Below are 70532 nucleotides of genomic sequence, written 5' to 3' on the forward strand. Positions count from 1 at the left end.
TCATCTCCCCGAAAGGTAGGTGGAAGCTATGAGTCTCCGACCACCACCTATATTTAAGACAAAGCAAGATTACTTGTCAAAAAGTCAATCACATGAACAAATGCCCATGAATGGAGCCAATGATTCACTTTAATACATGTCTACCAACGCAGTTATCGCCGCTAAGTTGAACTTGGGCAACCCACGACGAACCTGAAAAGAGATGACATCCAGGCCAGCTCTTTGTAGGAAAGGAGTGTACCTGTCATCGTACCAAATGTGCAAGAACCCACTGTGGGTCCTAGGATGAAGGTGCGTGTGGGGGTATTAACCCCTATACCCTTACGGCTAGGCTTGGGCCGGCCCAGTCCAAGGGGTCCGGTCCACTGGAAGACGATGCGCGGTTCGACTGGTCTATTCAGAGTCCCACGCAAGGAGTCAAGACAAACTTGGAGATCAAGCAAGATCCTAGTCGGTTAGAATAGGAATCCTTATCTGGCCACCTATGGCAATTATAACCAATTAGGATTAGTTTCTAGATCTGTAACCCTGCTCCCCAGACTATATAAGGCGGGCAGGGGACCCCTCTAAAAAACATCTCTCATTAACATACAGCAATACAATCAGACGCAGGACGTAGGTATTACACCTTTACGGTGGTCAAACCTGGATAAAATCTCATGTCTATCTTGCGTCACCATCTTGTTTGTAGCTTGCGCATCTGTCTGCCGATAATCTACTACCTTGGGCATACCCCAAGGTAGACTGCCGACCATATTTCATTGACAGTGGCATGCCAGGTAGGGGGTATGCGTACTGCTCTCTAGGCGAACAAGATGGTCATCATCCCTGGTTCCCTGGCTACGCCGAATGGCCTCACGTTCACCATCGGCCAGATCACCTAGACCACTGGCTCCAACGACTTCATCGCCATGACCCTCGGAGGAGGTGCGGGTTCAATCTGTGCTGGCCACTGCTTCACCTGCATCGGCTACGGCTCTGACCACGGTGGATCTGGCTCTAACCACGGTGGATCTGGCTTCGACCACGCCAGCATCGTCTTCAGCCATGCCGACAACCCGTTGTCCACTTCCTCGCTACAAAAGGAGGCAGATCGACAACACCGACTTGCTCGACTCCATCGATTGGGTCGGCACCAAACTTGCCGAAACCCTGGCTCCGGTAAGTTCAATTCAAAGTCAACCTAATGAGCAGGTAACTATGACCCACAACAGATCAACCCGACCAGCTCGGGCCAGTCATCTTGCACGACTTGATATGGATCTCGTGGTCACATCTACTCCTGAAGGGCACTCTGTTCGTTGTCGGCCAGCCCCTACGATGGGTCTCTGGCTCTCCGAGTATGAAGCCTCAATGGAGAACCACAAGGCCTAGCCCTACGGCCTGCGCAACTTCATCAACATGGTCCGGATTGAGGATTATCAAGAAGGATCGGTCCACACAGTTCAAGAGGGTGGCTCAAGCTCCTCGTCCGGCATCACATCTAATGCCTCCGTTCACACCGAGCTCCAGCGTCATGATGATGAAGGCATTGAATACGATCTAGATATCCCAGACCACGCCCTAGGATTCCCTCGATTCCCATCCTTCACACCAAGTCAAGGAGACTTGATCAATGTTGTCAGTAATGATAAACCACCGGTAGTTGGCAAAATAGAACAAGAAAGGCTAGCACGCGAAGCACGCAATATTGACCGGTTTAATCGCCGACAAATCGAAGCCAAGGTAGAAGAGGAGGCCCGACACATAAGGGTCTAGCCACGTGACCTTAACAATGCCTTTGATAGGGTGGGGGACAAGCAGGTCTTCAGGACTCCAAGCACCAACGTAGCTATTGCTACGGCGATAATACAACAACTACCCAATACCCTGGAAACACAGGCAGTTCGTGATGATATACACGCTTACCTGATGGCTGCTATGGCCCAGACCACAGAGATTGTAAATCAAGCCTAGGCTCCATCCATGTCAGTTGAATCAAGCCACAGACGCTAGTACTCAAGTCGCTCACAGCCACCCAACCAACGTGGCCCGCGCAACAACGACCCATCAAACAACCGTCAAGGCGGAATCGATGGCCATGATGGTGGTCAGGACGACAACCGATGTCGGGATGACAACCGCCACGACTTCTGGGATGACAACCGCTGAGACAACCGCGATAATTGCCGCAATAACCACAGTCGTAGGGTTAATCAGGGTGGCAACCAAGATCGCCGTGATGGCAATAACGATCTCCGCCATTACCTCGGAGAACACGATCTATGCGATCGCATCAACCAAAGAGCCAATGATCGTGCATCCCACGAAAGCTATCGCTGTATGAAATATGATACTACCCACGGCCCTCCGGGTTTGAAGTAGTTTACTCTGCACCTTCGCCAAGTCATATGGTCCAAGAACTTCAAGCTCAAAAAACTTCAGAAGTACGACGGCAAGGAGAACCCTGAATTATGGGTCATGCTCTATGAAACTGCGTGCAGATCAGCCATGGCTGACGAGCACATCATGTCCAACTACTTCCCAGTCACTGTCGGCCATGCAGGTCACCAATGCTGGCCAGCTTGCCGATGAACTACTTTGATTCTTGGCAAGAGCTCAAGCAAGCTTTCATCGACAACTTCATTGCTACTTGCGAGCAACCCGGCAACAAATATGATCTGCAGCGGATTCGAGACCGAAAAGATGAGCTACTACACGAGTACGTCCGGCGTTTCTCGGAGATGTGCATCAAGGTCCCATCAATCTCTGACAACGAGGCAATCAAGGCTTTCATCACTGGTCTCCGCTTCCACGATGCCCTACGGGACAAGCTCCTCCGCAAGAGACCTGAATCAGTCACAGCACTCCTGGCCACTGCTAAGAAATATGCGGATGCCGACGATGCTAAAAAGATAATCATCGAAGAAGCAGCAAGGGTTCCACGCTCCGACCACCCCCACATCGCGACGACTACCGTGGCAACCATGGTCAGAACGACAATTTTGATCGCCGCAACCAGCGCAACGACCCCTGCGACCACCACGACCAGCGTAATCAGCGGCGTAATCGCCGTGACAATTACAGGGGCAAGCGTGCTCGGGAAGACGACTGCGAGGTCAACACCGTTAAGAAAAGTGGCAGACGTCGCAACTACGAAGAAGACTACGCCAAAGCATTGAAAGGACCCTTCCAGCTCCACCCCAAGTCAAACCATACCATGGAGAATTGTCGCGTTCTCAAGTCTATCTACACGCGTCAACAGGCTCTGGATACGTCCGATAAGCCTAACGACGCAGGGGAACAGCGCAACGAGGACAACGATGATGAAGACATAGATCCCCATCACAAGTACGTCAAGCCAACCAATCACATCCACACCATCATTGGAGGCAAAGTGTCCATTGAGACCAAACGAGAATGCAAGCTGCTCGCCCGCGCCTACTTGAACATGGCCAACACCGATGAACTCATCGCTAATCTACGGCTCCCTCCTTGGTCTCACTGTGAGATTTCCTTTAGCAGAAAGGACTAATGGGCCGCAATACCTGAGCCAGGATGTTTTCCCCTGGTCCTCGATCCTTGTATCAAGAAGGTTCAGTTCGATAGAGTGCTGATTGACGGCGGCAGTTTCATCGATATACTGTTCAAGAATAGTCTGCCAGCCCTGAAGATAACCCAGGCAGATCTCAAACCATATGAGGCACAGTTCTGGGGTGTCCTCCCCGAATAGAGCTCTACACCTCTCGGGCAGATCACGCTACCTGTGCAGTTTGGTACCCCGGACCACTTCCGCACTGACTACGTCAACTTTGTGGTCACTAACTTCGACGGCACCTACCATGCTATCCTTGGTCGACCATCGCTCACCAAATTCATGGCCATACCTCACTATAGGTATTTGGTGCTCAAGATGCGTACAGAAAAAGGGGTTCTGACTCTCAGGGGCAATGTATACGTAGCTTATACCTGCGAGGGCGATAGCTTCAAAATAGTAGAGGCTCATGACCTCTCTATTCGCATGGCTGAGACCATGCTTGACGCCAAGAAGACCTCAGCCGACCACCTGGAGATCCCAGAGCTCGAGGCTCCATGCAAGAACATCAAGTCTAAAGAGCACAAGGCGATCCAGCTGGTCGACGGTGATCCTAGCAAAACGGCCCTTATCGGGGCCAACCTAGATCCAAAATAGGAAGGCGCGCTCGTCAGGTTCTTGAGGAGCAATGTGAGTGTGTTCGCATGGAAACATGCTGACATGCCTGGTGTACCTCGGAACTTGATCGAGCACTCCTTAAATGTCGACGACAAGGCCAAACCTATCAAGCAGAAGCTACGACGGTTCGCTTGCGACAAAAAGGAGGCGATTAGGGTAGAAGTTACATGGCTTTTGGCAGCAGGATTTATCAAAGAAGTGTATCATCCGGAGTGGTTAGCCAACCTAGTTCTTGTACGCAAAAAGAATAATGAATAGAGAATGTGCGTTGATTACACTGATCTCAACAAACACTGCCCTAAAGACCCCTTTGGCTTACCTCGCATAGATGAGGTCGTAGATTCATCTATCGGTTGCGAGCTACTTTCCTTTCTCGATTGCTACTCTGGTTATCACCAGATCGCTCTCAAAAAAGACGACCAGATCAAGACATCCTTCATCACGCCTTTTGGCACCTACTGCTACACAACCATGTCGTTCGGGCTCAAGAATGTTGGGGCTACCTACCAACGCGCCATACAGGTCTGCCTCAAAGACGAGATAAAAGACGACCTTGTCGAGGCTTACGTTGATGATGTAGTTGTCAAAACCAAGCAAGCGTATACCCTTGTTGACAACCTAGAACGTACCTTTGCAGCCCTTAATACATTCTAATGGAAATTAAACCCAAAGAAGTGCATCTTTGGTGTTCCTTCTAGTATACTACTTGGCAACATCGTCAGTCACGATGGCATACGCCCTAACCCAGAGAAAGTCAAAGCTGTCTTGGACATGAAGCCGCCCAAAAAGGTGAAGGATGTTCAGAAGCTTACCGGATGCATGGCTGCCCTCAGTCGTTTCATATCAAGATTAGGTGAAAAAGGACTACCATTTTTTAAGATGCTCAAAGCATCCGAGAAGTTTGAGTGGTCGGAGGAAGCAAATGCTGCCTTCACATAGCTGAAACAATACCTTACATCACCTCCAGTCCTCACTGCTCCCAGAGAAGATGAAACTCTCTTACTTTACATTGCAGCAACTAATCGAGTGGTCTCCACTGCCATGGTGGTCGAGCGCGACGAGCCCAGCCACATCTATAAGGTACAGTGACCAATCTATTTCATCAGTGAGGTACTCAATGAATCCAAGACCAGGTACCCACAGATCTAGAAACTGATCTACGCCATATTGATAACATCCCAAAAGTTGAAACATTACTTCGACGGATATCATGTGGTGGTCATGACCGAGTACCCTCTGGGAGACATCATTCGCAACAAGGATGCGAACGGGCGCATCGTCAAATGGGCAATGGAGCTATGCCCTTTCTCCTTGGAATTTGCAAGTCGTACTACAATCAAGTCTTAGGCACTTGTCGATTTCATCGTCGAGTGGATAGACTTAAGCACACCTGCCTCTTAGGGGCCCGATGAGTATTGGAAGATGTACTTTGATGGCTCTCTCAACATTGACGGCGCAGGAGCAGGAGTCCTTTTCATGTCGCCATCCAAGGAGCAGCTCCGATACATCCTCAGGATTTATTTCCTGACATCTAATAACGTCGCCGAGTACGAAGCATGCCTGCATGGTCTACGCATTGTGGTCGAGCTTGGTGTCAAACATCTCTATGTCTATGGAGACTCGGCTCTGGTCATCAACCAACTCAACAAGGATTGGGATACGACTAGCGAAAAGATGGATGCATACTGCAAATCGATCAGAAAGCTAGAAGGCAAGTTCTATGGCATTGAGTACACACATGTGGTCTAGGACAAAAATCAAGCAGCAGATGCACTGTCAAAGTTAGGATCATCCTGAGCTAAAGTCCCACATGGCGTATTTGTTCAAGACCTACTCATGTCTTCCATCGAAGAGGAAGATCCCATGGTTGACAAGCCTCCAGACCAGCTTTTGGTGGCTATGGTTTCGGCGTCAAACACCATCGAACCACCTCCGACCACTAAGGAGCCTAACTGGAGAGTACCTTTCATCAAGTACCTGATAGATGGTAGCGGTTACACTGATCGGATAGAAAATGAACGCATGATGCGTCGTAGTAAGCAGTATCTACTCGTTAATGGCAAATTGTGGCATAAGAACGCAAAGGAGGAAATCTTGATGAAGTGTATAACCTAGGAGCATGGCGAACATCTTCTGGACCAAATCCACTCTGGCTCCTACGGCAACCACGCGGCCTCGAGAACGCTAGTTGGCAAGGCTTTCCGAGCAGGGTTCTATTGGCCGTCTGCCGTAGTCGATGTAGAGAAGCTAGTCCACCATTGTGAGGGTTGTTAGTTCTTCGCCAAGAGAATCCACATACCAGCACATGATATTCAGACAATACCAGCCTCTTGGCCCTTCACATGCTAGGGACTAGATATGATCGGCCCTTCAAGCCGGCTCCTAGGAAATTTACATGTGTCTTTGTGCTGATCGACAAATTTTCTAAGTGGATAGAGTACATGCCTCTAGTACAGGCATCTTCAGAAAAGGCTGTGACGTTCATCAACCAGGTCATCCACCGCTTCGGCATACCCAACAGCATCATCACTGATCTGGGTACTCAGTTCACCGAGAACGCTTTTTGGGACTTCTACGATGAAAGGAGCATAGTAGTAAAATACGTCTCGGTGGCGCACCCTAGAACTAATGGACAGGTCGAGCGGGCAAATGGTATGATCTTGGACGCACTTAAGAAGAGGATGTACAGAGAAAACGACAAAGCTCTCGGAAGATGGCTCAAAGAGTTACCAGCCGTGGTCTGGGGCCTCAGAACCCAGCCCAGTCGCAATACCGGCGTATCACCATACTTTATGGTTTATGGTGCTGAGGCAGTGCTCCTAGCATATATAGCCTTCAAATCAGCGTGGGTAGAGAACTTCAACGAAGACAAGTCTAATGAAGTGCGGGAGCTAGAAGTGAATAGTGCAAAAGAGAAACGGCTCGATTCTTGCATATGTACAACCAAATACCTTGCTATTTTGCGCAGGTACTACAACAAGAATGTTAAGGAGCGGTTCTTCATGGTTGGGGACCTGGTCCTGAAGTGGAAGATGAATCAGGCTGGTGTCCACAAACTCGCAACTCCATGGGAAGGGCCCTTCATGATCAAGGAGGTTACACAACCAATGTCTTACAGGTTAGCTCACCTGGACGGTATAGACGTACCCAATTCATGGCACATCGACAAGCTTAGGCATTTCTATGCTTAACTACTAAGATATGTACTCCTCTTGTACTTTCGATTTAATTCAATAAAGCCATTATGATTTCTCCGACCACTCTAATGTGTCACTTCGAAGTCTATTGTTATTCTAACTCAACCAATCAAAACCGACCACCATTCCTTCCCAGGTTTTCAGAGCAGGCCCTGTCTCTAGTTCCTCCTAATGCGTGCATGGGATCTACTCTCTATGCTACAGGTGATCGGTAGGTCCCCTCTGGTTTGACTTGTGTGCGTCTACGTGTGCACAGGCTATGCACCTCACACTCCGACCACAGGGCAAACCAGGGCCATACAAACCTTTCAGGATGACGTGTCGACTAAACTAGTACAACTAAACAGAATGCTAACATGTTCTCACTTAGTTACACCAACATGAGATCCAAGCTTAAATACGTTTTCTACAAAACAAACAAGCTTATGCAGATATACAGTTACATTATTACAAGCTTGCCTAAAAAGGTCCAAGTTTACAATAACACAACTACATCTTCTCCTACAGCTATAGCCTATACTATTGGCCATGCTCGAGTCTTAGGGACTCTTGTACTGGTCGAGCTGAAGAAGATGGCCCCTCCGATGCCTGGCTGGTCGAGACTGCAGGCTTCGACGGTTGGCTTAAAAATGACGGCGCTTCTAGCTGACTTGTTGCTGCCGTACCCTATACAGGCACTGTCCCACCTCCACATAGGTTAATGTCGCTAATTATTTTTGCCGACAAGTCCAGCTAGGTCATCCGAAGCTCCTCGGCCTTGTCTGGATCTACCTCCTTCGGGTATCTAGCTTCTAGGCGCTTGAGATCGATCAAGGGGTAGTGAGCACGTACCATGCTTAGCACATGTGCACCTGTGTACTCACCTACCTCCTTCACAAACTCTTGGAACCATCCCCATGTCTTTCGGCATCTATCGACCAGTCCAAGCTGTGGCGTCCTTGGCACGTCCTCTGTAAGCACTGGATCGATGAGGTTGAGGACCGGCAAAATGCCCATTGCCACCTCCTGGCACTGGTTTTTCCATGTGTCCCGATCCTTGGTGATCTCTTGGCACTGCGTCTTCCAGCCGTCATGATCTTTTATCACGGCCTCTAGATGCTTCTTGGCGTTGACTTTTAAAACTGAAACCGCACAAGCTATTAAAACGTCATACCACGACAAGATAAGGCGGGCAACAAAAGTGAGCAAAGGGGTTCAGAAAACTTACTTTTCAGTTCCTCCTTCATCTTGGTCATGTGGTCCTAGAGCTGCGACTGGTCGTGCGCTAGTTTTCTGTTGTCCTCCTTCAGGCGATCACACTCCACGACTGCACGACTATTCTCCTCTCGGAGATGGACCACTTCGGCTTCTAAGCCTGCACTACAGATGTTACTACCAACAACGCAACAACACTTATCATGCACTCATTGTGATAAAGTGACTACTTACTTATTCTTTCCTGCTCTTTATTACTGAGCTGGATGACCAGGTTCTGGTTCTGAGACTCTCGCTCTGTCCTCTCATGATTGGCGGCTTCAAGTTGGTGGCAAAAGCGTTCCACTTCTACCGTCAGCTCTTTATTGCTTGCAGTGATCCCCTCGATCTGGTCAAAGCATTTCTTATGGTACCTTGCGGTCTTCATTAAGTCCTGTGTGCAAAAAGATAAGAAAGTTTGACTAGACAGCAAAATTAGGTGGTGAAGCAAGGCATACCTGGACCTCCGTCACCAGTCATTTCGCCGCTTGTTCAACTTTCTTGGTCTCTTCGACCTCTGGGATTTCCTCATGAACAACCCATTGATCGTTCTGCCAACGCGACACATACACATGTTGTCGCTTGTCCTGTGGATGGCCCAGGACCTCCTCTACTTCGTCCTCTTCGGGCTCTTCTTCGGGTATCGGTGCTGGTCTGGAGTTAGCAGCTTCTGCAATCACTATGGCCTTCCCACGGGCTGCAGCATCGACAAATGTGTTCTATACTCTCACCTCCGGCCGCTGCTCCTCAGTCTGTTCCGTTATCCTTGGTGCTGAGGTGTTGCCCTCAGTAGGGTTAGTGCTTGGAGCATTTGTGCTTGGCTCGGCTCTTCCCTCGACCCCCTGCTCAGGGACTGTTGTCTGACCGCTTGTTTGCTGGGGCCCCGACGGACCTTCTGCTATGGGTTCCTCGATGGCCGGCTGCTGGGCAGTCTTCTCTGAAATTGATGGCGGAGACACGCCGCTCTCGGCTAGTTGGTCCGGATTTTCGGTGGATGCCGAACTAGTACATCCGAGATAAGTTTAGAAGGCAACCATATTCAATACAAATTGCTAGCTTACATTAAGGTCACAAATACTTACATGTTGGAAGCACGGAATGATGTGGCGAAGGCGCATCTTTTCAACCGTGCTTGCTCCACGTGCTGTGCGGGTGACACCTGATCTCCCTCTACATCCAGCACTGCCGCTGGGCCTTGGTGCTCGACCCCTCCGCCGCTTGTCCTTCGCGCTGCAGTGGTCGGCGATGTAGGTCCCACCGGCACGGAGGAGCCACCCTGCTCCAACAACTCCAGTTGCCTCCTCTTTCAAGGGATGAGTCGAAAGATGTATGCATCCTCTCCCTCCTCTATGTCATCGTCCGACAAAGTAAAGATCGCCTGACGATGCTTGCTGGCCACCGGCCGCTTACCAGCAGCTTTGGCTGCTGCCTCCTCTCCAACTCCGAGCATGGCCCAGTCGACATCCTCGACCCCAATGCTGGTCTAGGTGGTTGGGTCAGCAACTTGTAGCCAATCTACACTAGGGGGTGGCGACACAAACACTGTCGCTCTATCTCGACCATTAATCTGGGAAACAAATAGGAGATAACACAGTAAGTTTCTACTACAATATGAGACTACGAGTACAAGGCAAGATGAGTTACCTTTGGGGAAGGTTGGGCGAGCTTGAAAGCGTGCTCGATGTCGCTCAATCTAACATAATTTGGATCAGCTAAGTTAAATAGCTCTCCAATTCTGGCTCTGACTTCGATCTTGTCAAGCACCTCCTACCTCGTCCTCATTGGGTCTGCGCTACCTTGGTACTCGTAGCCGAGATGTACCCTCCTCTGGCAGGGCTAGATCCGTCGGCTGATGAAGCTCCCGACCACGCTTGGACCGTCTAGTTTCTTCCACGGGATCATCCCAAATATTTCTGGAATCTATTCTAGGTGCTCAGGCTTCTCCGACCAGCTTGTCCTCTTCTCCAGAATGAACCCCGCGTCGTACAGTGTGATCATGTTTGGCTCTTCGAGGATGTAGAACCACTTCTTGAACCAGTCATCAAGCGACGTGTTCCATGGGTAGTGCAGGTACTGGGGCTTCATTCCGTCACGGAGGTTGAGGTACACACCTCCAGCTATCTTCGAGCCGTCGCTTCCTTTCTTCCGCAGACAGAAGAGATGGCGAAAAAACTCGAAATGGGGCTAGAAGCCGCCATATGCTTCGCAAAGATGAATGAAGGTGGCAACAAGGAGGATCGAGTTGGGATGCAGATTGCAAATCCCAATCTCGTAGTACAAATAGAGGCCCTGAAGGAAAGGATGTACCGGAACCCCAAATCCCCGCTTAAAGAAGTCTTTGAACACCACGATCTCACCTGGTTGTGGATTGGGGTACCCTTCTCCCTCTAGTGCACGCCATCCTGCAAGCTCCTTGTTGTGGAGTACTCCCATGGCGACGAGGTCTTCAATGGTCTGCTCGTTGCTTCTCGATTTCCACCACTCCTTCGCCATGACTCCTGCTTTCTTCTGTGTGTCACTTTTCGCCATGAATCTGGCCTTGCTGATGAACGAGGAAACTATGGAGGATTGATTGGTGGTGATTTCGGAGGTATTAGGGTTGTCAAGAGGAAGAAGAAGGCTGCGGGTGCGAATGGTAATGGGGTTCAGTAAAAAGTAACTTCCAATTCTATACTGTATTTAACCAAGAGTTCTGCCGTTTCGTCTGCCCGAGATTCTTGGGAGACGTGCGCACGTGCTGCAGACGGTTATTTTCATAGCCTTGAGATCTATGCCAATATATGCACCTCTTCGTTATCAGTGTATGCGCCTCTTCGTTACCAGTGTGAGAGGGCCCACGCTGACGCACCTACTTACAGGTGCCACGTAACAGTTTGCTTGAAAAGACAAGAAGGCACTATGACGTGCTATACCCGTCTACTTTTTTGACCAGACGTGTCAGATTGGATTTGACAGAGCGAGTAAATAAAAAATACACAAAATAATAGTACAAGTGACATATGGTTTTTCGCCGCACTTCTCGTGCTCAGGGGCTGTTCAGACTACCGTTGTGCTCGGGGACTATCCAGACCACCATTGTGCTCGAGGACTGTCCAGACCACTGTTGTGCTCGGGGACTGTCTAGACCACCATTGTGCTCGGGGACTATCCAGACACTGTAGTGCTCAGGGCCTGTCTAGACCACCATCGTGCACGGGGATTGTCCCGACCACTATCGTGCTCGGTCACTGTACCGACCACTCTCTGAACATTGCTCAGAGACAGCTCTCCTCTGCTACATGTGATTTGTACTCATATATAGTCGAGAGGCATTTATTTGGACCTTGCTACAAGGCTGATACCTCACCTTTCAGCAAGCTCGGGGACTACATCGGTACGATGCACCTGCTGGTACATCTCATATCGCTTGTATTATGATTGGATTTTCAACTTAATTGGGAATTCTTTTTAGACCCTGGCACCACGTGCTTGCATCACCTACTACCAGGCTCGGGGACTAAGTGGGCACACTTCACCTTGCGGTGAATGTGTTTATTTTATCGACCCCTACGCTTTGACTGTTGGCCATAACAACTACTGTACAAGGGTCACTTACATTTCTTTTTAGAAATACAAGTGGGCACACTTGATCAGGAAAGAAATCATTTTCTTTTTTCTTTAGAGCGCCATGCATTCTTCGGACAACCAGAATTTTTGGCTATAATCATGGTTTACCGCTCTCTGTACGGACCAGAATATTAGCGTATTTGCTTGGTCGATGTTTCAGCCAGTTGGAGATGACATGAAGACAGACTACATTAGCCGAAGAAGATCAAACAGCGTGTTGCAACATAATACATGGTGCTCGGGGACTAGCTATGGGGGTATTAACCCCAATACCCTTACGGCTAGGCTTGGGCTGGCCCAGTCTAGGGGGACCAGTCCACTGGAAGACGACGCGTGGTTCGGCCGATCTATTTGGAGTCCCGCGCAAGGAGTCAAGACAGACTTGGAGATCAAACAAGATCCTGGTCGGTTAGAATAGGAATCCTTATCTAGCCACCTATGGCAATTGTAACTGATTAGGATTAGTTTCCAGATCTGTAACCCTGCTCCCTAGACTATATAAGGCGGGCAGGGGACCCCTCTAAAAACATCTCTCATTGACATATAGCAATACAATCAGACGCAGGATATAGGTATTATGCCTTTACGACGGCCGAACCTGGCTAAAATCTCATGTCTATCTTGCGTCACCATCTTGTTTGTAGCTTGCGCATCTGTCTGCCGATATCTACTACCTTGGGCATACCCCTAGGTAGACTACCAACCATATTTCGTCGACAGTGCGGAAGGTCCTGCATTGAATAAAACATAGTCTCCTATTACTTCATGAACACATGTACGAATAAAACTTATAGATTATTACCTGCCCCAGCGCAACGAGATGTCCTCGGTGGGTCGCCTCGTATGTCGGGTCGAGCAGGTGAAATTGCTCCATCCTACAAAAAAGTGAATGAATTAGAATTCCAATATACAATAAAACATGAACTTAGAAATGTATAAGTAATTGACACAAATACAAGCATAAATTGAGACATGCATAATTAAATATATGAATACGACAAATATAAAATAATAATATAAACCAATAGTCCTACCTCACTAATCTGCCAATGGCAACTTCGTGAGTTGTGGCCAAGTCTACCATACTTACCGCACTCGTACTGGTCGGGATCAGTAACACATGGAGTTCCTCTCCCATGCCTAGTTCTTCTAGGTATCTGATCCATAACCATCATGTGCCTCGTCCTCTGCCTTGATCCACGTTTATTCCAACGGTAAGCTGGATCCGCAATGTACTTTGTCCCATCATATGGAGGCCACTCTCTGGGGTCCTGGAAAGGCATAAAGCAGGGGCTCCATGTGTTCACAAGCGTGTCGACACTGAACTCATGAGGTATCCTCCTCTCGATATTATAGTTGTGATGCCTAGCTGCTGCCACCAAATGAGAACATACAAAGTGGTATTGCCTTGGTTTACCACAAGTGCATTTGAAATCTTAGAGGACAATCACATGTATCATCAACTCTCGGACCTCACCGTTGGATGTTGTACCGCCCCTATGCTCTACCTGATAAGTCCCTATGGCGTGGTCAAAGCATGCAGCCTCATGTGTGTCATCCCTTTCTCTTGCCTTCTCTATGTGTGCCTTTGGTTTCGGAGCCCATATCTCTCCATCACTCCGCAACTGCAATGCATGGGCGTGTCTATCGTTCAACCAGGCAACAAGCTTATAGAAGGTGAATTGAATGATTGCATTCATGGGCATACCACGTATCCCCAGTAGCAACTTATTGAATGACTCTGCCATGTTGCTACACTGAAACTTGCACCTCCAGCCACCGGCGTTGTGAGCTCTCTTCCATTTCTCTAAATCCCTCATCAAACCTGTGAGCCATTGTCTACCTTTTGCATTTGATGCGGTTCTGACCTGCTCCAACTTTTCCTTAAAGTACTTGTCCTCAAGCTGTCGAGCAGCCTCCTGGAACAGATCAAAGTTACCCTTGACACCATCCTTCTGGAGTAGATTCTTGGCAAGGTGCCGAGTACACCAATGATGGTGCAACGGTGCATACCCCTCTATCTGCTCTTGCACAGCATTAAGTATGCCCTGATGCCTATTAGATATGATGCCAACCTCCCTGCTAGAGCCAACCACGTGTATCCAGACTAGCCTCAAGAACCATCCCCAACTGTCATTGTTCTCCTTCTTAACCAAGGCAAATGCCAAAGGAACCAACTTGTTGTTAGGATATGGCTATAAGAAGTGTGCCCTAGTATTTGCCAATCAAGAATGTACCATCAATGGAGAAGACGGGATGACAGTGCCTAAAGGCCTCGACACACTGAGGGGGCACCAGAAGGCACGGAAGAATATCTGCCTCCCATCCTTCCATGCATTAGGTTTTGGGATGTACTCATAATGCATGCCTGGATTCACCGCTTTGATTGCATTGAAAAGAACTGGCAGCTGCTCATACCCATCCTTCCAGTCCCCATATATCATCTTCCACGCTCGCTGCTTAGCCCTCCATGCTTTACCATAAGTTATCACATATCCTCCATACAACGCTTCAACGGTCCTAATAATTGCCCTCACCTTTATGTTGGGTTCTCCCTGCAAAATTCCCATCAACTGCTTGGGCAATGAGGGTAGACGTCAACTGTCGATGCCTTAGTGTCAGCTCATGGTCAGCACAATTGTGTGGCCCGACAACTTTTGTGATCTTCCATTTTCCGGTTACTTGTTGCTTCCTTGCATAAACCCTCCATGGGCAGTGTTCCTTATCACACACAACTGTGTAACGGCGCTCCACATATGAATGCAATACCCTGCAAGGCCTCTTTCGTATCACTGCAAAAGCCTACAACCACCTCTTCAAAGCAGGAAGGTCATTGAACACCCTCTCATTCTCAATTACCATGTTAGGACCGGTCTCAGGAGCTTCTAGGAGCTCATCATCATGTCCTTCTATAAACGCCTGATCGGAATGAGCAAGATCGCTGAACTCGTGAACTCTAGGATCACGATGACCGGGAAAGATATACCTCATCATCTCAACATCACTCTCCGTCAACTCTCCAACAGGGTGGTCATCATCAGAATCAAGAGCCCTAGCCATCTCATATGGCTCCAAATCATGCATAATTTCAACACTATTTGACCCACGGAATCCATCTCCAAAGTGCACTTGCACAGCAATAGGGGGCACATCCACATTCTCAGGAATGTCTCCTGCAACATCATTACAGAAATGAGAAAAGAATAAAATAAATAGATGCAAGGAACGGGGTAAGCTCCTAAAAACTATGCGGTTAAGACACTTACTCGGATGATTCTGTGTCAAAGGGATCTCATAAGGAGGATCTACCATGAAAAAATGAGTCTGTCAACCATCTCTAAATACCGCATTGGGGGTAAATTGAGCATCGGGAACCGTAGGTGCAATCTGCATAGGCAGGTAAGGTTCCGGAACGGGAGGGTCGATGTATGCCTGATGATCCATTGCTGGGGTAAACCCATGAGGGATGGGATCAATTAACACCCGACGCACAACCACGTCCAAACATTGCAGCTGGCTCTTCATAGCCGATCTTACATAGTTCTCCCACTGATCCGCACAACCAATTGAGATCATTCGCCTGAAGATGTTCGGAGGACAACCTAGGTGCAGTACACCATCAACTGCAATGCCATCATCTCCAAGGCAATGCAGCTCCTCCTGAGCCCTTGCAACCATGTCACTAAATGAAGACCTATCATTGAATAGCATAGGCACGCTTTGCATGTCAAGAAACTCAATATATCCATAGCGATCGCTTTCAACGGTACCTCCATGATATATGGTCACTAGGTTGTCTATCTAATTCAAACAAGTAATGAAACACATGTCCTTTAGTCCAAATTAGACGATAGATAGTACGTAATAAGTACTTTCTAACTACAAACTAATCAATATAATAACTACGTATATATTTACAGTGTACTCACTAAATAGCTAGATCATATGTAGATAACTAAAAATGTAATTACATATCTAAGTAGCTATCTAACTATATCTATGTGCCTATGTGTCTATGTTTCTATCTATCTACATATATATCTCACTAGATCACTTACTAAATCAACTACCTGAGATATCACATTAACTAATAAATAACAAATACCAACTAAGTAGGTACATTGTATATTCATAATTTTTACCTTTCCAGGTCGGCGGACGATGGGCGTGGGTTAGGCCGAAGATCCGGGCCAGCGATGGCGCGGCAGATGACAGCGGTGGCGCGAGGCGAGCGCGGGATGCCCGAGGCTACGCGCGGCGAGTCCGGCTCGACGGACGCGGCCTTGGGCCGACGGTGGAGGGCAAGGCGCGGACGGCGGTGGAGGGCGGCGGAGGCATCGCGGTGCGGCGCGGCGGCCAATCACGGGCGACAGCGCGGCGCGGGGGGCGGTGCTGTGCTACAGCACGCCAAGGCGCGGCGCGGCGAGGGGCGCGGCGCGGGCTCGGCACGGGGCGGTGGCGCGGCGCGGGAGCGGGTGCGGGCGCGGGCGCGGCCGTGGCGAGGGCAAGGGCGGCGGCATCGGCGGGGCTAGGGCGCGAGAGGAAGAAGAGAGGAAAGGCGCGAGCCCGGTAGATATTTCCGAGTTCGGCACCAGAGTGACTGACGCCGAGCCCCTGGCAGGTCATGGACCGTGCCCAGGAGCTCGGCGCCAGCATCAATGGCGCCGAGCTAAGGGTCAATTTCCTAAATTCTTTCCGCCAGGGGTCTATTTGTGAGAATTTTTTTTAAAAAGATCCAAATTATAAAAAATTCGGACGTCCGGACCTGGGTGCCCGTCCGAGCACTGGCACTTCCCTAACTAATAGTAACAGTGACAAACATTTATCACAAACAAAACAGTGACAAACATATTCGGTGGGTGGCAGGATAAAACGTCACGTGCTCATACTTGTTTGACCTCTGATAACTAATAGTAATAGAGCGAATCCAGGTGCAACATTAAACCAAAGCGGATTCAGCAAAGCTGCAGACCTGCAGTCCATGGAGATCCCGAAGATCGACCTCCGCGGGCTGGAGCCCGGCAGGCCGGGGTGGGAGGAAGCCCGGGCCGCGGTGACCGCGTCCATGGTAGCGCACGGCTGCGTCATCGTCGCGCACGACGCGCTCGGCCCGGAGCTCCGGCGGGCGCTGTTCTGCCGCGCTATGCCGGAGGTCTTCGCGCTCCCGCTGGAGGCCAAGCAGCGGAGCGACTCCCGCTGGGGGCCGTTCAACGGCTACATCAGTGGGGTCCCCGGCATGGCCATGGAGAGCATCCGCGTCGCCGAGGCCGCCGACGCCGGCAGCGTCCGCGACTTCGCCCGCCTTCTCTGGCCGCAGCAGGGCAACCAGGAATTCCGGTAAAACCACCCACGATTCCTGCCCATTTCCATGCCATCCATCATCTTTCAGCATTTTCAAACGCATCTCGTTGTTTCTGTCACGGCAATTTCACACGGTATCGATCGATCCGCCCGCCGTCCAGTGACACGATCGTCTCATTTGCCAAGAACATGCTGAAGCTGGAGCGGATGGTGGAGAAGATGACGCTGGAGGGCCTCGGCGTCCGGGACGAGAAGAGCGTCGGCGACCACCTCGAGTCGCTCACCCACGGCGTGCGGCTGTCGCGCTACGGCGCGCCCCTGGACAAGGAGACCGGCGTGTCCATGAAAGAGCACCGCGACGACACCATGGTCACGGGGATCGTGCAGCATGAGGTGGAAGGCCTCGAGCTGCAGGCCAAGGACGGGGGCTGGACCGCCGTCCCTCCCGAGCCGGACACGGTCACGTTCGTTGCCGGCGAGCAGTTCAGGGTATGTACGGATCAATCCACACTTTATCTTCTCCGATCAGTCAGGATCTCCCGATTGATATGTCGCGTACGTCGCGCAGGTCGTCACGAACGGGCGGGTGCCGGCGTGCCTCCACCGCGTCAGGACGCCGACCTGCCGCGAGCGCTTCTCGATTCTGTTCGGTTGCCGGTCCAGGGACAACGCCACGGTGCGCGCGATGGACGAGCTCGTCGTCGACGGTGACCAGCCTCTGCGGTACGAGCCCGTGAGGTACGAGGAGTACTCCAGCGCGCTAATGGGGCGAACTGCTGATGGATTGGAGAAAGATGAACCCATCATGGCGTGATATGTGGCCACAAAGAAGGGTTCCATACTGTAGGTCTGCAGCTACGGAAGAATCCAACTTTCATCCCTTTTCAATAGCCATCGCAATTGTCTTGTTAAAATATATAATAATGTAAAAAATCCTTGCAATATGCGCATAAAATGGAATAAACTTCCATCACTCCGAGCATGCAGATAGGAAAGCAGCAACACAAACATGCCACCACAACGCTTACATTGCTGCAACAATGTTTGATTACAATCATGGGACTCATGTACAGGTATTACAATCATGAGACTCCCAGCAATGTTTGATTACAGGAATTAATCAACTAGCTATGGCCTACACTTGAGTAAGATCCTAAAGAGCGACGAAAATGTATGTATCTTAAGTCTGGCCCATCCTTCCTGGGACAAGGTACAGTTGCGCATAGATCATCATACATACTCTCTCGGACCAAAAATGTGAAGCGGGGCCACTTAACAGGAGGTTGGGATTTGCAGTGGAGATGTCAGCAAGAGCAATCTTCTTTGTGATGACAGCAGGAATTTCCAAATTGGGGGACTGTTGCAAAGTTTCACTTGAGGAAAGTGCAACCCAAGAACATGAAAACATAAGCCGTCAGCGAAGTAAGGAGCTCAAGGGACCATGTAGGTGGGATGATGAAAGCTGGGATCACTGGAACAAGAAAAGAACCCAAGATCCAACCACCCACAAAGACTCCGAGCCTGGAAAAATAAACAAGTTAAAACCTGGGGCATGACTTATAACAACTAAGATAGTATCCAGTGGAAATGCTCACTAACCCTGTGGTGGACGCCCTGACAAGATTCTTCATCTTCTCGTTGAGGAAGTATTCGCACGAGACGAGTGACAGAGCAAGCTGCAAAAGCAAATTGTCAATGGCGTGCCTCCAAAATTTGTTACAGCTGAAAAGATTACTGTGGTAAGCTTCATCTTATACATGATTCCAGTTTCATAATTCTAATTCTCACAAAACAAAAGGGTAAAGATAATCTTCCAGCTACTGTGAATACCTGATTTTTGGATAGGCGCTAGAGAAAGAGGTACACAGTAGAAAGTCATAACCTTAATGACAATCAAACTTATGACCTTACATAAATAATACAGTTTTGGCCCTTCAGTGAACATGTATGATGCAGGGAGAGCAACGTCTTAAATTTAACAAATTCAGTACTTAAAACAGTATTTGAGTAGCTATCCAAATGAATCCAGGCATACCTGAAAGGTAGGCCCAGTCTCAGCAGAAGTTGCAATGCTCCACCCAGCAAAGAATGCAAAAAAAGCAAATCTCCTTGAAATGATCTCTAGTGATGGCACCTCAAAGTATCCAAGCAGTGCCTTAAGCCATGAAGGGGATTCTTCAACTTGCTTTTTTAACTTGCTTTTCAGATTGATTTTGGATTTCTTACGGTGTGAGTAGCTATTCATTATTATCTTGTCATAAGCACCTTCAATGGCCTCTTCACTTTCTTCATATCCAGCATATTGTTTTAGAAGAAAATTCCGTGCACTCTGGACCTCTTCTTCAGATGCATCATGATCAACACCAAGAAGCTTGTAGGGATCCCATGATTGTTGTCTTGGAAATACTGGAGTGTGCTCTGCAGATGCAATAGATAGGTCAACTGCATTGCAGATACAGTAGCTAATGCTGGTACTAAAACAACCAACAGCACAAAACTGAAGACAGAGTCTTCCAGCTTAAAAAAAATTAACTGAAATAACAACCATGATGATGAAAAACCTAAAGACAATTATCTGTTAGCCACAGAAAATTAGTATTAAGGGCATGTATTAAAGGTTCATTGATCACATGTCAGGCTAAGTTTTGCTAAATGCTAGCTCAATATCTCCACTGGAGGTAGACAAGCAGCTTCAGTTGCAAGATTTTCACTTCACCAATCAAAGTGTAAATACACCCAAACATAATTCAAAATGCTTGTTCCGAATTCTAACTAAGGGTGTAATTCAGTTCATGTCCAGAGCACGCCAGAACTCACTGCACCTACAATTAGCCTCTGTTTGCTTCGCAATCTGACTTGCGGCATGCTGAATTCACGAAGACAGCCGCATACACTTTTTGGTCGCCCTGCTTGCGGCGTGGCCAGTTCTGGTCAAGAACCAAACAGTCCCTAAGTGAATGAAACTTTTTTGAAGTTATCATTTCGAGCTGAAACATGATTGACTAACTCAGTATTAACACACTGTGGCCCTAGAAACAATTGCAGACCAAAAGAATGGCAAAAAGAAAAGAAAAGTTATAGGTATTTCTGCATAGCCTCAATAAACAAAGACAGGTAAAACCCCAGTCTCACAATATGAAAAGTAAGTTTAATTATCTAAAAAATGAAAAGTAAGTTTTGTACCTAGATTCCATCTCGTTTGATCTTATCAGGACAGTCCAGAAGGATACGGTTCTTATCAGCCAGTAACCATTTCCCAGATTCACCAAAAAAATAAGGGGGGCTAAGTTAAGCAAACTGGGCAGGGACACAGGTGATTTATGGTTTCCCAAGGTGGTAACATTTGTGGATGTCACAGGGCAAATTGTGTCTCAACATTTCTCTTATCTCCCAGAACGATAGAGTTGACCAGAAGAGACGATTTTTGCAGACTTTGTGCAGGTTTTTAGTCAACAAAAAGGCAACATGCTCAATTGTTCACATCAATTGCCTTGGGAAAACCACTAAGCTTCTTTTAGGCTGAAAGAAGGTTATTTGGTAACAGGCCATTATACACAAATCAAAACCTTCTGCCTCAGTGTCTCCCTTTCCTTTAGGATCATGTTCGATTGTTTATTTATTCTGAATTCGATAAACTATAGCATACTTGTAATGCCTCCCGAGTTTTGCTTCCTAGATAAGCAAGGTAGCATAATAACTGCAGCTACGGCATTAACTGAACCTACGGTTTCTCCGTCCTTACCGCTGCCGTAGCTGCTGACGCCGACGGAGAGGCTCCCGGAGCACCGGGGCCGTGTCAGGGGCGCGCCTCTTCTTCCCGCCAAAGCATCCTCCGCCCCAGCTCTGCAAAATTCACCAAAGCCACATGAACTAATCAGCACGTGAAGGCGGGAAACTAATAACTGACTAGCTAACACGTCAAGACTCAAGAGGATGGAAATGAGCCGAGCGTACAGGTGAAGGAGGGGCCTTGGGGGGCGATGCAGCGGGCGGGCGGTGAACGCTGCCCGATTGAAGGCGGCGGCGGCCTGCATCTCCGCCGCCGTGACGACGCGACGTGGGGTGGGGATGGAGGGGTGGGTGCGATGGCGGCGAGAGGAGGAGAGGCGTGACCGCGTGAGACGGAGTAGGTGGGGATCGGATAGGAGGAAGGGGAAGAAAGGTGGCCGGCGGCGTGGTTGGTGGGTCCGTGGGTGCGAGTCGTATTTTTAATGGACCGAATTAAGGCCCGACCCATGAGAATGACCCTGATTCGGCCCACTAATGGAGGACTTAAATGGTCTACAAATTGAATAATTTGAACGTGCGCTAGATATGCATACCGCCAACTTAAAAACGGAGAGATCTTTCAAATAATTTATTATTTTTTTTCTCAAAAAGAATATTCATGACGGAGAAATTAGGAATGTGCAACGAACAGAACTTCAATGAATTTAACATAACCTTTAATGGCATGTCTAGAATAAGCAGTGAACACGAGGTGATCCACCAACAATGACCCGATAGCGTCATGCCATTCATGTGGTCAGTTCGAGAACGCATGAGGCAGGACAATCTTGTAGGGCCATTGAGGCCGTCCCCAACGCTCCACTCTGGACGTTGGCTTCATATCGCCACATCGGTAGCAATCACCATGGAGGAGACTGTGTAGAAAACTGATAGCTTGCAGAACTGCAGAGAAGCTTGCAAAGGCACCGGTGGTTTGGGAAAAAAAACTACAGTCAAAGAGAGAATGAGAGGGGATAATTGAGGGGCAAAAGACACCAGACGCATCCAAGACGTACAGCTATGTTTCGTACTGCTATGATGTAGGCGTAGTACCATGTTGGTTTAGCTAGCATGTCATACTCTCTCTCTCTCTCTCTCTCTCTCTCTCTCTCTCTCTCTCTCTCTCTCTCTCTCTCTCTCTCTCTCCCTCTCCCTCTCCTGAAACCACTGCTCCATGGTGGTTAGCGTCGGCCTTGCTCTAAGGGGCTATATATTTAGATGCATGTCTACTAAAATTGTCTAAATCTACCAACAGGTTACCTCAACTCTGTTTGGTTTTGACCTTGGTTATCTTATTCTCATAGGAGTTGTCTTCGTCAGCTGTTGGGCGCCAAGTGTAGGAAATCGAATGTTTGGGTCTCCTCACAAAGTTGCCTGGCTATAATCACCATGTGGCATATCGTCATCTTATCATTTTCTCTCCTCATCTTCCTCTTTCCTCTCTCCCACAGGCCACAACTCTTCTCCCTTGCTTTTTCTAAATTAAGGTATGGGTGCAGGCTAACTTACTAAACCATGGGTATATTAATGGGCAAATCCTTACCTATTGGGTTCATATAGGTACGGGAATGGCTCTGCTCTACCCAAACCTATAAACTCATAGTTATATATACCCGACATGAAACTATAATTTAAAGCCTTCCCAACCTAAGTACTCCAAAACATGATCCAACTAGCACACCTAGTGCCATATACATGCCATTTTTTGTTTACATTTTGTTACATGTTTGTAGTTCCATTATTTTCTCATATAATCATAGTTTAATGCATGTGTGCATTTCTTCTCGGTTATGGGAAACCGTACTCGTGGGTACTTGGTACCCATATGAGCATGGGTGTGGGCACAAAATTGCACCCCGCACATGGGTATGGGTTTCTTAGCAGGTAAAGAATATGATGGATATGGATATGAGTGGGTGATACCAATCTGGTACAAACACATTGTTGTCCGTATAAGTAGGGCAAACAAAATAGGAGAAAGGAGAATTTGTACATGAACTAGGGGCAACTTCATTTTCATAGGGACCGAAAATTGACAATTAGACATATGAAGCCAGGTCAATGGCACAATTATCCCTCAATACTTACTCCATTCTAAACTATAATACGCTTTGGCTTTTTTAGACACGTTCGTCCTTTAACTATATATCTATACATAGTGTATATCTAGGTGCATACAAAAGCTACCTATCTAGAAAAGCTAAAATATCTTATAATTTGGAATGGAGGGAGATTTAAGAATTGGAGTGGATCGACCTTCAAAATTAGTTCCATAAAAAACATACATTTGCTTTAGTCTATAAACCTATATTAGAACAAAAAGAACTAGCCAAAATTATACTGTACAGACCATATATGATGCCTATAATTTTAATTATTGATCTGAACGGAGGGAGCATTATATATTGGGTGAATTCTATGAATTGCAATGACAATGTGTTACGTTCCTTGTTGAAGTTCGGTGAAGTGGTTCGGTGCAGGTGTCCACGTTCGAGAGCATGGCAGAAAAGGGTGCCCGATGACATCTTGTGCCAAACTACTAACGGAGCACTTTGCTTACGTACTTGCTAATGATATTTCCATGTGGGCCGGGGTTCTCTCTAAGTTCTGTGTGCTGATAGGCATTCGCCATTAGGTAAGCTATAAGCTAAAAGCATGCAAGCATCCAAAAGAGCAGAACGACTGGAGTGACGAGGCAGAGTGGTTGCAAGTTTGGAAGGTACCACGTCATCTCCGAGAGACAGGTCCAAAACGGTTGTCTTTCCTTTCCCTTTCCTCGATGTGTCGGATACCATAGAACGGGGTACCCCGAGCATATACTAAAAGAGCCACTTAAATCCCATCAACGACAAAGCCAGAAGATAAGCCATGGGTTCACCACCGGCCCCGACCAAGCCCGCCGGCTCTCCGCCTCGCCTGAGGCCTCGCACAGGAGATCTCGACACCCTAACGGAATCTCCACCTCGCGCGAGGCCTCTCGTAAGGGGCCTCGGCAGAGAGCCCAATCTCCGTCTCGCCCGAGGCCTCGTGCGACCGGCCTTGAGCGAGACAGTCATTCTCCGTATCGCTCGAGGCTGGCTCGACAATAACCCGTCGCCCCCGCCTCGATCGGTCTTCCTGACAGCATGTCATGTCCCATTATTGCGTCAACCACTCCCGCAATCTCAGCCGAACGACGGCTCGACACCGCGGAGTGACCGATGGGACATGGGGTCGCATCAGTACCATACCGGCTGAGACAGGGCACGGCGGGGATTACCGGTCACTGTATTCTGACGCTGTGCCCACGATCAGCGCCCGCACTACACTGTGCCCCGCGATCCCCGCCCCGAAAACAACACGATATGGGAAGCCTGGCCCGGGTCGTCATCGCCTCTGAACCAGTGTACCAGATCAACCACTCCCTCCGGGCCTCGGCACTCTACACCAGGGTCTCGGCTATCTCGGGATTCACGTCTGCCGAGACCCCCCACCGCGGTTCGGCCTCGGCACCAACCGAGCCTCGGCCTCGCGCACAGTCAATCCACAGCGACCCGCACGCTGACCGCCGCACCCGCTCCGAGGCAGCCCTGGAGCTCCCCTGACGCACAGGATCGGATGTGACCAGCACGCCGCCCCAGTGCTCCAAGGACGGACCACTCCGACGACCACGTCGCCACAGGAACAGGCTACAAGGCTCGGACACGTCGCCTCTGTTCGCACGATGCCGTATAGTTAGCACATGTACTACCCTTGTCCTCCCTTCAAACTATAAAAGGAAAGGACTTGGTCCATTTCTAGGGGGAGACAGGTTCTCACGAAGAACAACACCCTGTAACACACACACTTCCCTGCCGCTTGAGAGCAACGTCCCAAGCAGCCCACATCTCTCCCCGTCGAGACCTGGGACTAGCTCCCTCTCTCACCTAGCTTGTAACCCCCTACTACAAGTACTTCGGCGCAAGGAATACAAGATCAATCTCCCAGACTGGACGTAGGGTACGGATTGCCTGAACCAGTATAAACCTTGTGTCTCTTTGCATCACCATCCGGAATCGGGAACACGCAGAACAAATTCACTAGTTGGTTGAGGACCCCCCGGTCCAAAACACCGACAGTTGGCGCGCCAGGTAGGGACCTCTGCGTGTCAGCTTCGTCATCCCAACAAGTTCCGGATGGCAGACCCCGTACAACCGCTTTGCCTCAGCACGGTGGTCTGGTTTGGGAGCTTGGAGTTCATGTCTCTAGGGCATGAGTACGACATGGTACTTCTCACACCCTGAGCCCCGCCTACCGATGACGACGTTATGCACCGGCAGCCCAGGCGCAGGCGGCGCCCGGGTGGCCGCTCTTGCCGCGCTCACCGGGCACGACGCGAGCAGAATCACCCCAATGCTACGCGAACCCAGGGCGACTCACCTCTCTCCGCCGGTATCCTACGACCAGCTGTTGGCGTAGGGTCCCTAGTTGGGGATCTATCTAGCCTGAGCCTGGATAAGGGAAAAACGCCGGTGGCACCCGGCGACGCCCCGACATCAAGCTCCACTCCACCACTCCCTAAGGAGCCAACTCCGGTGGAGCAGAGCCCGGCGACGGCACTATCTCCATACCCCTTCGAGTTGAGAAATGCCGCCGCCTCTTATGCTTACGCCTACGCTTCCGCTCACGTGGATCTCTCGGAGCGCCGCCAGCGCTTCGCTCTCAACTTCGACACCACCGCGTCGACCCACATCCACGCCGACTCCTCGGAGGAGGACGAGGCATGGGCCAGAGCGGATTTCTCCGACCTCCACGACCACGAAACCATGCGATGCTTCTTGGCCGCAAGTGACTATTGCTTTGGCTACTCCGATTCCAACGATGAAAGTACTTACGATCCCACTTGTGAGTGCTTCCACGTCGGACTTGGGATGCCAAGCACGGGCGACGAGGACGAGGGGGTAGACAACCGCACTCCGCTTCATCAGGGAACGGGTGATGCTACGCCTTCACGCATTGTCCCACCGGCAGCACGGAACGAGAACCTTGCCCTCGGACAATTTCGACGCCCAGACCTGGAGCAACTCCGTGAACTTCAAGCCAAGGTCGAGCAAGATCGACTCCTTCTGCGACAGCTCCAAAGCACTCTCGAGCAGGAGCAGCAAGGCCACGGTGACGGCGGAGGAGCCTGGCGATGGGCTCGCGACGTGCACCACCGCATCAACAACGACGAAGGGGACGATCGTCCCCTAATCTTCAATCGCGCTAGCCAGAATATCGCGGCTGCGGCGATGCTAGTGCACGCGATGCCCTAGCCCTCCACCATGGAAGGACGACGGGTTCACGGCGAGCTCCGAGATCTCCTCGAGACCACCGCGGTGCAGCAGGCCGAGAGTTCCGCCTCCCGGCGGTGCGGTGCCGTCTCGGACCTCCCCTCAGCGCCGCATCGGCAGGATAGGGAGGCCTCGGTTCGTCCCGAGCCCGCTCGAGTGCCGGCAATCCATAGGGTCCCCCCGGTCCACGACCGCCTCGATGACCGACGTGAGGCGCAGGGTGACCACGAGGTGGTCGGCCGACAACGACGCCACGACAGTGAGGGGCCTGCCCGAGGCTACCATCCGCATCGGGGCGGCCGCTACGATAGCGGAGAGGACCGCAGTCCTTCTCCCAAACCGCCCAGCCCCCGAGTCTTCAGCAGAGCCATTCGCAACGCTTAGTTTCCAGCCCAGTTTCGCTAGCCAGCCAACCTCACAAAGAATAGCGGTGAGACCAACCTCGAGCTCTGGATCGCCAATTACCGCCTGGCTTGTCAGCTAGGCGGCGCGGACAATGACCTGCTCATCATCCGTAACCTCCCCTTGCTCTTGTCAGACTCGGCGTGAGCCTGGCTTGAGCACCTTCCTCCCTCTCAGATCCACGACTGGCGCGACTTGGTTAGGATCTTTGTTGGGAATTTCCAGGGCACATACGTGCGCCCTAGAAACTCCTGGGACCTTAAGAGCTGTCGCCAGAAACCAGACGAGTCTCTCCAAGACTTCATCCGATGCTTCTCTAAACAGTGCATCGAGCTACCCAGCGTCGGCGATTCAGAGATCGTCTAGGCTTTTCTCTCTGGCACCACCTGCCGAGACTTGGTCCAAGAATTAGGTCGAAACATGCCGCGCTCGGCTGCCGTGCTCCTCGACATCACCACCAACTTCGCCTCGGGCGAAGAGGCTATAGGGGCCATCTTCCCCGAGAACGACACCAAGGGGAAGCGGAGGGACGAGGCCCCCGAGGCCTCGGTTCCCTACCTCCTCAAAAGAAAGAAAAAGGATCGCCAGGGGAAGCGGGCCGTCCTCGAGGCCGATCTGGTTGTGGCCGCAGAACGCAAGAATCCCCGAGGCCCTAGGGGCCCCAGACCTTTCGACGACATGCTTAAGAAACCCTGCCCTTACCACCAAGGCCCGGTAAAGCATGCCCTCAAGGATTGCTCCATGTTGCGGCGTTACTACGCCAGGCTTGGGCTCCCCGACGACGACACCAAGCAGAAGGGCGCCGGCGACTGGGACGATGACAAGGACGACAGGTTCCCCGAGGTACACAACGCCTTCATGATCTTTGGTGGACCCTCGGCGTGCCTTACGGCGTGGCAGCAAAAGAGGGAATGCCGAGAGGTCTTCTCGGTCAAGGTGGCCACTCCCCGGTACCTCTACTGGTCTCGAGAGGCGATCACCTTTGATCGAGATGACCACCCCAACCATGTTCCGAATCTCGGGCAGTACCCACTTGTTGTCGACCCGATCATCGGCAACACCCGACTCTCCAAGGTGTTGATGGACGGAGGCAGCGGCCTCAATATCCTCTACGCCAACACCCTGGAGCTCTTGGAGATCGACCGATCGAGGCTCCGAGGCGACGCCGCACCCTTCCACGGCATCGTGCCAGGGAAACGCACGCGACCCCTCGGGCGCATCGACCTTCCCGTATGCTTCGGCGCCCCCTCCAACTACCGCAAGGAAGTCCTTACCTTCGAGGTGGTCGGGTTCGGGGGAACCTACCACGCCATCCTAGGGCGGCCGTGCTACGCCAAGTTCATGGCAGTCCCCAACTTTACCTACCTCAAGCTCAAGATGCCAGGCCCCAGCGGTATCATACGATTGAGTCCACATACGAACATGCATACGACTGCGACGTCGAGTGCATCGAGTACGCCGAGGCTCTCACGGAAGCCGAGACCCTCATCGCCAACCTCGACCAACTCAGTGGTGAGGCACCTGACTCCAAGCATCGTGCAGGGGTGTTTGAGCCCACGGAGGCCATCAAGCTTGTCCCGGTCGACCCCACCTGCCTCGATGACCGGGCGCTGAGGATCAGCGCCACCCTCGACATCAAATAGGAAGCCGTGCTTGTCGACTTCCTCCGTGCGAATGCTGACATATTCGTATGGAGTCCCTCGGACATGCTGGGCATACCGAGGGAGGTCGCCGAGCACGCCTTGGACATCTGTGCTGGCTCTAGACCGGTGAAACAACGCTTGCGCCGATTCAACGAGGAAAAGCGTAGGGCCATCGGCGAGGAGGTGCAGAAACTCTTGGCGGCCGGATTCATCAAGGAAGTGTCCCACCCAGAGTGGTTGGCTAACCCTGTGTTAGTTAGGAAGAAAAATGGGAAATGGAGGGTGTGTGTAGACTACACCGGTTTGAATAAAGCCTATCCAAAAGTCCCCTTCCCATTACCCCAAATCGATCAGATCATTGACTCCACTGCGGGGTGCGAGACCCTGTCTTTCCTTGATGCGTATTCTGGTTACCATCAAATCAAGATGAAAGAGTCCGACCAGCTTGCGACTTCTTTCATCACCCCATTCGGCATGTACTGCTACGTGACTATGCCTTTTGGCCTCTGAAACGCAGGGGCCACGTACCAGCGGTGCATGACCCAGGTCTTTGGCGACCACATTGGGCAAACCATTGAGGCCTATGTGGACGACATCGTGGTCAAGACCAGAAAGGCCGAGGATCTCGTCGACGACTTGAGGATAGCCTTCAAATGCCTTAGAGAGAAGGGCATCAAGCTCAATCCCAAGAAGTGTGTGTTCGGGGTCCTCCGAGGCATGCTCTTGGGATTCATAGTCTCAGAACACGGCATCGAAGCCAACCCAAAGAAGGTCTCGGCCATAACCAGCATGGGACCAATCAGAGACCTCAAGGGAGTGCAGAGGGTCATGGGATGCCTTGCGGCCCTGAGCCGCTTTATCTCGCGCCTCGGCGAAAAAGGCTTGCCTCTGTACCGACTCTTGAGAAAATCCAAGCATTTTTCTTGGACCCCCGAGGCTGAAGAAGCCCTCGACAAACTCAAAGCGCTGCTCACAAATCCTCCCATCCTAGTACCGTTGGCCAGGGACGAGGCCCTCTTACTCTACGTCGCTGCAACGACCCAAGTGGTCAGCGCTACCGTAGTAGTAGAAAGGCAGGAAGAGGGGCATGCTCTACCCACCCAACGACCTATTTACTTCATCAGCGAAGTGCTCTCCGAGACCAAAACACGTTACCCCCACATCCAGAAGCTGGTCTACGCCGTAGTCCTGGCCCGGCGTAAGCTACGTCACTACTTCGAGTCTCACCCAGTGACTGTGGTATCGTCTTTCCCCTTGGGAGAGATAGTCCATAACCGGGAGGCCTCAGGCAGGATAGCCAAGTGGGCCGTCGAGCTTATGGGGGAATCCTTGACTTTTGCGCCTCGGAAAGCAATTAAGTCTCAGGTCTTGGCCGATTTTGTGGCTAAGTGGACCGACACCCAATTACCACCTGCTCAAGTCTAGACAGAATGCTAGACCATGTACTTTGATGGGTCTCTGATGAAGACCAGGGCAGGCGCGGGTCTCCTCTTCGTCTCGCCCCTCAGAGTACACATGCGCTACATGGTGCAGCTCCACTTCGTCGCCTCCAACAACGTGGCCGAGTACGAGGCCCTCATCAACGGCTTGCAAGTCGCCATCGAACTTGGGGTACGACGTCTTGACGTCCGGGGCGACTCGTAGCTCGTCATCGATCAAGTCATGAAGGAGTCAAATTGCCTCGACCCCAAAATGGAGGCTTATTGCAAGTTGGTACGTCGCCTAGAAGACAAGTTCGACGGTCTCGATCTAAACCACATCACGTGGAAGTACAACGAGGCCGCCGACGAACTAGCAAAGATGGCCTTGGCACGGCTCCAGTCCCCCCGAACGTCTTTGCCAGGGACCTCCACAAACCTTCCATTAACTACACCTTGGTAACAGAGGAGGGCCCACCTGTCGAACCCACGGCAGGGCTTGACGCCCCCTCTACTGCCGAGACCCTCTCGACTAAGCCCAAGGTCATGGAAGTCAACACCGAGCCTCCGCAGACCGACCAGGACGCGGATTGGCGAATCCCGTTCCTCGATTGGCTTGATCGGGGGGAGCTCCCTAGTGACAGGATCGAAGCCCGACGGCTTGTGCACCGAGCCAAGACTTACGTCCTCTGTAATGATGAATTGTATAGGCGAAGTCCCTTCGGTGTCCTCCAATGATGCATCACTGCCGAGGTAGGCCGAGCCCTGCTTTGGGACTTGCACGCAGGGGCCTGCGGGCACCATGCGGCGCCTCGGACGCTCGTAGGAAATGCTTTCCGCCATGGGTTTTACTAGCCGACGGCGGTCGCCGACGCCACCAAGCTAGTATGCTCCTATGAAGGATGTCAGTACTATGCTCGACAGACACATCTCCCGGCCCTGGCCCTCCAAACCATCCCCATCACGTGGCCGTTCGCCGTATGGGGGCTCGACATGGTCGGGCCTCTACAAAAGGCCCCTGGGGGCTACACTCATCTACTGGTATCAATCGACAAGTTCTCCAAATGGATCGAGGCTCGTCCGATCAATCGAATCAAATCCAAGCAAGTAGTGCTGTTCTTCACTGACATTATCCATAGGTTTGGGGTTCCTAACACCATCATCACCGACAACGGGACATAGTTCACCGGCAAAAAGTTCTTGATGTTTTGCGATGACCACCACATCCGTGTGGCCTGGTCAGCCGTAGGACACCCAAGGACCAATGGCCAAGTAGAACGTGCCAACGGCATGATCCTACAAGGCCTCAAGCCAAGAATTTACAACCGGTTGAAGAAGTTTGGCAAGAAATGGCTCACCGAACTCCCATCGGTCATCTGGAGCCTGAGGAACACCCCAAGCCGAGCCACGGGGTTCACGCCTTTCTTCCTGGTCTATGGGGCTGAGGCCATCCTCCCCACTGACTTGGAATATGGCTCCCCAAGGCTACAGGCCTATAACAAGTAAAGCAACCGCACCACCCGAGAGGACGCCCTCGACCAACTGGAGGAAGCCCGAGACGTTGCGCTGCTGCACTCGGCTAAATACCAGCAGACCCTACGGCGCTATCAGGCTTGGCGTGTCCGAGGCCGAGACTTGAAGGTAGGCGACCTGGTGTTGAGGCTAGCATAGAGCAATAAGGGCCGCCATAAGCTGACCCCGCCATGGGAAGGACCGTACATCATCGCCCAAGTGCTGAAGCCCGGAACCTACAAGCTAGCCAACGAAAAGGGCGAAGTCTTCACCAATGCTTGGAACATAGAACAGCTACGTCGCTTTTATCCTTAAAATTCCAAGCATTGTATATATTGTTTCTCGGAATACAATTGAAACCCGTTTTTTAGTTGTTCTAATTTTTCGAGAAATTCCCCGAGCCTATCGATGGTCTCGGCAATACGCTGACACTATAAGGGAGACTCGGCTCTGCCTCCACAGAACCAAATCTCCCTCGGGGGCTAGATGGGGGATTCCCCCTAAAGTCCCACGCGCCATTTTTTAGTCGTTTTTCGAAAAAATTCCTATGCCAAACCCTCTAGCACGCTCTGACGAATCGGTTACGAAAAACCCAAGGACCAAAAGCTCGTCTTAGGGCCAGAAGGCCGGTTGAGTCACGAGATGGCTAAGCCTCTGGGCTACGGCACTCCCTCACCACCTTTCGCCCCGGGGACGGCTTAGGCTCCAAAGAGGTTTTTTGCAAAGAAATCAGATCGGAGACAACAAGAGGGCAGAGGCTCAGAAATACAAGACAAACAATTAAAGAAACACGAATACTTCCAAAGAAAGGCCTCCACGGCCACAAACATTATGATGCATAGTTAATTCCTACTCTATTTACATGGCCGCTTGGGCCCAGGTCAAGGCTCAGCACCTCCGACATCGGCAGACGGCGAGGAAGGGACCACCTCCTCTTCAAACAATGTTGCCAGCGCGGTGCCAGGGCCTTTCGCCGCCTCCAACAGCTTCGTCACCACCTCGTCGGCCTCATCATCATCATCAGGCAAGACGTAGCCATCGCTGATGGCTTGAAGGTCAACACCAATGTAGTGCGAGGCGATGACGGCCAGTGTGCGCTTGATGCCCGTATGCAGCGCTCCTCAGAGCCGCTCACGCACTTGACCGCTCAGCGCAATCAGATGGCTCCCAAGGGAGCTGCTTGACTGAACCCCCTCAACCACCAGGACCTCACAGGCGGCACAGGCGGCACTCTTCAGCGCCTCGTGCTCCCCGATCTCGGTCTCAAGCACCGTCTGCACCACGCTGGAAGCCTCGGCTGCCCGGGAAACCTCTGCCTCTGACTCTGCACCATGGAAAACGGAATGGGGTTGAGCGAGAGAAAAAAACAAGCTAGCTAGGGACGGAAGCCTACGGAACTCACCCTTGGCCTTAAGCTCCCAGTGTCGGGCCTCAACCCGAAAGGCCTCGGCTTTCTCCTTTAGGCGCTGAGCCTCAACCCGAGAAGCCTCGGCCACCCTGGAAGCTTCACTCCCTAGCTCTGCGTCACACAAGGAAGTTAGGGAACGAACATAAGAAAAAGCGAGTAAAACGAAGGGACTAGGACTCACCCTCGGCCTTCCCCCTCCAAACCACAGCCTCGGTTCACGAGGCCTCAGCCGCTGCAAAGGCCTCATCCAAAGCACCTTTCGTCAGCTGGTGCGCATTCTGTTCCGCCCCTAGCTGCCCAGCAAGAGCCGTGGCTGAGGCCGTAGCTTCTATGGCTCGAGCCCTGAAGGCATCCCAATCACTGGTCATGTGGGTGAGCTCCTCCTCCAACTCCTTGACCCGCGCCGCCAGAGGGGTGAGCTACTCCTGGGCCGTGGCCACCTCGACCTTCGCATCGGCACAACAAAGGCGGAGGTCCTCCACCTCCACGCTCCATGCCGATAGGAGCTCATTGGCGCCTGCAAGAAGGCCCTTCTGCCACTGAAGCTGGTCCCAGACATCCCTCTCCCGGCGGAGGAAGACCGACTTCCCAAGGGATTGGGTCTCGAGCTCCTGGGGAAAACAGAATAGGGGTCAATCCCTACAAAGAAAACTTGGAAAAAGACCACCGCATGGGAAAGAAAGCACGAACCTGGGCGACTCCAGGCAAATCGTTGGACACCACGGACAGCACCGTCCGTAGAGACCGCTCCGCCAGCTGGCGGTACTGCTCAAACATGTCCCAGCGACCGCCCTCGGCCACGTCCTCGAGGGCAAACAGAGGCTCTGCCTTAGGATCGTCCCGGCTTTGCCACAGGACACGCGGGTGGTTCCACCCGCGGGGCTCGGGTCGCACCCGCGCAAGGGCCGAGCTTCTCTCACCTGGAGTTGGAACCGGCTATTCCACGACACCGGCCATCTCGGCGCTGGCCATCTCCTACGCTCGGGAAGTATCGTCGGAGGAGATTGGAAGAACTTCCACCTCCCGGGCGCTCTCCCGCAATGGCGGCGGGCCTTGAACCAAGGGTGCCGCCAGGGCCTCCACCGCCTTCATCCCCACTTCCTGGGCCGGCAGCCCCGCCACGATCACGTCAGCATCGGTGGTCCCGGGGGCTCCGACCTCTACCATCGTGGCCTCGGTGGTCCCGGGGGCTCCGGCCTTCGCCATCGTGGCCTCGGTGGTCTCGGGGGCTCCAGCCTCCGCCATCGTGGCCTCGGCGGTCGCGAGGGCTCCGACGCCCGCCGCATCGGCCTCGATGGTCTCGGGCACCGTAGTCTCTGTCGCCCTAGCCTGTGAAACCCTAGGGACCTCGGTCCTGGTGGTCTCGGTGGCCAAGAGAACCTCGGCCGCATCCGACCCACGGGCCTCGCTATCGCGAGGTGGAGGCGCTGCCTCCCCTTCCTGTGTCAGGGCCGCCTCGATAGCCCCTCCTTGAGTGGCCGGCTCCTTCGGGTCGGCCCTCGCCGATGCCGCGCCATGATGCAGGGCGGCTTGCGCCTCCGCCACCCAGTGGGCGGTGGAGCCGAGGTTAACCTTGAGCGCTTTAAGGGGCGCCAAGGTAGGCACCTCCGCGGGCCGCTTCCGGCTAAGGACAAGACGATCACAGGGTCAGCACACGATAGAAGAACGAACGGAAGGCACTGCGACCCCACCAAAAATACACCTACCTCGAGCGGGGCGGCAACCGCTTTGCCATGGCGACCCTTGTCCGCAAAGGCAGTGGCGGTGGCAGAGGCATGGCCTCCGTGTCCATCGGCGCCGGTTGGTCCTCAAAGGACCCCGGCGCCCCCTCGGTCCTCTGCGGAGGCAGTTGCGTCGCCTCCGCCGCCACTTGCTCCACCGCCGCTGCCGAGCCCACTGGGCTGACGGCGCATTTGCCCAACGCCCGCACCTCGGGCATGTCGACCTCGGCCCCGGAGCGGGCAATTGCCAACCCCAGGTCCGCTCCTCCTCCTCCCAGGAGTGCCGGGCTGCTTGCCAACACCCCGGGCACCACCTCCACTATGTCAGGGAGATGGTCCAGGGGACCTCGCCCCATCTTGTCCTCGTCATCCCTGTCCGAGGCATCTGTCGATATCGACGGCGACGGGGACTCCTCCAATGGGAGGCCATCCTTCCTTTGTTGACAGCGGCGCTTGTCCAGTTCCTCATGCGTGAGGATCTTTTTCGTGCGCTTCACCGCCTTGGCATCCTTCCTCTTTTTCTGCGCCTCGGTGTGCGCCCGGTTGATCACCCGCCGCCTTGTGTCCTCGGGAACGGGTGGCGGAGAGGCGCGCATGTCCCTCATCCCTTGCAGGAACGGCGAACACGCATAAGGAAATGAGAAGTAAGGAGAAACGGAGGAGGCTCTGGGGCTACAGCGGCGCACGACTTACCAGTGAGAGGAACCCCCGTGACGGGCACATCATGATGGGGGTCAGGTTGCCACCCCTCAGCTTTGCCTCCACCGTCTCCCCCACCCGACGAAGAATTTCCTCGTCGGAAAGGGCGGAGGAGGACATCTGGACGCCCTCATTAGGCTCACCCAGCCTCATCTCGAACAGTCGCCGCCGCCGAGCCATCAGCGGCAGCACCCTCTGGCGGTGGAAGGCAGCCACGACCACAGCCACGGTAAGGCCATGGCCCCATAGCCTCTCTAGCCCCTCTAGAAGCGGCTGCAGCTTAGGCTAATCCTCCCTCGGGATGTCGTACTTCCACCTCTCCGGGCAGCTCCCCACAATCCGCCCAGTGTAGGGGGGAAGTCCTCCATCGTCGTTGCGAAGGTAGAACCAGCTCATGTACCATCGGTGATTGGATGACGCGAGCTGGGCCGAGATGTAAAGGTGCTAGCGGTCCTGGCGCACTTGGAGAGTGCAGCCGCCGGCCCTTGTCGCTTTCCTCGTGCCCGACGTGCCCGTCGGCTTAGTGCTGTGCCCCGCCCAGAAGAGATAGAGCCACAACTCCCAATGGGGAGCAATCCCCAAGTACCCCTCGTAGACGGCAACGAAGATGGCCGCCTGTGCGATGGAGTTGGGGTTGAAGTTGTGGAGCTCCACGCCATAGTAGTGCAGGAGCGCCCGCATGAACCGATCCACCGGGACACCGAGGCCGCGCTCATGAAAGGAGACAAAGCTCACGACGTAACCGTCGCGAGGCCTCAGCTTCAGCTCGCCCAACGGAGCAATCCACTCTGGCCTGTTGGGGTCCGTCACCGGACGAAGGAGTCCGCCGTCGACGAGCGACTAGAGCGTCTCCACGGTGACGTCAGAAGGATCCCAAGGGTCCGCCTCGATGACAATGATGTCGCTGGCCATGAGTGCGGTGGAGGGATCGAATGCGGTGGTGAGTTTTTCTCTCTTTCTCTCTCTCACTCTTTCTCGCTTTCTCCCTGGCTCGCTCTTCTCCCTTCTTCTTCCCGGCACCCGCTGCTCTAGCGACGGCTCGATGGAGACAGAGCTAACATAGGCAAGGTAAGGTGAGGAGGGGCGAAACTCTTTGAGTATTTATGTAGGGTGAAGGTGAAACGGACGGGCGATGAAATCGGGGAAGTTTCCCCTCGATCCGGCACGGTTAACCACGATCTGATTTTACCGCCCACGCGCCCACTTCTTTCTCATTAATTGCGGGAATAGTTACGTCCCATCCACCACGTCGCACTCGGCCACTGCAGCAGCAGGCGTCGTTTCGCCTCCCCAGGAAACTACCTCAAAAGGCGCGCCACCCATTGCCGAGCCGATGGGGAAGATATTCCCCCCGCCCTATTCCTTTCAGATGAAGGAACCAGGCTCTGAGCCTATTACGGTCCAGGGGTTCAAAGGCTGGGCCCCTAGGGGTTTCGACAGCCGCCCTAGGACAATAGAGTCAGGGACAACCGCGGGCGAGCCTATACGGGGCTGAGGCCCAAGCAAGCAAAACGCTTGGGATGCCCTAAGTCGTGTCCGAGACCGGCAGGGAGGTCTCCAAATGGGATCCCACCATAGGGAGGCGCCGAGCCACCGAGGCCCAGCGAACGGCCTCGACACCCACTAGAGAAACCCTCTGGTACTTTTGGAGTGCGTCTCTGGACCGCTAGCCGTCCCCTAGCGAACGGGGCATGGGCCTCCACTCGGACTTACCCGATAACAGCTCACCGGAAGTGCCAACGCTCGTGCCCACCGAGGGTAACCTGGCACATTCCACCCCTCCTTTCGAGCGAAAAGGAAGCGTGAGGGTCGTACAAAAAAGCCAGGGGAACCCTCGACGGACCTCTTGCCCCATGCAGAGGCTAGGGGGCTCTTCCTGCAACCTTGCCGAGACCTAGCGACCCCGGTTCGCACTCGAGGGGGCTCAGCAAAACAACCCCTCCTTCCGAGCGAAAAGGAAGCGTGAGGGTCGTACAAAAAGCCAGGGGAGCTCCTGATGGCCCTCTCGCTCCGTGCAGAGGCTAGGGAGCCCTTCCTGCAGATATGCCGAGACCCTGCGACCTAGGCTCGCGCCCAAAGGGGCCTCGGCAAACAAACCCTCATGCACGAGGGGCGTACAAAAAGTCAGGGGAACTCCCGACGGCCTTCTCGCTCCGTGCAGAGGCTAGGGGGCTCTTCCTGCAACCTTGTCGAGACCCAGCGGCTCCGGCTCGCACCCGAATGGGCTTGGCAAACAACCCCTCCGTCCGAACGAAAAGGATGTGTGAGGGTCGAACAAAAAAGCCAGGGGACCCCTGACCGCCCTCTTGCTCCAGGCAAAGGCTCGGGGGCTCTTCCTGCACCCATGACAAAGACAAATGACTTAGGCCCATGTTAGAAGTTTCGTTACAAATACGATAAAGGGCACCGAGCCCGTTATGGTCTAGGGGTTCGAAGGCTGGGCCCCCTGAGGTTTTGACAGCCGCCCTAGGGCAACAGAGTTAGGGACGACTATGGGCGAGCCCACGAATGGCTGAGGCACGAGCAAACGATCGCTCAAGGCGTCCTAAGTTGTGTCCAAGACCGGCAGGGAGGTCTCCGAATGGGATCCCACCGTAGGGAGGCACCAAGCCACCGGGGCCCAGTGAACGGCCTCGGCACCCACTAGAGAAACCCTCTGGTACTCTTGGAGTGTGTCTCTAGACCACTAGCCATCCCCTAGCGAACGGGGCACGGGCCTCCACTTGGACTTACCCGATAACAGCTCATTCCACCCCTCCTTCCGAGTGAAAAGGAAGCGTGAGGGTCGTACAAAAAGCTAGGGGAACCCCTGATGGACCTCTTGCTCCGTGCAGAGGCTAGGGGGCTCTTCCTGCAACCTTGCCGAGACCCCACGACCTGAACTCGCACTTGTGGGCTCAGCAAATATGATAAAAACCCCTCGCTCAAACACAAAAAAAAACCCTAGAGGGGTAAAATCCACTCCTCTAGGGCCTCGGGGGCTACACCCGGCGGGTGCGCTCGCGCGCACCCACCGAAATCTCAAGAAGCAAAACACAATCCCTACAGGAGCGGATGCAAGCCAAGTCTCGACAAACCCTCAGGGAGAGTGCACGCACTCCCCCTGAGGCTCGAGGGCTACTATCAGGTACCATAGAACGGGGTACCCTGAGCATATACCAAAAGAGCCACTTAAATCCCATCAACGACAAAGCCAGAAGGTAAGCCATGGGTTCACCACCGGCCCCGACCAAGCCCGCCGGCTCTCCGCCTCGCCTGAGGCCTCGCACAGGAGGTCTCGACACCCTAACGGAATCTCCGCCTCGTGCGAGGCCTCTCGCGAGGGGCCTCGGCAGAGAGCCCAATCTCCGTCTCGCCCGAGGCCTCGTGCGACCGGCCTCGAGCGAGACAGCCATTCTCCATATCGCTCGAGGCTGGCTCGACAATAACCCGTTGCCCCCGCCTTGACCGGTCTTCCTGACAGCATGTCATGTCCCATTAATGCGTCAACCACTCCCGTAATCTTAGCCGGATGATGGCTCGACACCACGGAGTGATCGATGGGACATGGGGTCACATCAGTACCATACCGGCTGAGACAGGGCACAGCGGGGATTACCAGCCACTGTATTCTGACGCTATGCCCACGATCAGCGCCCGCACTACACTGTGCCCCGCGATCCCCGCCCCAAAAACAATGTGATATGGGAAGCCTGGCCTGGGTCGTCATCGCCTCCGAACCAGTGTACCAGATCGACCACTCCCTTCGGGCGTCGGCACTCTACACCAGGGTCTCGGCTATCTCAGGATTCACGTCTATCGAGACCCCCCACCGCGGTTTGGCCTCGGCACCAACCGAGCCTCGGCCTCGCGCACAGTCAATCCACAGCGACCCGCACACTGACTGCCGCACCCGCTCCGAGGCAGCCCTAGAGCTCCCCTGACGCACAAGATCGGATGTGACCAGCACGCCGCCCTAGTGCTCCAAGGATGGACCACTCCGACAACCATGTCGCCACAGGAACAGGCTACAGGGCTCGGACACACCGCCTCTGTTCGCACGATGCCGTATAGTTAGCACATGTACTACCCTTGTCCTCCCTTCAAACTATAAAAGGAAAGGACTTGGGCTATTTCTAGGGGGAGACAGGTTCTCACGACGAACAACACCCTGTAACACGCACACTTCCCTGTCGCTTGAGAGCAACGTCCCAAGCAGCCCACATCTCTCCCCGCCGAGACCTGGGACTAGCTCCCTCTCTCACCTAGCTTGTAACCCCCTACTACAAGTACTTCAGCGCAAGGAATACAAGATCAATCTCCCAGACTGGACGTAGGGCACGGATTGCCCGAACCAGTATAAACCTTGTGTCTCTTTGCATCACCATCGGGAATCGGGAACACGCAGAACAAATTCACTAGTTGGTTGAGGACCCCCCGGTCCAAAACACCGACACGTACCCTAGCCCTCCATCGCCAATTCACCATCATATCGTGCATTGGTGCCGCCGAGACGGTCACTTGATGCAGGTCTTATGATAGGTTGTAAATTAAATAATCTTGGAATACTTGTTGGTCAAGAGGTTAAAAATTTGTTATCTATCATGAGTTATAGAAATTATGGATCAAGATTTCCCTGCGGAGTGCTTGATTTGGTTACGTTGTTGAGATTATTGGGCTGGTCCGGGCGTGCGCAACTTGTACTTCACGGAGATCAAGATCGGGATGCCGCCGAAGCACTACCGTCCAGGTCAACACTAGCAGCAACATCCTATCAGTTAACTTCATCTCCTATGAAAAATGCCCCCACAATAGTGGACTTGGGGTAACCATTTCCCACTTTTTCTTTCTTGTATCTCAAACTAAAAATTAATTCAGTTGTGTTCATTTTTATGTTGAATGTGGTGTGGGCGTCTATGTGTAGTTTCACTTATGTTATGTGACCCCAAGGCATCCTCAAGCGGGAGCACGGTGTCCTGTGATCATGAATTTTATGTGGCCACCTATGGGGTAAAAATATTGCGGTGCAGTGCCAATGTGTCCTGCGAGTACAATGTCATTTTTAGTGATTGTAGCCCAACGACTGAGTTCTCCATCACCGATGCACTACAATTGGAACAGGTGACTGGGAATTGGAAGACACAACCTGGTAATGTCACCGTCACATTCGAGTGAGTCAGGTCATATCACATTTGAGTGAGTCGGATCATATCAGTATACCGCAGTATAATATTTTTTTACTGGACAACATTCATCGGATGAGCTATTTTGCTGCCCGCAAAGATTAACATCATCCTTGACCAACTGAAAATAACATAAGGAGTACGCTAAACATAGGGGGGGTTGTTGCCCCCCTCCTTCCGTCCTTGATCGTGACATACCTACCAAAATTGGACATACCTTTCAGAATTGGTTTTCAAAGAAGCAATGGACGCGGAATGACAAAGATCCTACGCTAGTTTGTCCATAACATCTGCACATTAGGACGTCATAGGCTTGTATCATCATTGAACATCCAAAAAATAAGAATTTCCATGTCACACATATCTAGCATACAAATAAAGTCTTGTGAAAGAGAATGAAGAGTTGTTACATTATTCGGACACTTGAATGAAGAAGCTTAATAAGTCATGCCATATTGGTAATAATGCAAAACAACTGATATGAGTACAATAATTATTTAATAATAACAAGAAACTCCTTGCAACGTGGATGCGGATGCTTAATTGCTATCTTCATCCAAGCGCCTTTTAACTTGCTTAAGCTTCTCCACCACCTCTTCCATTGTGGTCTCTCCTCCACGTCATCCTTAAGGCATCTGACTGCAAGCTCGCCAATTATTTGGAAGCACTCCATGTGCAGTTGAGACTGAGCACTGTCTGTAGCCAAGATGTCCTTGTCGTAGTACATGGCTCTTGTGATGCTGCTCTCCTTGTCCTTGCAGGATGTAATGAAGTCCATGGACGTGCCTCAAACTAGAAATTAATTCAATTGTGTCCATTTTGATGTGGAATGTGGTGTGGGCATCTCTGTGTAGTTTCACCTGATGTTATATGACCCCAAGGCATCCTCAAGCAGAAGCATGAGTTAGGTCATATCAGTATACCGTGGTATAATATTTTTTTGCTGGACAACATTCATTGGATGAGCTATTTTACTGCCCATAAAGATTAGCATGATCGACCAACTGAAAATAACATAAGGAGTGCCCCCCTCCTTCCGTCCTTATCATGACATACCTACCAAAATTGGACATACCTTTTACAATTGGTTTTCAAAGAAGTAATGGACGCGGAATGACAAAGATCCTACGCTAGATTGTCCATAACATCTGCACATTAGGACATCATAGGCTTGTGTCATCATTGAACATCCAAAAAATAAGAATTTCCATGTCACACATATCTAGCATACAAATAAAGTCTTGTGAAAGGGAATGAAGTGTTGTTCCATTACTCAGACACTTGAATGAAGAAGCTTAATAAGTCAAGCCATATTGATAATAATACAAAACAACTAATATGAGTACAATAATTATTTAATAATAACAAGAAACTCCTCGCAACATGGATGCGGATGCTTAGTTGCTATCTTCATCCAAGCGCCTTTTAACTTGCTTAAGCTCCTCCACCACCTCTTCCATTGTGGGTCTCTCCTCCACGTAATCCTTAAGGCATCTGACTGCAAGCTCGCCAATTATTTGGAAGCACACCATGTGCAGTTGAGACTAAGCACTGCCTGTAGCCAACCTTGTCGTAGTACATGGCTCTTGTGATGCTTCTCTCCTCGTCCTTGCAGGACGTAATGAAGTCCATGGACGTGTCTCAAACTACAAATTAATTCAATTGTGTCCATTTTGATGTGGAATGTGGTGTGGGCATCTCTGTGTAGTTTCACCTGATGTTCTACGACCCCAAGGCATCCTCAAGCGGGAGCACGATGTCCAATAATTAGGGATTTTGTGTGGCCACATATGGAGTAAAATACTAGGTTGCAGTGCCATGTTATTTTCAATAATGGTAGCCCAACAACCGGTTTCTCCATCACCGATGTACTACAATTTGATCAGGTGACTGGGAACTAGCAGACACAACCTAGTAATGTCACCATCACGTTCTAGTGAGTCAGGCAGTATATCGCAGTATAATATTTTTTTTTTGTTGGACAACATTCATCTGATGAGTTTTTTTTGCTGCACACTAAGATTAGCATGATCCTTGACCAACTGAAAAATAACTAAAGCAGTACCTAAACATAGGGGAGCTTTCCCTCCTTCCCGTCCCTGGTCATGACATACTTCCCATAATTTGACATACTTTCCAGAATTGGTTTTCAAAGAAATAATGGACATGGGACGACAAAGATTGTATGGTAGTTTGTCCACTGTAACGGAGAACTATATTCCTTTTTTTACATATTATATTTCTCAATTTATTGTAGGTATTCACACATCAAGATATAACCTCCTATAATGTTCAAGATTTTTTCTAGATTCAATGTCCGTAATGCGGTCCAATGTCCATGCAGCCGAGCTAATCCGTACCACTTGTCACTTGATGTGATGTGATGTGATGCACTTGAAGATAACCAGTCAACAGTTTTTGAGGTCATTCAATTTGACAAGAAAACTAATAATGTACACATGAGATAGAACCAAATTCGCTGCTTGTGTCAAGATAATATTACCTTCTAGTTTAATATGAGGTGATTTATAATGTTTGTGACTAAGTCATTTTGAACCATTGAATTTAGACCGAAACAACCTCTTGACTACTGGACCATATGCATATTAGCAATTCAGCATATCCCGAGTTGGATGGTACGACCGGTGTCCTATGTTTTGCTGCTAGTCCTGTTTCATGGAATAAAATTATTAGTTACTAAGAGTTTCATTTGTATTTAATAGGCTACCACATAAGTGTTTATTATGATATGGCAATGTTTTTAAGAAGAGGAGGAAAAAGTGATTAGCACGATTACCAACTCTACATGACTCATGAAATTAAATGTCTATGAAACTATAGAATGAAAATATATATTGAGAATGGATGTTTCATATTTTATATGATATGGTAGTCTTGAAAACGACGCATGAAACTCTCCATTGAGAATGGCGTATATGTCAAAGCCATTTTTCCTTTGATGATTTAATGTTATTAATTACTACCAAACATGCAGATGCATTGTAACAAAATGTACTAGCTGTTGATGGTCATCTAGACAATTTACAGCTCGGAGATTTATTCAACGGTCGTTTGTTCTCTTATACGTCTTGGAATTGAACTTTAATTTGTATCATTGCTTGATGCGTCTTCGAATCAGACTCCATACCATGCCGAGCGCGTACTGTTCTAACTCGTTTGAACATGGATCATGGTTTCGTGTTACATATGGGACACAAAGGGTGTGAGGACATCATGGGAAGTAAAAAAAAAAGACAGACGGAAGAATCATTTCCGTCTTAATTTAATATTAGGTATAGACTAGAATGATATCCCATAACGGCTTGCATCAGTTTTGGTCAAAATTGGACAAATAATCAATGGAAGGATAAAAACATGATAATAGAACATTATATTAAATCATAAGCTGATGAACATCAAAACAAATAGCATGATTTAATATTTGAAAATAGCAATTGCACTTTCCGAGGATCTCATCCAAAGAGGGCCCGATGCAAGCGCGGTGCTTTAATTTGGGAAAAGTCTGTATAACCCCCTGATGTTTGGCATGTGGATTACTTAACACCCTAAAGTACAAAACCATATTTCCAGCACCCTAAAAATTGCAAAACCATTCAAAAACCCCCCTGCCCTGGTTTTGGTACCCGGTTTTGCTCACTTGGCATTCCACCTGGCAAAGGATGACATGCTGGCAGTGGGCCCTTTGTATCTTGTGGGACAGCAAAGTCACATGAGCGGACAACACAGGGTCTGTAGGGAAATATCCCTACACTCCCGCCAAAACACCTCCATGAGCAGACAGCACGACTCTCCTCCACCTGCTGTCGCTCCCCATCCAACATTGCTGCATCGCACATAGGTGCTTTGGCGGCTCCCGCCCGTTTGACCTTGTGGACTGGCGACGCTAGCAGATGCACTACACCACCGGCGCCCACCTCTAGCTCGAGAGCCAAGAACGCCACCGGCCTTCTCCTGTTGCTCCGATCTCGTTCTCTCCGGTGTCATGGATCCAGTTGCCAGCACGATGGGGTATAGGGAACCAGTGGAAGCACGCGCCCTCACGGCCGGCAACATCATCCTCACGGCGCGAGCACGCTGTCGTCCATGGCTCCGCTGCAGTCACTTCGCCGCCGCCATCGACCTCAACAACAACTCCTCCCTCTTCTTCCACCCCGCAGGTGCTCCCGCCCACCCACCCGTACGTCCCACACCCTGGCTTATTTTCATTCGTCATCGCTGGCTCGCTGCTGCCGCTGGCACCCTTCTCACACCGTCCTTCCTACGAGCAGCCAAGCGGGAGACGGTGGTGACGCTGACTCCGGCGCGGTGGAGCTGGATCTCAGGGACTCGGGAATCGGGCCTCACATTCTCGTGGTCGTTCCCGTGCCTCCGCGGGGTGCTGGGAGAGGAGAGCGCCAACCCCGGGGCTCCGGTACCGTGGTGAAGTAGCTAGCGTGTATACAGTGGCGGATGTGGGATGCGGGATAAGGGGGGCTAAAACAACAGAGATGTTGATTTGCACGAAGATTTAACGTTGAAATCAAGTTTTTGCTACAGTAATTAGCATTGAAATCCAGAAATTAGGGGGGGCTGGAGCCCCCCCAGCCCCCCCTTTGGATCCGCCACTGCGTGTATATAGAAGAGTAGAGCGTGCGCATGGTGTACGTACAGGTACAACGCATAGGTGAACACATTCCTTGTTTTTTTGCACTTTTTTTCTCGAATACGCAAAAGGTCTGTGCATCTTTTGTAATAAGATTGATAAGTAATTTGTTTTTTTACAACGACGCCCGCAAGGCGAGCGCACTAGGGGGCCTTACAATGTTATAATGAGCGCATGCCACCCTAGCAAAGAGTTTGTTAGGCGACTACTCACGAATTAAGCAACCTAACTTGAGTGCTTCGGCGTCAATCCACTGGTCCGCCAATTGCTTGATGTGGCCGAGCAACTGCTGAACCGATGATGAGCCGTTGCGAAAGCACCTCCCGTTCCTCTCCTTCCAAAGTTCCAATGCCACAAGTGCAAATAGGGAGTCGGCTCCCCGCCTCTTGTCGCCCATCCACCGTCTACACCAGGAGGTCCACCATGATAGCATGGAGTCTCCGCCAATCCTGGAAGTGTCCGCGCCAAGATGTGTCAGGATGTGCCTCCTGATCGATGGTCTCTGGTTCCTGATCGCACAGGAAGCAGTGCTCGGTCGCGTCCAAACTGTGTCTGCGCCTCCTGTCTGCGGTCCAATGCCTTCGTCGGACAGTGAGCCAGAGGAAGATCTTCACCCGCAGAGGTGCCCATGTACCCCAAATGCGCTTGCAGCCAGGTACCGGGTGAGAGGCCGAATGGAGCGCCATGTAGGCGGATCGCGAAGAGTACACTCCGTCCTCCGTGCTCTTCTCCTGCATAGACTCTCTCGTATGTCTGCTCGTCATCGTCTCTGCTTGCTCGTGCTGCGCTGCCAACGAACTGTCCATTGATGTATCTGTCGATCGGCGATTGCTAGGAGCTGCGAGACCCCCTGACCGCAGTAGCACGTCGATGGAGAAGCAGCGACGCCGTCCCTGGCAGTGCGCGGCAGCATCGACCCATGGATGGAGAAGCAGCAGCACATCGACGGAGAAGCAGCACCAGAGATCGACCGGGGCAGTGCGCAGCTGCAGCGACGACGCCCCGGCTGCACGCCAAGTACGAGGCCGTTATCTACATCATCCGCCGAGCCTACGCGTTGTACTCGACTGCCCGTACGTACGCCATGCACACACCACATTCAGAACAAAACTTAACCCATGAACCCCGAAGCACAATACGTGCTTTTTTTTTTGTTTGAACAGGGAGTCCAGTAGGTCACATGATAGATAGCTGTCCTACCACGCGCTGTACTAGGTGTCATGATCGTCACTGGCACCTAACGTACACACAGAGAGGTACGTACAGCTTCTTCTTCATCAGTAACGTCGCACGCACATACACGATGTATCACTCGATAGATCAGTTGAATCAGATGTATAAAATCAGGCCGCAGCTAATAAAATAAGTAAAGTATGTACTACTAGTAGTTCTTAGCTTGGAGCTCAGCTCATCATCATGCATCGTCAGAAGGCGAGGAAGAAGCGCTTGTTGGTCCGGGTCCGGCCGGCGCGTGCGATGGAGTCGGCGGCGTCGAGGTTCTTGGCGATGAGCTTGCGCGCCTGCCGGCTCCGGATCTCCACCCGCATGCTCTCCGTCTTCTCCACCTTGTCGTACCCCGCCGCCGCCTTCGTCCTCGTCGCTCCGCCCCTCTGCTTGTTCCCGCCGGCGCGCAGCCTGGACTTGATGCCGTCCACCAGGCGCCCCAGCTGACCCATCATCACCATGGACGATCTGACCGAACGATCTGCTGGTGGGCAGCAGATGACGAGTGAGTGAGGAGGAGGAGGAGGATCTGGAGCGAATAGAGCGAGGAACGCAGCAGAGACTGCCCGGCCGGCCGGCACACGGGAAGACTAGCCAGACAGGTAGGAGAGACACGGGCCGGCCGGTGGGCAGGTCTGTTGTACTCACTCTGTACCGGCCGGACTACCGGTGGTGGCTGTATTTATATGGCGACACAGGAGAGGCACGCACACTACTTATCAGTTAGAGCTCCTTCATGGGCCCAGGGAGACAGAGTCAGAGAACTCTGCAATGCCCTCCTTAATTTTTATTTTTTTTAATTAAAAAAACTCTCTCTCTGTCTCTTGAATCTATTGGAGTACATGGATGGAGCCTGAATCACAACTGAAAGGCCATCCAAGTGGTGGCTAGCCAGAGGTCACAGCTGAAAACGACCTGAAAATTCAATACACGCAAAAGGGCTTTAACAAAGCCGAATAAGTATAATACACTAGAGTCTAGAGACAGTTGACGAAACGAGTTACGTGGTCGCGAAAGAGACGCGTTGTTGCGTGAGGAATATGGGGTTGGGCCGGTTGCGTCCAACTCCAATCCATCCCTCCATTTTCCATCGCGGACAACCAACCGTCTCTCCACTCAAATCCAAGTCTCAACAAGCAGAATTATTGCGCCTCCATCCATCGCGGCGGTGCCGTCTTCCTTCAGACGATCGCCGGAAATCCGGGATCTTGCTGACGCTCGTTTCGATGGGTGGTGGTGTATCCTTCGACGATTCCACCTTCGTCCTGTCCTTGTCCAGAGCGGCAGCATATGTACGGTCTATTTGGTTCAAAAAATCAGATGAGTTCAGACGCGAACACAAGACTGTTTTCCTACGGTCGCCAACCCCAACCGTACGTATATATAGAAGAGCAATCGCATGGTTATTTGGGATGGTCAAGTCGTACAACTGTGTGGTGGCTATATATAACTACAAGCGACAGTCCGGCGGTTATGTCTATTTTTCTGGTTTTACAAAACTACTCAACGGAGTATAATAATCGTACGGTCCATTCTTGGATGAACCAGACGTACAGTTCAGCGGGAAGAATTTGTGAATGGACGTGGACGGCTCAGACACCAGAGGCCAACTGAAGGGACGATGATGGTATTTGGTCAGACGTACGGTTCAGCGGGTTTTTAACGTTGCCCATCAACCCGCCCCGCAAAATCAACGTTCGCGGACAACGCGGTTCAGCTGTAAGTTCCTCGTGGCCTAACATCGTTTGGTCCGCCAAGCCCACTGGACAACACAATAAGCTTGCTAAGAACCCGCAAGAACCACAGCCGCTGTCGTCGAAGCTGACGGTGTTGTACTCCTCCGCTCTTTGTCTCCTTCGCCCACTCTACCTCGAAACCCGCAGATGGAAAGTATGCTTGCCGCCATGCCAAGTGCCCGCGACATGGCCGCGGTGGTGGTGGAGGAGGAGGCAGGAGAGGATGGGGCCGACATGGCTGCCACGCAGATGCAGGCGTTCGCTTCTAGGGGATGCTGATGCCTCACAGTGCACGCCAAACTTCACATGTACTAAACTCAACAATCACCGTGGACTTTGCATTACGCATCACTGTGATTCAGAACGCTCCTTTGTGTTCATCAATTCGCATCACTATGATTCAAAACGCTCCTTTGTGTATTGTGTTCATCAATTCATAGTAAAACTAAAACTTAAGCCTTGGAAAATGCATTCTAGCATGATCGTGTGACACGCAGGGTTTTCAATTTCGGTATTGCAAAAATTTCGGCCACCACCGAAAATACCGAATTTCGTAAAATTCATCCAAAATTTCACCCCAATTTTTTGGACTAGCACATGAAGTATATTTCAGTCAATGCAGAGTTGCAGAGTGGCATCCATCCGTTACATCTTTGTTTAGTAATAATAACTTTTATTACAGGATATGTGTCTTTGTTTCTGTACCTGTATTTCTTGATGTTGTTATATTTGAGAACGTACAATATATATATATAGCCGGGATATGAAAATTAAAATGATCAGTGCAAAGTTGTATCATCCTTGCTCGTCGATTAACTGGATATGAAAATTTAGCTTGCAGGTTCCAAGTTCTTATAGGATATGTGTAGATACTGTACGCGCAGAGAGATAGTGTACACGTAGCATCCATTATAGTGTAGCGGGTCTCGCGGGTTTTGCAGCGTAGTATGTTATGTCCGCGAAAAATTTGTCCGTAAAGTTTATAGCTTAGCAGCTGGCCTCAAGCCCGCTAACAAACTTTGCGGCGAGCGATGCGGGTTAGCGGCCGGCCGCGAACCAGCCCGCCTGCAAGCAGAGTATTTGGTATAGTCTGCCTTACTGGTGAAGTACTCTTTTTTTTTTTGGTTTCAGCTCAGGAGCAGCTGTACCGTTTAAGCTGAAATTGTTTTGATAAATTGTTTGGCTGAAATAAAAAAAAAGGTAAAATACCCCTAATAACTTTTGCTTTTTTCTTTCTTTATTTATTTTTTCCTCTCTATTTCCCCTTATCTCTCTTTCATCCAACTGTCGCCTATTTCTCCGCCCTTGCTCATCCCATCACCTCGCCCCGCGGCGCCCACTGCTCCGCCACACCGTGACCCCAGCAACTCTGCCCGGTCTTAGTCTGGCTACTCCACCCCTGTGACTCTACCTCGCTCTGGCGACTTCGTCCGCCTCGGTGCCTCGCCTGCACTCCTACCGTAGTGTCTCATCGCACCATCATGGAGGAGGAATGTTTTATTTTTTTCTCTCTATTGCACCATCACGTAAGCACCCGGGGACTCTGGGACAGGATCTACTGGCATCGCCTCCGCGCCAGGACTAGCCCTCGGTTGCTCGCCAGTCTGGACGGATGGATTTAACTCCTCCGTACGCTTCGCTCTGCATCAGATCAGCTCGTCAATCGCCACCATGATAAGGATCCGACATCAAAATAACTCCAAGGCAAGGATACTTACGTGTCGACTTGCCGGTATACTTTTCTGAACCGGCGCTGCCTACCCGAGTCCCCAGGCGCGGCCCTAGTGTCGACTCCCGCGCCCTGGTATGGAGGTCTCGCGGTCTCCGCCGTTGGTCTCTCCTCCACCTGCCGCTCCGGGATTCCCCTCGCCTGCTGCTCGGAGACTCCCTCCCCTCCCTTCGATTGCTCCTTTGTGCGCTTGTTGCGCGGAGGCGCTTCAGTGCTCGGAGGAGGAGCTACTGGAGCCCCGTCATCGTCCGACCACTCGGACATCGCCGCACTCTGCGTCTGAGTGGTCCGGTCACCGCCAAGCGAGATGTCGCCCGGCTTGCGGGGAGCGAAACCCGCCGTCTTCCTCTTCTTCCTGGCCGGCTCATCTGCCACTGCCCTATTCCCCCAGACTTTCTCCAACATCGGGGGAGGACTCTCCGTCCGACCAGCGTCTGCGCCTCCGGACTCCAACGAGGCGCTGACGGCACCTTCCTCAGGCTGCGTTGGTGGCCGAGCGTCTACTACGTACGGGCAATCGCCCCTTGGCACACCCGAGAAGTACACCGCTCGTTCCTGCGAGTGGATCTTTCCATAAGTGAATCAGTTCAGTGCTCGGCAACGCTATAGGATAAAAAGGATCATGAACAAACAAATGAGACTTTTACCTGAGGGAGCGGGTTCGTGCAGTTAAAGACCCTTGTCTGCCCTAACACGCTGAACGAAGCATTTGGAGCAAAAAGCCATGTGGCCTGCTCTAGCATGTCATCCTTTGTCAGCTTCTCCGACCTCTCCTAGGTACCGTCGGTGTCCCCCTTGAAGTCAAAGCCCGCGTGGGCCCTCTCCTTATAGGGCTAGACGCGGCGCACTATGAAGCTCGCCGCCACCAACCCACCGTTCATCTTCACGCCCTTAATTAGGCCGAGGAGCTCCCTCACCTGCTCTATGTCAGCACTGCTTGGCCTCTCCGACCAGCTCCTCTGGTTCTCCAACATGTGGTCGACGTCGCAGCGGATGGCGGGATGGCTCTGTTTCATGTAGAACCACCTGGCATTCCATTCCTTCAGCGAGGTGTTCAGCGGTACAGTGATGCACTTGTCCGCCATTCCGTCGCGGAGTTGAAGATAAACGCCGCCGACCACCTTTGAGCCGCTACCACCCTTCTTCTTCAGCCAGAATAGATGACGGAAGAGGTTAAAGTGGGGAAGAACTCCGAGATATGCCTCACAGAAGTGGATAAAAATCGAGATGTGCAAGATAGTGTTTGGGTGGAGATTGCACAGACTCACTCTCCAGAACTATAATAGGTCCCTCAAGAAAGGATGAACGGAGAATCCTAACCCGCGCTAGAAATAATCCTCAAAACAACTACTTCGTCAGTATGTGGCATCGGGAAGGGCTCACCGCTGGCTGGCCGCCATCCGGCGGTGACACAGTCAGAAAGGACGCCCACTTCCACCATCCTGTTGATCTCCGCCTCCCCCATGTTTGACGGCACCCACTCGTTGTCGCGGCTGGCTCCGACGGTCGTCTGCTTCGGGTTTCTAGCTCCCCTTTTCGGCGCCATCTCTCAGATCTAGTTTGGGATTAGCGGCGGAAGCGCGTGAGAATATGAATCTAGAAGTGCGAGGGCTGAGGAGGAAGATGAAATGTCAAAGTGGCAAAGGTGGGAGCGCGGGGTGCGGTGGCGCAGTTATAAAGCACTCCCCCCACCTTTCGTAGATCAAGCGAAGAGGATGCTAGAGCATGGCCTTACCGGAGAGCAGCAGGCATAGCGACGGCTCTGGATAGGGCGCTGGCGGCATGGGAACAGCCGGTGGTGTGAGCACTAGGACTTGGCTCGGAGGTGCCGGCAAGGCGGCTACGGAGGCGCGTGAGAGGGTCCTAGGAGCCCGGGGAACAGGTTGCGGCGGTGAGCTAGGGCTATGCGATAGGCAGAGCGTGGCGGCACGGTGAGGCAGGCTCACTGACTGGTGGCGGCGGGCGTGCTGGCTGGCAGCGGTAGGCGCGCCAGCGACTAGAGACGGCGGCTGCGGGGCTCGGTGGCTATGGCGTCGGCGGTGGAATAGATCAAAAAGAACGGTACAACTCGGTTAAATAGGGTCCCCCCAACATGACAAGAAAGAAAATGGATAAAGAGTCCTAAAGCCACAAGAGATCTACTGACCGGACGCTCTGGTGGTAGCGACCAGACGCTACCACCCAGTGTCCGGTCGATTCCAAAGAGGTCCAATTCCTCTGGAATCGCAACCGGATGCGTCCAGTGGTCCATGACCGGACGCAGGCAGGGTCCAGTCAGTTGCCTTGAACGCCATGTAGATCGATCGGACGCTGGAACCCTTCCTGACCGGACACACAAACGCAGAGTCCAGTCACTCCTTCAGCTTCTGTTCACCTCCTAGTGAACTGACCGGACGCTGGACAGCAGAGTCCGGTGCAGCGTCCGGTCACTCTTTTCTAGCAAATCTTCAACGTTCCTCCGCGCTGCCTGTTCCCAATCAAGTCTCAACATAAATAAGATCCAAATAAACACCAATTGGGACTGATGTGAGTGACCTCTCTCAAACCCTCATATTTTTCAAAATATTTTGCCTTAGGCTATAATTCTTTTTAAGAAAATAGGCAATAAGAGGGCAAATGGAACAAAACGACAAAACAACATCCATGCATATGCAATACTTGTAAGTAAATCTAGTTGCTTGCCAAGTTTGATCCAAGGTTAAGCTTCTTCACACGCTTTTCGGTGGTTATCTTAACCATGTTAGACAAGCCCTATATGCATTATAAAGCGTTAAACATGTTTTATATTACAATGAATGCAAGGGACAACACAAGCTCAATTTTTAGTGAAGTTGCTAAAGTCAAGCACATTGAGCCCATTCCGCAATCTACAAAATATAGCCTCATCTAGCGGTTTAGTGAAGATATCCGCTAATTGATCTTCGGTTCTTACACCTTCTAGTGATATATCATTTTTAGCAACATGATCTCTTAGAAAGTGATGGCGGATATCTATGTGCTTGGTGCGAGAGTGTTGAACCGGATTATTTGCAAGTTTTACCGCACTTTCATTATCGCACAAAAGAGGTACCTTTTCTAGAACTACACCATAGTCTAGCAAAGTTTGTTTCATGTATAAAATTTGTGCACAATAAGCACACGCGGCAATGTATTCCGCTTCGGCGGTGGACAAAGCCACACTATTTTATTTCTTGGAGGATCAAGACACAAGTGATCTACCAAGCAAATAGCACCCTCCGGATGTGCTCTTTCTATCAACTTTGCAACCGGTGTAGTCCGAATTGGAATAGCCAACTAATTCAAATATAGCTCCTTTGGGATATCAAAGGCCAATGCTTGGTGTGTGCTTAAGATACCTAAGGATTCTTTTTACGGCAATTAAATGTGTTTCCTTATGATTAGCTTGAAATCTAGCACACATACACACACTAAACATGATGTCGGGCCTAGATGCGGTTAAATACAACAAGCTACCAATCATGGAACAGTAGAGAGTTTGATCAACCGGGTTATCTCCATCATCTATGTCGAGATATACATTGGTAGGCATTGGTGTCTTGATTGGCTTACATTCATCTATCTTGAATCTCTTGAGAAGATCTTTTGTGTATTTCTCTTGAGAGATAAAGATGCCTTCTTTCATTTGCTTGACTTGAAAACCAAGAAAGAATGTAAGCTCATCAATCATTGACATCTCGAACTCCTTTGACATCAATTCACCAAATTCTTTGCATGAGTCTTCATTTGATGATCCAAAGATAATATCATCAACATATACTTGACAAATGAAGATATACCCATCAAGCTTCTTGGTGAATAGTGTGGTGTCGACCTTCTCAATGGTGAAGCCCTTCTCAATGAGGAAGTCTCGAAGGCGCTCATACCAAGCTGTTGGGGCTTGCTTAAGCCCATATAGTGCCTTAGACAACCTATAAACATGATTAGGATATCTAGGGTCTTCAAACCTGGGAGGTTGATCAACATAAACTAGTTCATTAATAAAGCCATTTAAAAATACACTTTTCACATCCATTTGATATAGTTTCATTTCATGATGTGATGCATATGCAAGTAGATACGGATGGCTTCTAATCTTACAACCTGTGCAAAGGTCTCTCCAAAATCCAAACCTTCAACTTGGGAGAACCCCTTTGCAACTAGTCTTGCCTTGTTCCTCACAACAACACCTTGATCATTTTGCTTATTGCAGAACACACACTTTGGTCCAATGACTCTTGTATCTTTTGGTCGCTCTTCAAGAGTCCAAACTTCATTGCGAGTGAAGTTCTTCAACTCTTCATGCATTGCATTGATCTAATCCGGATCTTTAAGAGCTTCTTCTACCTTGGTAGGCTCATAGCAAGAGACAAAAGAGTGATGAGCAATAAATGAAGTAAGATTTTGAGATCGAGTCATTACACCCTTTGATGGACTCCCTATGATGAGATCTTATGGATAATCTTGTAAGAGAGGTGTATTTCTTCTATTGACCACTTGAGGGGGAGGTTGTGGAGCATCAACATCTTGTGCTTGTACCACCATTTGCTCATGGGAGATATGGGTATCTTCATTTTCTACTCTCCCATCTTTTTTACCATCTTGTGGCACACTTGATGAAAAAGGTTGATTAATGACTTGTATATCATCTTCATCATCTTTTAGCCTGATGTCTCCTACCGGAATATTCTTCATAGCCTCCCTCAATGGTTCATCACCTACATCATCAAGATTCTCATGTGCTCCTTGGGAGCCATTAGATTCATCAAATTACACATCATATATTTCTTCAACCAAGCTGGTGGCATAATTAAATACTCTATATGCTTTGGACTTTGATGAGTAACCAACAAGAAAACCAATATCACAACGTATTTAGAACTTTCCTAGGTGTTGCCGCTTCTTGTAGATGTAGCATTTGCAACCAAACACCCTAAAGAAGGAGACATCCGGCTTCTTCCCATTGAGCAACTCATAAGGTGTCTTGCTAAGGAACTTTTGAAGGAATAGATGGTTTGATGCATAGCATGCGGTGTTGATTGCTTCCGCCCATAGAGCTTCAGGGGTGTTGTACTCATCTAGCATTGTCCTTGCAAGAGTGATCAAAGTTCGGTTCTTCCTCTCAACTACACCATTTTGTTGAGGAGTATAAGTTGCGGAGACTTCATGCTTGATCCCAACTTCATCACAATAAGCTTCAATGTTTGTGTTGTCAAATTCTTTTCCATTGTCACTTCTTATCTTCTTGAGCTTTACTTCAAATTTATTTTGAGCTCTCTTGGCAAACTTCTTGAAGCAAGATACAACTTCGGATTTGTCATGAAGGAAGAATACCCATGTATACCTTGAATAGTCATCAACAATCACAAGACAATAGAGATTCCCTTCCAAACTCTTGTATGTTGTTGGTCCAAATAAATCCATGTGTAGGAGTTCTAGCACTCTTGTGGTTGACATGAAAGCTTTGGTTGGATGAGTATTTGAAACTTGCTTGCTGGCTTGACATGCACTACAAAGCTTGTCCTTTTCAAACTTCACATCCTTCAACCCTCTCACCAAATCATTCTTCATAAGCTTCTTGAGTGAGCTCATCCCAATATGAGCAAGTCTTCTATGCCATAGCCACCCAAGTGTTGTTTTGGTGAATAGGCAAGTCTTCAAATTTGTATCTTCAGAGGTGAAGTCCACTAGATATAAGTTGTTGTATCTAAATCCATTGAATATCACTTGATTATCATCTACCTTGGATACAACAACCTCCTTCTCGGTGAACAAGCATTGGAAGCCAAGATCACACAATTGTCCAACGGATAGCAAGTTGAAGCTCAATGAAGCAACATAAAGCACATTGGAGATGGAATGATCATTAGATATTGCCACTTTGCCCAATCCTTTAACCTTGCCCTTTGAGTTATCTCCAAATGTTATTTTCTCTTGTCCATCTACCTCTTCATCTAGTGAGGTGAACCGGTCATATGTTGAGTGCAACTACTATCAATAACCCAATAACTTCCACCGGTCTTGTAGTTCACCTACACACAAGAGATTCAAGCTTTAGGAATCCAAACTTGTTAAGGGCCCTTCACCTTCTCAACAAGTGACTTAGCCACCCAAATCTTCTTAGGCCTATTCTTGTTAGGGGGTCCTAAGAATATGACTTTCATCTTTCCACTAGAATCCTTTCTAAGCATGTAGTGAGCATTGAAGGCAAAGGGTCTAGCATGTTTGGGCAAGGGTTGTGGCGGTGGAGTTTGACACTCATGAGCAAAATGACCTTCTTGTCCACACTCAAAACATCTCTTTGGCTTTGGCTTTGGCTTTGATTGTTGTTGTTGAACTTGAGCCTTCTTCTTTTCTACACTTGCCACATATCCGATGCCACTTCTATCCATCTTCATGATGGTGTTCATGAGTAGCTCACTTTGGAGGTGCTTGCCTCTAGCAAACTTGCTCAACCCAATCTTGAGATGCTCTCAACCACTTGTGTTGTGGCTTTTTATCTCTTCAAGATCTTTCATGAGCTTTTCATTTGTGTTCTTGAGCTTGACATATTCATCATAGTCATTGCACTCAACCACTTGCTTGCCTTTGCCACTAGATCCTTGCTCAATGCTCTCATTAATTAAATCATCACATGATGTAGCTATATCAATCTTAATAACATGGTTAGTAGCATCATGTGGCTCATTTGGTAAAAATTCTTGAGCAATAACAAGAGTATCATGATTGATCTTAAGAGTTGTATATTCATCTTTTAGCTTGTTGTGGCTAGTGATGAGCTCATTGTGCACCCACTCAAGTTTATCATGTTTATCTTTAAGCTCTTTCTTAGAAGATTTGAGCTCCTTGAGTTTGGATGATATAGCATCATTTGTTTCTCTAAGCTCATCATTAGCCTTTTCCAATGTATCGTATTTTGCTAAGAGTGAATCATTTTTAGCATCAAGCTTTTCATTTTTAGCTCTACTCTTTCTAATGATCTTAGTGTATTTTCTTAGTATTTTGACAAGATCATCATATGAAGGTGAATCATCATCATTGCTATCACTATCATCATCACTAGCTTGCTCATCATCACTACTATCATCATTATTAGTTACCTTGCGTTCACCCTTGGCCATAAGACATAGGTGTGTAGAGGATGATGGCGATGGTGGCGATGAAGATGGAAGATCAATAGCAATGGCGGCCACCTTCTCATTGTCATTATCATCATCGGATGATCCACTAGATGAATCAATGACCGTGAGCCAATCACCGACGATGTAGGTATTTCCACTCTTCTTCTTCTTCTGGAAGTCCCTCTTTTTGCCATCTCTCTTCTTGTATGGCTTGTTCTTCTTCTTCTCATCTTCATCTTTATTATTTGAGTCATCTTTCTTGCCCTTGTTCTTGTTCTTGAACTTGCCTTTCTTAGGCTTGGGGCATTGATGTGCTAGATGACCAAGTTCACCATAATTGAAGCAATCCATTTTGGAGATTGGCTTTCTTCTAGAGCTTGTAAAGAACTTCTTCTTCTTGCCATCGAACTTGATGCCACTCTTGTTTAGCTTTTTTAGCATCTTGGCGGCTTTCTTTACCATGAGAGCAAGATTTTCATCTTCATCTTCTTCATCGCTTGAGCTCTCATACTCAAGTCTTGCTTTGCCCTTGTCTTGGCTAGCTTTGAATGCTAAGTCCTTCTCTTTCTTTTTGGTAGAGGATGAGTCATCTTATGGCGTGATGTGCATGTACATCTTATGAGCATTGATCTTTCCTAAGATTTGTGTCGGTGTAGTGGTGGAAAGATCACCTTAGTATAGCACGGTCACAATATGCCCATATTTATCAATGGGGAGGACACTCAAGATCTTTCTCACAATGTCGGATGGTGACATTTGAGTAAGTCCAAGCCCATTGACTTCCTCTACAAGAACATTCAAACGTGAATACATCTCATTAGCACATTTTTTGGGAAGCATCTCAAATAAATTTAGCTTTTTTAATCACAAGATGATAGCGTTCCTCATGCTCACTCTTGGTTCCCTCATGGAGCGCACAAACGTCCGACCATAGTGCATGGGCGTCTTTGTGGTTCCTTACGCGGTTGAACACATCTTTGCAAAGGCCTCTAAAGATGGTGTTTCGAGTCTTTGCATTCCATTTTTCATAATTAACCTCATCGTCTTGTAAGTTAGTAGCATCCCGAGGTTTTGGGAAGCCTTGTGAGGCGGCTCTAAGAATACCAATGTCTAGAGCTTCTAAGTACGCCTCCATACGGATTTTCCAATATGGAAAGTCATCTCCCTCAAAGATAGGAGGAGGTCCATCCCCATGAGACATCTTGCTCTAAGTGATTAAGCTTAAGAACGTGAGCACGAGGCTCTGATACCAATTGAAAGGATCAAGATGCTCAAGAGGAAGGGTGAATTGGGCTAATTTTAATTTTTCTTACAATAATTAAATCTTACGGTTAGCCCAATTAACCCCTTATGTCTAGAAAAGTGTTTCTATTAATCTAACGCACAACGGACTTGCAACCTATGTTCCAAACTTACTCTAGCATGGCAATTCTATGAATGTAAAGACAAGTATTGAATTGCTCAAAGTAAATAGAGAGAGAGGAACGCGGTGATGTTTTGTCGAGGTATCGGAGAGTCGCCACTCCCCACTAGTCCTCGTTGGAGCACCCACACAAGGGTGTAGCTCCCCCTTGATCCGCGCAAGGATCAAGTGCTCTCTATGGGTTGATTCTTCGACACTTCATCGCGGCGAATCACCCAAAACCGCTCACAACTTGAGTTAGGTCACCCACAAGCTCCGCCGGGTGATCACCAAACTCTGAATCACCACCAAGCCGTCTAGGTGATGGCGATCACCAAGAGTAACAAGCACGAACTCTCACTTAACCACTCGAAGCCTAATAAGAACGGTGGATGCACACTTTGCTACTCTTGATTCACTAATGAGGCTACTCTCTTGGATTCACGAATCTCAATCACCTCACTAGGACCTTGCTCTTCTTGGCACTCAAAAACGTGTTTCTCAGCTGTTGAAATGAGCAAAAGTAACTCCAGACACGAGTGGAGCTTCTATTTATAAGGCAGCATGAAAAACGAACCGTTATGTGCCTCTACGGGGTGATCGGACGCTCTGGTCATGTTGACCAGACGCTCTGGTCAGTTCAACTCGTACACCAATGTTTAAGTATTGATCGGACGCTGGTAGGGTCCGATCACCACTGACCGGACGTGTCCGGTCGCATTAAACCCTCACTGGATGCTTACTGTACTCGACCGGACACTGGATCCTCAGGGTCCGATCAGTATTGACTGGACGCGTCCGGTCACAGATTTCCTTCTCTGGAACCTTACTGGAGTCAACCGGACGCTGCCTCACAGCGTCCGGTCACTTGACCATTCCGACGTCCGGTCGCACCAAACACAATCACCTTGATCAAATGTACTGACCGGACCCTGCAGCCAGCATCCGGTCGCACCGGAGCTAGCGTCCGATCAGCATTTGATCCTCCATTCACTTCCAACTCTCGAACATATATGAATGAAGTTTGCTCCATTGGATCATAGGACTGTTGTGGAGCTACCTACTGCTAGTTTTAACAAGTGTGCACCACATCTAACTCACTAGACTCATCTAGGTCAAGCTATCTGTCCATACCCCCCTTAATAGTACGGCCAAAGGAAAAACAAAGTCCTAAACTACTCTTAAGTGTCACTTCAACTCCAATCGACACTTAGAACTAGTCATCCTTAACCTTGTCATCCATCTTTTGAAAACCGAAACGATTTCCATCGTAGGGGCATGACAACCTTGATTGCCCAATTGATCTCCATTACCATGACCTAACTTAATTGCCTCTGCAAAACACACGTTAGTCATAGTAATTTTGTATTGTCATTAATCACCGAAACCCAACTAGGGGCCTAGATACTTTTAGATAGCTTTAATTTCCTTGCAGTCCATTAACAACAACGTAATAATCCAACCACTCAAATGAGCGTGTTCATTGCTTACCTTGCCCATCATAGGCCTCGTCACAAGTCCCAAGCATGGTCCCTCACCATTATCAGGCAGCTTCCCTATTGCCAGGTCTGCCCCCATAGTTCCTCTCTATCAAAGCTTCTATTGCCGTGCTAGGTCAGTCTTACTAGAAGTTTCTTTTGCATTTAATAAGTTATCATATAAGCACTTTTGATTATATGGCAACATTTTTAAGAAGAGAGAATAATTAAGTGAGTTTCACGGGAGATGAAACTCTCTTGGCATTGATTATCAACTTTCTGTGAGTCATAAAATTAAATGTCTATAAACCACAAAATGAAACTTTTCATTGAGAGTGAAATTTTTATTTATGTTTTATTTCATTTTATATGACACGATAGTCTTGGAAACAACACCATAAAATCCCACACTGAGACTGGCCTTAGCCACCTCGAGACCCTGAATTCGAAGAGATTTGGTAGTTATGGAAACTTCTTCTATGGAGAAAATTCATTTTGACGTTTGGTAGGTGTTGAAGAAAAACATGGGCATGTATTAAGTAGGAGATGCCGATTTCGAGCTGAGATCTACTTCATGACTTTTTACATGGGCTCATTTTAACACAATTTTAGACTCAATCGGTTTTAGAAAAGAAAAAGGTTACTTTTACCTCCTTGAAGTATAGTTAGAATTCAGCTTTCTTCCCTGAACTCTATAACTAGGCATCTTAACCCCTAAAACTCTCAAACCTGTTAAAATGACCTCCCTACCCTAATTAGAAGTGGTCTATAAGGTGGTTGCATTTTTTAGTCAAATAAAATCGGGTAAATATTTGATAAAGTTTTAAAAACACAAAAAATGTCTCCAAGCTTCTAAAATTCCCCAAAAAGATTCTCAAAAATAGGATAAGAGAAACCTAAACAAATTATCTAGAGCATGAGAATATCTCTAAAAGTTTCTAAAAATTAGATTTATATCTAGGAAAATATCTAGAAAAATGTGGAAATTTTCCAAAATATTTCAATCGGTGACTAAACATGTTCTGAAAACTTTCCATAAATAAAAAATAAGAGACATAGCCAGCATAAATGCATTTAACATTAATGTATGTTGCATTTATGCTGGATGAATCTGACATTTTTGTCGTACAAAGTTCTTCAAATGTGTTTGGGCATCAATTAGAATGTTTTGGAATTTTCCAAAAATTTCTATATATTTTATAGTTTTTATAGAGCTAAATATAACTGTTTGAAGATTCTAAAGATATTTTATGAGCTCTAAAATTTTATTTGGATTTTTTGTCCCAATCTATCTCTAGGTTTTCTCATAATTTTTAGAAACCAGGAGAATTGTTTTATGGTTCAAAAGACATTATTAAATCTTTGTAGAATTTTTTATACAGAAATGATAGTTATATAACTTTTAAAAAGATAAAACATCTGGCTTTAAAATTCAAGGAGGAATACTGTACTTTTTTTATGATAAAAGAGGTGTAAAGGACTTTTTCCACTCGGAAAAACTGGCGCGCCAAAAATTCAGAGAACCATGGAGCCCTAAACCACTGAATGGATAAAGGGAGCCCGTAATAATTCACGAGAGGGCCCAGGCCCAACAGGCAACAGTGCATCCAGCCAGAGCCCTCTCCACTGGCTGGGAGCAATCGATCCACCAGCGCAATCTTGATCACCCAACCGGTCTCCTCGCCTCGTGCTCCAACTCGAACCCAAACTAACCACCATCTCGGCTCTCCCCGCCTCTCCCTACCACCATGGCGGCCGTCGCGCCTCCGCCCGACAACCTGGGCCCGCCGCCGGCCACTCCCCCAGCCGCGGCTCCTGCCGCCACGCTCACCCCGCCTCCCGCCGCCACCTCCACCCCGCCAAACCCCGCGACGCCCGGTCCCGCGGCGCCTAGCCCAAACCCTAGCCTGCCCCCTGCCCCCGCCCCCGCCCCCGCTTCCACGCCTCCGGCGGCAGTCGCGCCGCCGATGCCCCCAGCTCCGGTCTCCTTCGCCGCCACTTTCCGTCCGCTCGGTGCCCCGGCGCCACCGCCGCCGCACCAGGTCCCGCAGTACGGCGCGGTGCCGCCGAACCCGGGCTACCCGATGCCGCAGGCGATGCAGCCGCCGGGCGTCCAGGTCGTTATGCCACCGGGCGCCGTGCGGCCACCGGCCATGTACGGGCCGCCCCAGCCGGGAGCATACATGCCGCAGCAGGGCGCTGCGGTCCCCCATCCCGGTGGGTCCCTGATCTCCAACTCCGTTAACCTCTGCGACACCGCGACTTGGTTTTAGTTAGTTAGTTAACGATGACGAATCTATGCCTTGCCCACTATTTTGTATCCGGTTTTATTTCTCAAGTCTGAACCTTCAAGGTGTACCATGAGCTGCGATGTTGAGGATCTCTTTGTGGGTTTTGGGAGAATCGAGAGGATTTGTGCATTGGACCTGGGCAGGGTGTTGGTTAGCGTTTAGAGGTGTGGTGCTAGTGCTTTAGATAGAGTTAGAGAAACTGGGATCCGCTCGCTTGATAACGATGACCGGATATTTCTCTGCTACAGCGGTGGTCGTGCCAGCCATTACTCCCCACAGCGAGAGGTGCCGGCTCATGTTTGATTCTGCAGCTCTAACTGAAGCTCTAGATCATTTGCTCCCTCACTGAGTGTGGTATGCCGAATGTTTGAATTTGAACTGGTTTTGTTTACATTGTCTAATTGATTCACATGCTTTAGCTCGTCTCACTGCTTAATTAGGCTCAGTTTCTTTATGTACTTAGATGCTTCAGCTCTGGGTTGTTCCAAAAACTTGCTAAGGTATCATGATTTTCTGCCGTTTAATTTTCATATGCCGGCTATATCTTTTTGTTCTGCTTTCATATACATTTCTTTGTTGATAAGAAGAGTAGATTAGTGACATATTTGTCTGAGCTCTTATTACCTGAGTAGTGCATTGCAATGGTGTGAGCTATACCAAGTTTCTCAAATAACCAATACAAGTATGTTATCCTGCCCTTGAGGTTGAGAGGTAAGGCCAGCTTTGCTTAGCTCCCTTTTCATTTGAGCAAGATATTGCTTCCGTTGATGTTCACTCTGGAATTCTGAACTGGCAAGATATTGCTTATCTATTCAGTCTGCTCTTATTTGTTTATGGCTTTCGGTATCTTCTGTTTACACATGACTACATTCTCTGATTCTATGTGTTATGAGGTATCTTGTGTTTTACTTCATGGGTATACTTACTAATGTGGTTGCATAGGTGTCGTTTGTCTGTCTCTGCAGGATTGCCTCGTTATCCTGCACCGTATCCTATGGTTCGTCCAGGTTTTGTTCCACGTCCAATGCCGCCGCCTGGTGTCGTGGCAATTCAACGACCACCAATAATTTCTGGGATCAGGGCTATTCCTCCTTTGGTAGCCCCAAGTGCCCGGCCACCTGCTCCAGCTGTTACGCTGGCTGATAAACCGCCAACTGCAGTTTATGTTGGCAAGATTGCCCCAACAGTAGACAATGATTTCCTTCTTTCACTTCTTCGGGTATGTCTTCTTTTCTCTTATATGTTTTTTAGTTGTATGTATGGAAGGGTTGATTTTTTTCCCTTTTATCAGTACCATTTCTATTTGTAATTTAGTAGGTAACTCTTTACTGTAGAAAAGTCTGTCTAATGTTGGACCATGTTCAGCTTTGTGGACCTATCAAGAGTTGGAAGCGTGCCCAAGATCCAAGTAATGGAAAACCTAAAGGTTTTGGGTTTTGTGAATTTGAATCTGCTGAAGGCATCCTTTGTGCGACACGGCTTCTCAACAAATTGAGCATTGATGGTCAGGAACTGGTGGTATGCATCATTGCCTCTGTCTTCGGTCTCAACTTCATTGGTGAAAAAAATGTGTGTTAGCATTTAGATTTTTTTTGGAAGAGCTGGGCGTGACATGGGAAGTGACAACTGTTTGCAAGTACTCCCTCGTTCCGTTTTATCTGGCGCCAACATACCAAGAACAATTTAATCCAGCTTTGTTTTCTATATTTAGTGGAGCTGTTATCAATTGCATGCAGCAAAGGGAGGAGAAGCAGGCCAATGGAATTACAGATCAATTATTCATGCACGCATGCATGGAGTGGGAAAAGCGAAAAACGCTGCGTAACTGCTGCATACCATTTAATAGGAGCGCATGTTATGGTGCTACGCCAGATAAAATGGAACGGAGGAAGTAGTTGTTTAGCTTGCATATTCAATATTTGTTGCCAAAAATAGTAATAGTCTCTCATCATGTCATGATCATGTTGTGGTTTCTTTTGGATTGGTTCAGGGGGCAACTGAGATACCAAAGTTCGGGGTGAAAATGGATCGGAATGGATAGTGCATTCACCACATTTGTTTCCAGATTTTAAAACGAATACAAATACAGTTTAGCATATCATCGGGTACCGACACCAATCAAATGTTATACAAATGATCATTGCTTTAGTACTATACGTAAGCCTAGAAGTTTTCCGTAATATAGTTAGTACTATACGAATGCTCATTGAGTTAACCTTTCTTCATCCTGTCAATGCAATGTTAATTTTCTGTAGGTTCTTAAACTAATGATAATTCTATATAATGCATCTGTTCCATTTTCTATACCAGATTAATATAAATGATGCTACCAAGGATTACCTGAAGAAACATGTTGAGGAAAAGAAGAGAGCACAAGAGAAGGCAAAAGAAACAGAAGATGCAAGCGGTGATGGAACTACAGCTGTTGCTGAAAATGAATCATCAAAATCTGTCCCTGATGAATCGGATAAGGAGACAGGAGATGCCGTAGATAAGGACAATGAAGAGAACACTAAGAAATTTGGGATTGTTACTGATGAAGGCTCTCAAGCTGATAAAGACGTCGCAGAAAAAATAAGCAATATGATTGAGGAGTGGTTAAAGACTAGACCGCCACCCCCACCCCCACCTCCACCTCCACCGGTTCAACAATTTGCTGATAGCTCTGGCGTAGATAAGGCAAAAAATGGTACTGGGTCCTCCTAATTATGGTTACTTCATTTTGCCCAATAATAGCATTTTTTCTTTAATATATTTTATTGCAATTGCAGATTCTAATGATAAGAATGATGCTGACACTGATAAAAGGGCAGTTAATGAAACTGAAAGATCTGAAACTGCCTCTCCTGATAGGAGGAAGGATAGAGAGCATGATAAGGATAAACGGGACAAAAATCTTGAAAGGCATGATCGTGAACGGGAACGTGAAAGAGTACGGAGGGATAGAGAGAAGGATCACAAGCATAGAGAAGCTGATAGGCTATACAGGGATCGCCTTAAGGAGTGGGAATCTAGGGAGAGAGAGAAAGAATATCAGAGATATAGTGAAAAGGAGAAAGAAAGAGACAGAGAACATAACCGCAGAAGGGAGATCCTGAAGCAGGAAGATAATAGTGATGAAGAGGATAATAGGAAAAGGAAGCGAAGTAGTAGCTCACTTGAAGATAGGAAAAGGAGGAGGCAACGTGAAAAGGAGGAAGATTTGGCAGATAAAATAAGGGAGGAAGAGGAAATTGCAGAAGCAAGGAGGAGGGCTGTAGAGTTGCAACGGCAAGCAGATGAAGCAGCTGCAGCGGCGGCTGCAGCTGCTGAAGAGTCTGCTACACTTATGGAGGTTGATGGTGGTGACGAAAAGGAAACAGATGCACAAAATAAGCCGGCGGTTGTGGAGGCTGATAACATCCTGAGCTTTGCTAATGGTGTTGGTGCTGGTAAGTGTGAATGTCTTTTCTGAGTCTTATCACATTTCCATGTTCCAGTTTCATCCTTTTCTTTTTTCTCATTGGCCAGGTGGACTTGGTATGGAAAATAATGGTGAAGAAACAAGCATGGCACCTGGTCAACTCGCTGATACCAAGCAAAACAGCAATGCCCCAGCAAAAAAACTGGGTTTTGGTTTGATAGGCTTGGGCAAAAGGACATCTGTTCCATCAGTTTTTGCTGAAGAGGATGACGAAAATAATGTTGATAAAAGCATAAGACCTCTAGTACCTATCGATTACTCCAATGAAGAATTACAAGTTGTACAGGCTAATTCTTCTACTGGGGCAAATGTCGCAGCAGCTGCCGAGTTTGCCAAGCGCATCTCAGTTTCTAACTCAAAGGAAGAGAAGGCTGACGCCGAGAAGGATAGGAATAGGAGATCCAGTGAAGGTCGTCCTAGTGATGAGCGAAGAGAGAAGCTACATGATCGCGAGAAGGATAAGCCCAAGTCAGAGAACAAGAAGATTCTGGATGCAAAGCAATTAATTGATATGATCCCAAGGACAAAGGAAGAGCTTTTTGCCTATGATATAAACTGGGCGATATATGACAAGGTGAAATCAAATTCATTAACTTGCACTATTTTTAACTTGGAAGCTGAATAGTGTTGTGTTCTTTCATCTGTTCTCAAGCTTTTTTTTCACTACTTAGCACATGCATTTTTTTGTGTTTTTAATCTTCCTTTGTGTTGGGGTAATTAATCAAATAACAGCTGGTGCTGTTTCGATGAGTTTCTGGTTTGCATAGTTTTGTAAACCACCCTAAAACATGTGGTCGCGATTCAGTTGTCTTCATTCTGCCCATGATTCATGACCAATTGACCAATTGATTAAGTATTAGCTGTTAGGTTACCATGGAAGTTGAAACACGTATTTTTGTTTCTCGCCCCTTGTTATACAATTTATCTTGTTGCGCATGTATCCCTTTTGATTCTATTTGACATTATGATTTGTTCTTTCTTGGTGCAGCATGAGTTGCACGAGAGAATGAGACCTTGGATTTCAAAAAAGATTATTGAGTTTCTTGGAGAGGAGGAATCAACTTTGGTGGACTATATTATTTCCTGCACCAAAGACCACGTTCAGGCAGAAAAAATGCTAGATCTCCTACAGTCGATTTTGGATGTTGAGGCCGAGATGTTTGTCCTCAAGATGTGGAGGATGCTGATATTTGAGATCAAGAAAGTCGAATCTGGACTATAAGGAAGAGCAAAGTCATGAAGCTAAGCCTGTTTACCTTGTATGACCTCTGATTTACATTACTCAACTGTGATCACGCTTGTAAGGTCATACTGTGCTGCAAGCATCAAAAACCATTTTTAGTGACGCTGAGTTGATGGTTTTGATTTTACTCTTCCCTTGTAGAAATGTATACGAGAATCAATGAGATACTGTGCGTAATATTTTTGATAGATTGCATAAATGTGTTTGGCGCTGTTTACATGCGTCAACAGCCTACCTATGCGTGACTTGTTTTTTGTTGTACGACGAAGAATGTCAATGCTGGCAGTAGCCACAAGTAATCCCAAATCATACATCGTGTGTGTGCAAACTCTCTTGGAAGATGTTCATATTTCAGTCCGGGCAATCGGTTTAAACCGACTAATCGGTTTGGTTTCTTCGGTTTCCCAAAACTTCGGTTCGTAGACATCAACAATCGATTGGTTGCTTGAGAAAACAAAAACCGACCAATTCGGTGTCGGTTTTAAACGTTTGGTTTTTAGTTTCCACCAAACAAACCGAAACCTACATCAGCACAGAGAAACAAACAAGAAGGAGATTGTGCTTTGGATCCAAGTACCCAGAATCTCAGATTACAAAATACAAACGGAGGAAAAGAAGGAAAAACAATCGATCTGGCAGATGATGCCGTTGCCCCACCAACACCGGGCCTCTAGGCTTCAGCCACCGCCGCGCCGCTCGCGTGCCCCGACGCTCACAACCGACGCCGCGCCGCTCGCTGTCGCGCTTCTCGCCTCTCCTGCTCTCGCAGCCGACGCCGCGGCGCTCGCCCTCTCCGGCGCTCGCTGCTCCACGCCTTCGCCAAGACGCTAAGCACCGCGCCGCCGCACACAAGGTAGTGGATAGCGTTTGGTTGGCGAGTGGCTTGGCTCGCCCCTCCCCTCGGGTGTCTCGCGTGGGTGTACGGCGTGGCGGACGGGGTGGATTGGGTCGGGAAGGTGGAGTGTTCGAGTGGGCCTGTTAATTGGGCCGGGGTGCTCTAGCAAGAGGAGAGGAAGTTTGATGAATGTCGTTCGGTTGCTCGGTTCTACGATTTCGTTTCACGTACAAACCGAACACCGAGCCGATAACCGTAGTTCCCAGAACCAGAAACCGAAACCGAACCGAAAAACCGACAGTTCGGTTCGGTTTCGGTTCGGTTCGGGTCGGTTCTCGGTCTAAATGTGCCCAGGTTGATTCATATTTCAGTTTTGCTTATCTGCTGTAGCAGTATCGTGGAGCTCTTCGTAGTTGCTGCTGTGCAATAAATCTGTAGTTTCTTGCTCCTCTACTTATGGCTCATTTTCTTGCGTTGTCTTTTGAGTTTGTCATTCTGTTGCGTTGTCTTTTGAGCTTGTCTGTTTTGGTTTGGACACAACTATAGTCACTTAGAGTCTAGACGTATGATGAATTGATGACGGTCCATCCTAGAATCATTCCATAAAGAATCAAGACGTGGAACTATATCGAACACACCTCGAGTCTAGGTAGAACTAATTAGGGAATATTTAGATACCATGAGCTAATTGTTAGTTACTAAATCCATCGTTCGTTTGACTTTTTGATTCTAAGTTTGACCATTCGTCTTATTTAAAAATTTATGATAAATATCACTTACTTTATTGTGGCTTGCTTTATTAACAAAAAGTTCTTCAAAAATGACTTAAATTTGACTATGTTTGCACAAATTTTTTGAATAAGACGAACGGTCAAACTTGGGGTAAAAAAGTCAAACGAACTATAATTTAGAACGGAGAGAGTAGCTAATTTTAGTTCAATTAGCTCTAGTGCATGTGCATCTAAATAAGAGGGATAATTGGTGGATAGCCAATTTTCTGATGTGTACCAAATATGCTCTTAGTGAAACTCAACTACAATTTCTTCTTCGTACAATACAGGTTTGTTCACTGCGCAATCAATTAATTAGTGAGCTATATTTTCTTCTATATTTTTCTTGAGGGTGTACTTTCTTTCGTTTTAAATATAGAAAAATGTCTTCTCAGATTAATGTAGACCTAAAATCATTGGGCGATATAGTTTAAAAAAAAACAAATCATTGGGCGATATTGTGTCTTAGCCCATGAAGTTTTCTTGTCGGCCCGGCCCATCACTCCCTACCTGGTTCGTCGCGCAAGTTGCCTCGTGTCTCCTCTCCTCCCTCTCCCTCCCCTCCGCAGCACCTCGCCGCCGCGGCCGACATTGATAAAGCCCTAAACGGCTAAACCCACATCTCTCTCGTCTCTCCTCCCTCCCTCCCTACTTCCCACCCATGGCTCGCTTAACCCCAGCCAAGTCCAAATCCACCAGGAAGCCCAAGCCCTCCTCCTCATCCGCCATGGACACCGCGGCGGAGCCGGATGCGGTGTCGCCGTGGCGGCCGAAGCGCGAGAAGTCGGCGGGCGGCGGCGGCGGCAGCAGCAGCAAGAAGTCCAAGTCGGGCGGGAGCAAGAAGGCCAAGTCGGGCGGGTTCGAGTCGATGGGGCTCTGCGAGGAGGTGTACCGCGGGGTGCGCCACAAGGGGTACCGCGTGCCCACGCCGATCCAGCGCAAGACCATGCCGCTCATCCTCGCGGGCGTCGACGTCGCCGCCATGGCCCGCACGGGCTCCGGGAAGACCGCCGCGTTCCTGGTGCCCATGCTGCAGCGCCTCCGCCGCCGCGACCCGAGCGCCGGCGTCCGCGCGCTCATCCTCTCCCCTACCCGCGACCTCGCGATGCAGACGCTCAAGTTTTGCAACCAGCTCGGCAAGTTCACAGGTGCGTGGTACCCCTTGCGCACGCTCGTAGCCATGCCAATGTGCCGTTATGCACGCTCTCAGCTTTGTACATCAGTACATGTAGCCATCATGCTGTGAGTTGTTTTGTTTTACCAATTGAGATTTTCTATATGATAGCACTCTCGAGATGCATAATCCAGCGGCTTATATTGATCTGCTTTACTTAATAGCCATCATTGTATGCAATGTTGTGCATCAATTTATGTTTTCTGGGTTGCGCCTTCTCAGCTCGAAATGTTTTCATTAATGTGGAGTAGTGACCCCCCCCCCCCCCCCCCCCCCCCCCCCTATTTTGTAGACCTAAGAACCAGCATAATCGTTGGTGGAGATAGCATGGAGAGTCAGTTTGAGGACCTGTCAGAGTGTCCTGATATCATAATTGCCACGCCAGGCAGGCTCATGCACCATTTGAATGATGTTAAGGACATGACTCTTCGTTCAGTGGAATATGTTGTGTTTGATGAAGCAGATTCCTTGTTCAGCATGGGGTTCGCCAAACATTTGCACGATATTCTGAAGAAGCTAAGTGATACACGACAAACATTGCTCTTTAGTGCCACTTTGCCGAGCGCCCTTGCAGATTTTGCAAAAGCTGGTCTGCGTGATCCGCACATTGTGAGGCTTGACTTGGACAAAAAGATCAGTCCTGATCTCAGGCTCGTCTTCTTCACACTGCGCCAGGAAGAGAAGCTTGCTGCCTTACTGTATTTGGTCAGGGAGCACATCAGCTCCGAGGAGCAGACAATAATTTTTGTTTCAACCAAGCATCATGTGGAGTTCTTGAATATTTTGTTCAGAGAAGAGGGTTTAGAGCCTTCCCTATCCTATGGTGCTATGGATCAGGAAGCTCGTATGATTC

At 49.5% G+C, this 70532-nt stretch overlaps 6 protein-coding genes across 6 annotated transcripts in view; 3 read left to right on the top strand and 3 right to left on the bottom strand.

Moving 5' to 3' along the window:
• Nucleotides 1-17096: 17096 nt before the first annotated feature.
• Nucleotides 17097-18386, top strand: LOC136473354 (probable 2-oxoglutarate-dependent dioxygenase AOP1). Its single transcript, XM_066471004.1, has 3 exons — nt 17097-17565; nt 17691-18018; nt 18098-18386. Exons 1-3 carry the CDS (start codon nt 17210-17212, stop codon nt 18341-18343), a joined length of 930 nt encoding a protein of 309 aa, XP_066327101.1. The 5' UTR covers nt 17097-17209; the 3' UTR covers nt 18344-18386.
• Nucleotides 18387-18515: 129 nt separating this feature from the next.
• Nucleotides 18516-21634, bottom strand: LOC136473355 (protein CHAPERONE-LIKE PROTEIN OF POR1, chloroplastic-like). The gene is made up of 5 exons (XM_066471005.1): nt 21484-21634; nt 21272-21372; nt 19565-19947; nt 19129-19205; nt 18516-19050 (listed from the first exon to the last, which is right to left on the bottom strand). Exons 1-5 carry the CDS (start codon nt 21561-21563, stop codon nt 18900-18902), a joined length of 792 nt encoding a protein of 263 aa, XP_066327102.1. The 5' UTR covers nt 21564-21634; the 3' UTR covers nt 18516-18899.
• A 12312-nt stretch (nt 21635-33946) lies between these two features.
• Nucleotides 33947-35297, bottom strand: LOC136469772 (uncharacterized). The gene is made up of 2 exons (XM_066467841.1): nt 34678-35297; nt 33947-34595 (listed from the first exon to the last, which is right to left on the bottom strand). Exons 1-2 carry the CDS (start codon nt 35295-35297, stop codon nt 33947-33949), a joined length of 1269 nt encoding a protein of 422 aa, XP_066323938.1.
• A 10022-nt stretch (nt 35298-45319) lies between these two features.
• On the bottom strand, nt 45320-47078 carry LOC136473356 (uncharacterized). Its single transcript, XM_066471006.1, has one exon. It carries the CDS (start codon nt 46899-46901, stop codon nt 46641-46643), a length of 261 nt encoding a protein of 86 aa, XP_066327103.1. The 5' UTR covers nt 46902-47078; the 3' UTR covers nt 45320-46640.
• A 14494-nt stretch (nt 47079-61572) lies between these two features.
• Nucleotides 61573-67088, top strand: LOC136477205 (RNA-binding motif protein 25-like). Its single transcript, XM_066475289.1, has 7 exons — nt 61573-62120; nt 63160-63413; nt 63560-63712; nt 64505-64883; nt 64966-65625; nt 65705-66231; nt 66646-67088. The coding sequence occupies exons 1-7, from the start codon at nt 61652-61654 to the stop codon at nt 66877-66879; spliced, it is 2676 nt and encodes an 891-aa protein (XP_066331386.1). The 5' UTR covers nt 61573-61651; the 3' UTR covers nt 66880-67088.
• Nucleotides 67089-69050: 1962 nt separating this feature from the next.
• Nucleotides 69051-70532, top strand: part of LOC136477206 (DEAD-box ATP-dependent RNA helicase 29-like) — a 7742-nt gene continuing 6260 nt past the window's right edge. The window contains exons 1-2 of the mRNA XM_066475291.1: nt 69051-69653; nt 69972-70532. The exon at nt 69972-70532 is cut by the window's right edge and continues 601 nt beyond it. Coding sequence (XP_066331388.1) covers nt 69167-69653; nt 69972-70532 — 1048 coding nt within the window. The 5' untranslated portion in view covers nt 69051-69166. The remainder of the gene's footprint in view (nt 69654-69971) is intronic.

The sequence above is a fragment of the Miscanthus floridulus genome, chromosome 8 (assembly GCF_019320115.1).
Source record: "Miscanthus floridulus cultivar M001 chromosome 8, ASM1932011v1, whole genome shotgun sequence".
Classification (NCBI taxonomy): domain Eukaryota; kingdom Viridiplantae; phylum Streptophyta; class Magnoliopsida; order Poales; family Poaceae; genus Miscanthus; species Miscanthus floridulus.

Coding starts and splice junctions, on each gene's coding strand:
- LOC136473354 (XM_066471004.1), top strand. CDS start 17,210: ATGGAGATCCCGAAGATCGACCTCCGCGGGCTGGAGCCCGGCAGGCCG. Junction 17,566..17,690: donor CAGGGCAACCAGGAATTCCG/GTAAAACCACCC, acceptor CCCGCCGTCCAG/TGACACGATCGTCTCATTTG. Junction 18,019..18,097: donor TTGCCGGCGAGCAGTTCAGG/GTATGTACGGAT, acceptor TACGTCGCGCAG/GTCGTCACGAACGGGCGGGT.
- LOC136473355 (XM_066471005.1), bottom strand. CDS start 21,563: ATGCAGGCCGCCGCCGCCTTCAATCGGGCAGCGTTCACCGCCCGCCCG. Junction 19,948..21,271: donor CGTCAGCAGCTACGGCAGCG/GTAAGGACGGAG, acceptor TTGCATCTGCAG/AGCACACTCCAGTATTTCCA. Junction 19,051..19,128: donor GTCAGGGCGTCCACCACAGG/GTTAGTGAGCAT, acceptor TTATTTTTCCAG/GCTCGGAGTCTTTGTGGGTG.
- LOC136469772 (XM_066467841.1), bottom strand. CDS start 35,297: ATGAGGGACATGCGCGCCTCTCCGCCACCCGTTCCCGAGGACACAAGG. Junction 34,596..34,677: donor CGGTTGCCGCCCCGCTCGAG/GTAGGTGTATTT, acceptor TCTTGTCCTTAG/CCGGAAGCGGCCCGCGGAGG.
- LOC136473356 (XM_066471006.1), bottom strand. CDS start 46,901: ATGGTGATGATGGGTCAGCTGGGGCGCCTGGTGGACGGCATCAAGTCC.
- LOC136477205 (XM_066475289.1), top strand. CDS start 61,652: ATGGCGGCCGTCGCGCCTCCGCCCGACAACCTGGGCCCGCCGCCGGCC. Junction 63,414..63,559: donor TCCTTCTTTCACTTCTTCGG/GTATGTCTTCTT, acceptor GACCATGTTCAG/CTTTGTGGACCTATCAAGAG. Junction 65,626..65,704: donor TGCTAATGGTGTTGGTGCTG/GTAAGTGTGAAT, acceptor CTCATTGGCCAG/GTGGACTTGGTATGGAAAAT.